Source organism: Muntiacus reevesi, chromosome 5 (assembly GCF_963930625.1).
Source record: "Muntiacus reevesi chromosome 5, mMunRee1.1, whole genome shotgun sequence".
Taxonomy (NCBI): Eukaryota; Metazoa; Chordata; class Mammalia; order Artiodactyla; family Cervidae; genus Muntiacus; species Muntiacus reevesi.
Genome location: NC_089253.1, coordinates 27,004,549 through 27,076,637, shown reverse-complemented (window position 1 = coordinate 27,076,637; position 72,089 = coordinate 27,004,549). Strand labels below are relative to the sequence as shown.

General features: G+C 38.0%; 6 protein-coding genes across 6 annotated transcripts in view; 3 read left to right on the top strand and 3 right to left on the bottom strand.

The window, feature by feature from the left end:
* The window catches only part of LOC136169258 (olfactory receptor 8A1-like), a 963-nt gene extending 218 nt beyond the window's left edge, over nt 1-745 (bottom strand). Inside the window, exon 1 of the mRNA XM_065937053.1 lies at nt 1-745. This exon is cut by the window's left edge and continues 218 nt beyond it. Within this exon, the coding sequence (XP_065793125.1) occupies nt 1-742 (742 nt within the window). The 5' untranslated portion in view covers nt 743-745.
* A 14,501-nt stretch (nt 746-15,246) lies between these two features.
* On the top strand, nt 15,247-16,188 carry LOC136169257 (olfactory receptor 8B12-like). The gene has a single exon (XM_065937052.1). The coding sequence runs from the start codon at nt 15,247-15,249 to the stop codon at nt 16,186-16,188; it is 942 nt and encodes a 313-aa protein (XP_065793124.1).
* Nucleotides 16,189-25,377: 9,189 nt separating this feature from the next.
* Nucleotides 25,378-27,321, bottom strand: LOC136168962 (olfactory receptor 8A1-like). Its single transcript, XM_065936708.1, has 2 exons — nt 27,310-27,321; nt 25,378-26,301 (listed from the first exon to the last, which is right to left on the bottom strand). Exons 1-2 carry the CDS (start codon nt 27,319-27,321, stop codon nt 25,378-25,380), a joined length of 936 nt encoding a protein of 311 aa, XP_065792780.1.
* A 14,033-nt stretch (nt 27,322-41,354) lies between these two features.
* LOC136168994 (olfactory receptor 8A1-like) lies at nt 41,355-46,886 on the top strand. The gene is made up of 2 exons (XM_065936744.1): nt 41,355-41,376; nt 45,961-46,886. The coding sequence occupies exon 2, from the start codon at nt 45,969-45,971 to the stop codon at nt 46,884-46,886; it is 918 nt and encodes a 305-aa protein (XP_065792816.1). The 5' UTR covers nt 41,355-41,376; nt 45,961-45,968.
* Nucleotides 46,887-56,039: 9,153 nt separating this feature from the next.
* LOC136169256 (olfactory receptor 8B12-like) lies at nt 56,040-56,981 on the bottom strand. Its single transcript, XM_065937051.1, has one exon. It carries the CDS (start codon nt 56,979-56,981, stop codon nt 56,040-56,042), a length of 942 nt encoding a protein of 313 aa, XP_065793123.1.
* A 14,156-nt stretch (nt 56,982-71,137) lies between these two features.
* Nucleotides 71,138-72,079, top strand: LOC136169255 (olfactory receptor 8B12-like). The gene has a single exon (XM_065937050.1). The coding sequence runs from the start codon at nt 71,138-71,140 to the stop codon at nt 72,077-72,079; it is 942 nt and encodes a 313-aa protein (XP_065793122.1).
* The last annotated feature ends 10 nt before the right edge of the window (nt 72,080-72,089 follow it).

The window sequence follows — 72,089 nt, the reverse complement described above, 5'->3', positions numbered from 1 at the left end:
CCACAGCAGCAAGATGGGAGCTGCACGTGCTGAAGGCTTTGGCCCTTCCCCCTGTGGTGCTGATGTGGAGGATACTGGACAGGATGAAGGCATAGGAAATTAGGACTGTTAAGCTGGTGACTACAATGTCGAATCCAGCCAGAACAAAGACTGTCATCTCAGTGTCATAGGTGCTAGAGCAAGAGAGCGTCATGAGGGGGAGGATGTCACAGAAGTAATGACTGATAAAGAAATCACAATAAGACAGTTTCAACATGAGGCCAGTCTCTATGGTTGAACCAATGAATCCTATGGCATAGACCCCAGCCACTAGCAGGGAGCAGACTCCATGAGACATGATGATGTTGTAAAACAAAGGTCTGCAGATGGCAACATAGCGGTCATAGGCCATCACTGTCAGCATGTAACACTCAGCAATGACAAACACCAGGAAGAAGTAGAGCTGGGACATGCACCCTGCATAGGAGATGGTGTTCTTCTCGGACACAAAGTTCACCAGCATCTTAGGGGTGATGACAGAGGAGTAGCATAGATCCACGAAGGACAGGTTGCTGAGGAAATAGTACATGGGGGTGTGAAGCGGAGCATTCAGACAAATCAGTGCTATCACGCCCAGGTTCCCTACCATGGTGATAGAGTAGATCCCAAGGAAGAGGAAGAAGAGGGGGAGCTGGAGCTCTGGTTGATTTGTTAAACCTCCAAGAATGAACTCTGTCACTGTGGAGTGATTTTCTGCAACCATTCTCCTCTGGTTGGGTGTCCTGTGGGGACAGAAAGAAGATCTCTGTGAAAACCCACATTGTGCTTTGTTTGATCAAGCTAGTTTGTGCATCTCAGGCCAGCTGAGCGATCCTGGGATCCTTCCTGATGAATGCTCCTTTATCCTGCTGTTTTTTTTTTTGGGAGGAAGACCAGATGCCAGGTATTTCAAAGATCATGGAGATGAGAGGAAAAGGGGGCAAGATCTAGAACTTTTACAGCATTCACGTTTCTGAAATATCTTAGTGATTTTTAAAGTCAAGTCCCTGGGCCAGCATCACTGGCGTCACTTGAAGACATCAGATATGCAGATTCTCAGGCCTTACCCCAGACCTACCAAGTCAGGAACTCTGGGATGGGACGCAGTGATCTGTGTATCATACTGTCTCCAGGAAAGGCTGATGCAGGCTCAAACCTGAAAACTTCAATCCTGTAGGTAATAAACATAGAATTCATATTTTATAGTTGGAGATGTATTTGCTTCAGAAATGAAATTTCTCTGTGGTATATGCAAGTCTTAAGTATTCATTTATTTTGAGCATATGAATACTTATCTCAAATTGATGCAGTACTAGGGTGAAATGGTTACTATATCTGTATCTTTTAGTTACAGGTCAATTTCTGTAACTGAAAGATGAAAATATTAATAATAGTGATACTAATTCCAAAGTTGATTGTAAAAGTAGTATGGGATATTGCATAGTTAGAAATATTTTTTCAAGAAATTAGTTCCTATAAAAATGTGAGTTGCCATTGTGTGTCTGGAATTTGTTCTTAGATTTTTATCAAATCATGGCCAAGGCAATTGTTCTCAACATTTCTTGTATTTATAATCACCTGGAGCATTTAAAAAGTATTGATGGTTGCTTTCCACTCACAGAGGTTCTCATTAAAATATATCTGTCATGAAGCCTGGGCTATGGTACCTTCTATAGTCTAGAGTAAGTTCTCAATATTATTGTTATTATTTTTAGGTCTATTTTCAGATCATAATATCAAACCATGGCCCCATTATCTCCTTAATGACAAAGTACTGAAATTATAGACATGCTTCTGTAAGAAGCATGGATTATCATTGCTGAGTATATCTATAGATATCCCTTGTATGACAAGTATTTCTTAAGCTAAAACCCTTTAATTTTCACTGTTTTAATTGCTTACTTATACAGTTACTGTCTTTTGTATAATGCTCTTCAGAGGTCAGTCTCATTAACTTCTCCCACAAATCTTAGGTATGTAGATAAATATGTCTAAGAGCAGAACTTTTAAGCCCATGTTCACATTGAGAAAACCACAGTGCCAGACAAAAGTGACTTTCCCGAGGCTTCCTAATTATCAAGGACTTGCTTTCCTTTGATTGTGAGCTCTTCCCTTGGCCCAAGTGTGTAGCCTTAGAAATCTGCGCACCTATAGCCCGGGGCACTGTTGTGGTGGAATGTGTTTTACACTGGATGTGTTAACTTGTGCACAGCATATAAAAAATATGAATGCTATTATCTCCCTCTTCTCTAGGAAAATGAAGCCTAAAAATTCAACTACCCTAAGTCATAAAGCCAAGCAAGACACAGAACTGGGTCCAAAACCTCAGACTTCTGACCACCAGTGTGTTTCATTGTCAGTGAACTGTGTTGCTTTGCTGTAGGTTATATTGTGCGTAGCACTTTATTATTACTTAGTAAACTTAATATATTGAATTTTGGACATAGAGGACAGATTTTATTGTCAGTTTCAGATGTACTTTAAAAAGGTATCAAGGCAGTATATGTGCATTTTAGAAAACCAGAAACACAAACAAGCAAAAATACAATACCACTTTCTTGCTCCTTGGAGGCTAGCAGCATTCATGACTATCATTTTAGATTTTTTGATGCATATATGTACTTACATGTGTATCGTGCTCAGTCACTCAGGTGTGTCCAGCTCTTTGCATCTGCATGGACTGTGGCCTGCCAGGCTTCTCTGTCCTAGAAATTCTCAGGCAAGAATACTGGAGTGGATTGCCATTTCCTACTCCATACATGTATTTAAGTGTATATATATGTTGTGTGTGTGTGTGTGTGTGTGTATAAAATACATGTGTATAAACATACATATATTTTTTAAAAAAACATTTTTAACCTGCTTCTAATGTAAGTGCTTTTGATTCCTATAACAGCAATAACTCTGGCACTAGTTATATACGTCTCTAGGTATATGAGTGCGTGCTCAGTCACTTCACTTGTGTCCGGCTCTTTGTGACACTATGAACCATAGCCAGCCAGGCTCCTCTGTCCATGGAATTCTCCAGGCAAGAATATTGGAGCAAGTAGCCATGCCCTCTTCCAGGTATATTCTTGACCCAGGTATCGAACCCGTGTGGCCTGCAGCTCCTGAATTGCAGGTGGATTCTTTATCATTGAACCACTGGAAACCCTTTTGTAGGTATAAGAGTCTTTAAATCCTTAAGATGTGGGATATAGACAAGAAAAGCTGCATTGCACTGAAAATTTTAAATGTTACATTATTGGTGGTTCAATTGTTAACTTCATAATAACTATTGTCAGAGATAGCTGAGATTTTTAGATATTATTTTCATTTATTACAAAGGAGAAAAATTCCTCTAGGTAGCAACAACAGATTGAAAATATCATATCTATATATCCCCTTCTATTCAGTTTCCACCTCTTAAAATATTAAGAAACATAGAAAATCCACCTAGAATATACCATTACCAGAAATCAAAGTGCTTCTCAGAGCAGTACAATAAACAGCTTTCATTGAGTGTCATGCAGATGGGAAAATCCTAGACAGCATTGACTTAGTTATTGATTCCCATATCATCTAGTAATATAAAATAGGAAAATATGACCCCACACTCAATATCGTCACAACAATTATTACCTCCAGTTCTACCAGACCAGCAGAGGCTCAGGATTGCTGCCCATAAGAATACAGCACACAAAGAAAAATTACTTAGAGATGAAGGTAAACATATGGTTGAAAATAGCTTCATTAGATACAGAAGTTAATGAAAGAAATATTTTTCTGCTATGGTTGCTTTAAATCATAATTAAGTACCTGTGTTAAGGAAAAATGAAACATAATCTCACGGAAATATTAGTGTCAAAGACTTGGTTTCAACAGTCAGGAAATAAATATCAGAAATGAGAGGACCATACAGATTTATATCTAGTCCTAAATTTACTCAAAGGGGCTGGCACTATCCTGAATAATAGGTCCCTTGGATTGGGAAACTTGGGAAGAGTCTTTTTATATATAGAGGCAGAACTTCTCCTGGGATGTAGTTACTTCAGAAACTGGAGTTCTCAGTAAAGAGCAATTAGAGTCTTGGTTTACACCTGTGCTGGGAGCCATGTCTTTTTTTTTTTTCCCCCAGATGTGTTAATTTTCCTTTTATTGGGGAAGTCAACTTGCTGCTTAAGAAACTTAGCATTTAGTGCTTCCATTTAAATAATCTACCACCAATCACTCCATCATAATCATCACCACCACTACTACCACCACAGCCGCGACCACCTCGGTCATTGCCTTCATCATCATCAGTCACTATCATTATGAAAATTACTCATTATTAGTTATTCACCATAAGGCATAATCAACTAGGCTTGAAATGTTTATTTTAAAACATTTAAAAAATATCGAAATATTTTTGTTAAAATTTATAATTTCAGTAAAGAAATGCTAATTGATAAGGAATGTTAAATTTGTCACCCTTCTTTAGCACCTGTAGCCTGACAGTGTAGAATGGCTGGAGGTTGAGGGGCACAAGAACATAGACTGATATTAATAAGAATGTATTCCAATATCAAACAACAAATTTCAACAATGCAGACTGCAGTTACTTTTGTGCCAAGTTAATGAGAACTCTTCTCTCATATATTCTCATTCATAAGGGAAATATGTTTATAAGAATATGCACTTCTCAAGAATGCATTCAGTAATATATCACCTATGAAAATGACTATAATGAGATTTTTAAATTAAACTTTTCTTTCAAGGTAATTGTAGATTCACTTGGAGGTACAAGAAATAGTATAGAGCGATACTGTGTGCTCTTATACAGTTTCCCCAATAGGAACATTTTACAAACTTGTAGAATATCACATGTGGGATATTGCATGTTCCCATAGACAATCCACTGTCCATTACTACAAATGGATTACTGCTAATCAACAAAAAGAAGTGTATTATGAATATTTACAACAATATTTAGGGGTTAAAAAACACAGAAATGGGTAAAAGATCTCAGACACAAAAAAGTATATTTGTAGTATTATATTTATATCAAATTCTAAAACATCAGGCAAAACCAATGAATTATTACAGAAAATAAGTTAGTGATTGCTTGAGTTCAGGTGGAGAGGGGAGACTGATTATAAGTGCATAAGGAGGCTTCTTGTGGTAATACAAATTGCTCAGATACAATAGTTAAATTTAATAATTTATTGTATTTAAATCAGTAAAGTTGATTTAAGGAGGAAAAATAGAAATGGCTGACAAACAAATATACCCTATGCCTACATCCACAATAATAAAAAATGTGAATTAAATAATGAAATGCTATTTTCAGAATCCAAGTGTGGCTGAAAAGTTTTTGAATGATAATAGCTACTGTTAGGCAGGATGTCGGGGAAAAGGTGCTCTCTTTTATTGCTTGTTCAGTTCAGTTCAGTCGCTCAGTCATGTCCAACTCTTGAAATCCCATGAGCTGCGCATGCCAGGCCTCTCGGTTCATCACCAACTCCTGGAGTCCACACAAACCCATGTCCATTGAGTCGATGATGCCATCCAGCCATCTCATCTTCTGTCCCCTTCTCCTTCTGCCCTCAACCTTTCCCAGCATCAGGGTCTTTTCCAGTGAGTCAGCTCTTCACATCAGGTGGCCACAGTATTGGAGTTTCAGCTTCAACATCAGTCCTTTCAATGAACACCCAGGACTGATCGCCTTTAGGATGGGCTGGTTGGATCTCCTTGCAGTCCAAGGGACTCTCAAGTCTTCCTCAACACCACAGTTCAAAAGCATCAATTCTTCGGTGCTCAGCTTTCTTTATAGTCCGACTCTCACACCCAGACATGACCACTGGAAAAACCATAGCCTTGACTAGATGGACCTTTGTTGTAAGTTGGTATTGTTGTAGGTTGTTATTGCTTGTAGGGGCATGTATATTGGGAAAAACCATAGCCTTGACTAGACGGACTTCTGTTGTAGGCTGCTATTTGTTGTAGGTTGTTATTGCTTATAGGGGCATGTATATTGGGAAAACGTTTCTTAAGTACAATCAGCAGTATTTCTGAAAAGCCTTAATAAAGAGTACATTATTAGATTCAACAATTGCACAATCAGGACTTTATCCTAAGAAAATAGTAAGGTATGTTTGCAAAAATGGACCTTTTATTCAGTTGGAGGAAAACCAGAAAGTTCATGAAAATGTCTTGAAAATGAAGTTGCCTACAGTGTCCAGTAAAACAGGACTTATAAAAAACCACAGGGTTTAGCAACATCTGGTTTAACTCATCAACGACATTGTGACACAGACAAATGAGATTTATATTGCTATTCTGTAGAGGGGGAACACCAGACAAAGAGAATTTATCATCTTATTCAAGATAGTTCAATCAGATCAGATCTTTATATCTGGATCCTTCCATAGTAACATATTCCTTCTTGATGTGAGCTAGCCACTAGAATATAAAGTTGCTGGGAAAAGGCTTTGTAAAATTCTGAAACACTTTAAAGAGAAATGTGACTTTTCTTTTCAGTAAGGGTCTGTAAATTACAGACAGTCTATTCAATTTTTTTTTTCTATTTGTCTAATACTTTTGTTTTTAGAAACATTTTTCCTTGTCCATGGATATGTTTTTATTATGTTTAAAATCATCTCCCTGCTCCAACAAATTGAACCACACACCTTGGGCTTGATCACCTTAGTTTTTCCTGATTAATCCCTTTTTTTAATATTTCAGTTTACCTCACAATCTTGATTTCTCATTCATCCTTGGGAAATTCTAGATTTTATAGTTTTGTACAAGCAGATTTTCTTTATGAAATAGTACACATATTCCTGAAATCTAATACTTAAGAATTTGTTTTGAAGAGCTTTGAGGAATTGTTTGTTTGTGAGTCACTAAGTCGTGTCCAACTCTTTGCGACTATGAACTGTAGTTATGAACTGTAGCCTGCCAGACTCCTCTGTCCATGGGATTTTCTGGATAAGAATACTGGAGTGGATAGCCATTTCCTTCTCCAGGGGATTTTTCTGACCCAGAGATTGAACCCGGATTGCCTGCTTGGCAAGTGGATTCTTTACCATCTGAGTCACCAGGGAAGCCATCACTGGGGCTTGAGTTTCTCCAAATAGAGTTTTTTCCCCTTTGCTAAAAATATCATGAATGATCTATGAAATAATTTTGAGTATAGGTGACCATGCACAAACCCAGTTAGTCTATATACAAAGCAGTATATAAGATCTCTTTGTGTGAACTGATTTAAAAAGGGAATTTGAAGAGCTGGTATTGGTTGTTTAAAGACCAGAAATGTGTGTGAACAGTGACGTTCAGTGTGTGACCTGTGATTTTTATAAAAACTCATAAATGTCTTCTGGCCTCTTGAACTTGTCACTATGTACAGAACTTCCTACATTAGAGCCAGGGCTAAGGGTGAAGTCTATTCATCTGAAGCACAGGACAGTAATGCGTTGGTCCATCAGAATAGCTGATGTTTTAAGACCCCATAGTCTTTTAAGTCTTTGCTCAAATGTAACCTTCAACTAATCTACCATCCTCTTTAAACTTACAACCCACATCCCTTGCTTTGTATTTTATAGCTCCTATTACCTTCTAAAATATTACACGAGTTACTTCTTTCTTTTATTTATTGTCTGTCTTCCCCTTACTAGAGTAAAAGCTCAATGACTTTTGTGCTTTATCTGCAGTTTCTAGAACAGTGCCAAACATGCAGTTTCTCAATTAATATTTGTTGAATGAATCAGTGAATGCCATTCTCTTATTCAAAGACTGCTAGAGGTTACTCATTGGCTAATAATTGTGTTTAGGCCTAGCTTTCTAAACTCTTCTTTGTGCCTTCCTGGTATACTTTTTCAGATTAGTTTGTCCTGTGAGACAACAGTCAAGGATCAATTTTCTTTGTGTATTAACATCTAGGTGTTTTGGAATTGTTCACTGAGACTTTTCTTTTCACACTGAGTTGCCTTAGCAACTCTGTGGGAAAAAAAATCAACCAACCTTATACATAAGCAGAAGTAAGTTGACTTCTCAAAATATTCAAATAAATTAAAAAAAATAGCCTTCTATATGTACCCATACTTTTATCATTTTCGGTGTTCTCCATTCCTTCCTGCAGATCTGATACTTTATTTGGAGCCATGTATCTCTCCTGTCAAGGAGAGATAAGAAAGCTTTCCTCAGTGATCAGTGCAAAGAAATAGAGGAAAACAATAGAATGGGAAAGACTAGAGAAATTAGAGATACCAGGAAAATTAGAGATACCAAGGAATATTTCATGCAAAGATGGGCTCAATAAAGGACAGAAATTGTATGGATCTAAAAGAAGCAGAAGATAGTAAGAAGAGGTGGCAAGAATATACAGAACGCTGTACAAGAAAGATCTTCACGACCCAGATAATCACAATGGTGTGTGTGATCACTCACTTAGAGCCAGACATCCTGGAATGTGAAGTCAAGTGGGCCTTAGGAAACATCACTACAAACAAATCTAGTGGAGGTGATGAAATTCCAGTTGAGCTATTTCAAATCCTAAAAGATGATGCTATGAAAGTGCTGCACTCAATATGCCAGCAAATTTGGAAAACAGCAGTGGCCACAGGACTGGAAAAGGTCAGTTTTCATTTCAATCCCCAAGAAAGGCAATGCCAAAGAATGCTCAAACTACCGCACAATTGTACTCATCTCACACGCTAGCAAAGTAATGCTCAAAATTCTCCAAGCCAGGCTTCCACTGTGAACTTCCAGATGTTCAAGATGGTTTCAGAAAAGGCAGAGGAACCAGAGATCAAATTGCCAACATCTGCTGGATCATCGAAAAAGCAAGAGAGTTCCAGAAAAACATCTATTTCTTTTTTATTGACTATGCCAAAGCCTTTGACTGTGTTGATCACAATAAACTGTGGAAAATTCTTCAATAGATGGGTATACCAGACCACCTGACTTGCCTCTTTAGAAACCTGTATGCAGGTCAGGAAGCAAAACAGAACTGGACTTGGAACAACAGACTGGTTCCAAATAAGAAAAGGAGTATGTCAAGGCTGTATAGAGAAGGCAATGGCACCCCACTCCAGTACTCTTGCCTGGAAAATCCCATGAGCCTGGTGGGCTGCAGTCCATGGGGTCGCAAAGAGTCGGACATGACTGAACGACTTCACTTTCACTTTTCACTTTCATGCACTGGAGAAGGACATGGCAACCCACCCCAGTCTCTTGTCTGGAGAATCCCAGGGACAGAGGAGTCTGGTGGGCTGCCGTCTATGGGGTCGCACAGAGTCGGACACGACCGAGGCGATTTAGCAGCAGCAGCAGCAGCAGCAGCAGCAGCAGCAAGGCTGTATATTGTCACCCTGCATATTTAACTTATATGCAGATTACATCATGAGAAATGCTAGGCTGTATGAAGCACAAGCTGAAATCAAGATTGCCGGGAGAAATGTCAATCACCTCAGATCTGCAGATGACACCACCCTCATGGCATAAAGTGAAGAAGAACTAAAATGCCTCTTGATGAATGTGAAAGAGGAGAGTGAAAAAGTTGGCTTAAACTCAACATTCAGAAAACAAAGATCATGGCATCTGGTTCCATCACTTCATGGCAAATAGAAGGAGAAACAGTGAAAACAGTGGCAGACTTTATTTTTGGGGGCTCCAAAATCACTGCAGATGGTGACTGCAGCCATGAAATAAAAAGACACTTACTCCTTGGAACAAAAGTTATGACCAACCTAGACAGCATATTAAAAAGCAGAGACATTACTTTGCCAACAAAGGTCCATCTAGTCAAGGCTATAGTTTTTCCAGTAGTCATGTATGGATGTGAGAGTTGGACTATAAAGAAAGCTGAGTGCCAAAGAATTGATGCTTTTGAACCATGGTGTTGGAGAAGACTCTTGAGAGTCCCATGGACTGCAAGGAGATCCAACCAGTCCATCCTAAAGGAGATCAGTCCTGGGTGTTCATTGGAAGGACTGATGCTGAAGCTGAAACTCCAATACTTTGGTCACCTGATGTGAAGAGCTGACTCATTGGAAAAGACCCTGATGCTGGGAAAGATTGAAGGTGAGAGAAGAAGGGGACGACAGAGAATGAGATGGTTGGATGGCATCACCAACTCAAAGGACATGAGTTTGAGTAAACTCTGGGATTTGGTGATGGACAGGGAGGCCTGGCGTGCTGCAGTCCATGCGGTCGCAAAGAGTCAGACACAACTGCATGACTGAACTGAACTGATCCCTCCTGTCCCTCATTTTTTTTTTTTTTTTTTGTGGTAGTGTAGACCTTACTGGGGACAAATTATTTCATCTTTAATTTGTTTGAAATTTTCTCTCTCTTTTTTATTTTGAAGAATATTCTACCACATATAGAATATGAAACTGATTTTTCTCTTTCAGTTTTAAAGATGTAACTTCAATGTTCTTTGACTTTTGTTTTTAAGTAACAGGTCAGTTATATTTTTTGCTCCTTTGAAAGCAATGTCCCTTCTATCGTGATTGCTTTTAGACTTTTTCTCTTTTCTTTGTATAAGAAAAGAAGGCTGTGCTAAGCCTGATATTAAGTCAACCTAATGAATTCTTTATTTCCAATACTGTCTTTTTCAGTTCTGAAATTTTGGTGAAAATTTCCTGTATTTTTACTGTTTTAATAGATCTGTTGGAATTTGCCTTCTGTTAGTCGATTTTGTATTTCTTTCAACTAAACTTAAATGCTAAACAATTACAGAAGTTACTTTAAAGTCTTTGCTAATAGCAACGTTCAGGTCATATGTGGATCTGATTTTACTGAATATTTTTTCTTCTTGATTATGAAACATCTTTTCCTGTTTCTTTTAAAATTTTTATTGGAGTATAGTTGATTTATAATGTTGTGTTAGATTCAAGTGTACAGCAAAGGAAATAATATGTAAATGTGTAACAGTCTTTTTTAGATTCTTTTCCCATATAGGTCATTATGGAGTGTTGAGCATTGTTCCCTGTGCTATACAGCAGGTTCTTATTAGTTATCTATTTTATATGTAGTAGTGTGCATATATGTCAATCCCAATCTCCCGGTTTATTTCCCCCATCCCGTTTCCTTCCAGTAACCAAAAGCTTGTTTTCTACATCTGTGACATCCACATCTGTGACTTTTTTTCTGCTTTGTAAATAAGTTCATTTTACCATTTTTTAAGATTCCATGCATAAAAAGCATCATATGATATTTATAATTCTCTGTCTGGTGTATTTTACTCAGTATGACAGTCTCTAAGTCCATCCATGTTGCTGCAAATGGCATTATTTCATTCTTTTTCTGGCTGAGTAATATTCCATTGTTTGTATATACCAAATCTTCTTTATCCATTCCTTTGTTGTTGGACATTTAGGTTGCTTCTATGTCCTGGCTATTGTAAATAGTGCTGCAATGAACATTAGGGTGCATGTATCTTTTCAAATTACGGTTTTCTTTGGATCTATGCCCAGGAGTAGGATTTCTGGGATCATATGACAGCTCTATTTTTATTTATTGATAATGGGTTATAATATCATGCTTCTTTGTATTTATAGTAATTTTTCATTGGACATTCATGGACGTCATGAATATACTGTAGAGACTGTGGATTATGTTATTCTTCTCTACAGAATGTTGGAGTTTGTCCTTGGATGCTGGTAATTTACTAGATCACCTTGATCTTGTTGAGATCTGAATTCAGACTTTGCTAAGATGGATCCAGTTCAGTTTTGCCCTTAGTCTGAAGACTAGTTCTTACTTCGAAGGTATCAGTTTCAGACGTCATCCTAATTCCTGGTATGCAAATGTCTGAAGGTCTTTATCTTTGGCTTCTTCTCTCCCTACTTGGCCCCACAAATTTCAGCAATCTTAGCATCCTTGAGCTTTGATCTTTATCTATTCTACTCATAGAGACTGTTGTCATTTGCTTGGGTTCCCCTTCACTATGCTCTGTTTGGAAATTGTCAGTAGGGAGAAAGTTAGGATGAATGTGTCAGTCATCTGACATTCTTGCCTTCGCTTGAGAATTTCATCTCTGTGTTGTCTGCTTCCCAAAGCTTGCAGATAGTTGCTTTATATTATTTCCAGTCTGATAGATGCTTATGGTCACAGGGTAAGTGTGATAGTAGCTGTTCTGTTATACTTGAAATCAGAAGTCTGATTGCTTACTTCCTAATAGCTTGTTCTTTGTGTGCCTGCCAAGCTGAAGGTCATATGGAAACATGGGCCAGGAGAGGCCAGAAACCTGGAGATGTGAACTAGATCTGTGACTCTGGGCAACTGGCTTTACTCTCTTGTGTCTTCTCTGTGCCTCTAAGTTGTGGATAAGTATCAGTTCTGTGGATATGCAAGTTTCTGGCATTGGAACCACTAGAGGAGATTTAAAAATATGGCTGCCATTTATACCCACAGACATGCTGATTCAGAGGATGTGGGTGGAGCCCAGAATTTTTCCTTTTTCCTTCTTTTAGTTTTATTGAGCTATAACTAACATACAGCATTGTATATATTTAAGGTGCACAGCATACTTATTTGACTTACATTATGAAATGATTATTATAATAAGTTTAGTGATAACTTATCATCACTTATAGATAATTATCATCTCATATAGATATGACTTTAAAGAAACAGGGAAAAAAATGCTTTTGTGATGAGCACTCAGAATTTACTTTCAACTTTCATACATAACATTCAGCTGTGTTAATTTTATTTATCATACTGTACATTATATTCCTAATACTTATTCATCTTATAATTGGAACTTTGTACCTTTTGACTGTCTTCATCCAAGTCTACCCCAACTCCTTGCCCCAGCCCTTGGAGCAAGTGACCACAAATCTGATCTTTTCTTCTATGAGTTTGTTGGTTTTGGAAGTGTAACTGACCTACAAAGCTATGTTAGCTCCTGTTACACCATATGGTGATTTGATATTTCTGTATGTTTCAAAGTGATCACCACAGTAAGTCAAACTACAATATGTCACCATACAAAGATACTATAGTTATCATCTATATTCCCCAGACTGTACATTTTGTACCCATGACTCATTTATTTTGCAACTGGAAGTTTATATCTCTTAATTTCCCTCACTTGTCTAGAATTTCTTTTTTAATAAACACTCTAGGAAATTGTGGTGCTTAGCCATGTTTGTGAAACACTGGATTTGGTAATTTCCCGAGTCTTTTCAGGTCAAAATTCTGAGTATGTAGGCTTGATACTAAAGAAAGTAAGAAAAGATCGAAAGATCAAGACAAAGGATAAACAACTTTTGACAAGGCAGAAGTTTGTGTTGGGAAGGAGAAGACAAAGACAGAAGCAAACCAAAGGGGAAGAGCAAATTTGGATGTATCACTGCACTGGGACTCTTATCTACCAGGATTCAGCCTGTGAGCCTGAGAAGCTGGAAAGGCAAGAGAGAGGAGCACTCGATGGAAAGTGGGTGGAAGGCAGGGACAGCCAAAGGGAGTTTTAACTCAGAGAAAGGCTGCTCCTGGCAGAAGTTGAAAGCAGTTACATGATAGAGATTCTTTGTTACCATTAAACCTACACCCCATGAGAGGATAAGGCTAGGGAATCCCAAAAATTTCCTTCTTAAAACTAGATACAGTGCAGTTCTTCCTGGAATGAATTGGAATATGAATACATTATTGAGTGTCCTACCCTAAATTTTAAGAGCATAAATAGCCCTCAGGGTTAATCTTTCCTTGATTCACTTACTTCTTGTTTTTATTAAAGTCATTGCATATTTGTTACTTTCCAACAGATTGCCAGATTTGAGAAGGCAGGGACACTGCTTCATGGATTTCAGCAGCTCTCACCAGAAGGAAGTTTAGACTAGTGATTACAAAATAAATAACTGGAGTTAGACAGACCCAGGCATGTGGGCTCTGAAATACACTGTCTCTGTGAGCAACTTACCTTTAAAATTAATATCATTATTGTGAGAAATAAATAATATATGGTGTTTTCGATCTTGGCAGCCAGAACTCAGTGTAAAGGATTTGTGTTATGCACAGTATTGGATATTCAAGAAGTGGTGATGACAGTCATTTTTATCACAATGATTTTTCTCTTAATTGTACCAGATCTGAGTTTGTTGAAAGAAACTGTCTCTAGAAATCAAATTAAGCAATGTCAAGGGTATAAGCAAACATGTCTTCCCCTGGGAAAGTAATCTCTCAGAAAATGGTCTTGAGGGAATTTCTGAATAATCAAGTCAGTGAGATCTACAATCCTAATAAAACTGCCTATTCTCCTGTTATCCACTAGTCAGGAAAAGGCACCATATTCTCCCTTGTAGCTGGAGGGTCTTTTGGGAGGTCAGTAATTGGAAATGAAGTTCTTCGAGGCAGAAAGAGATACAAGATAAATGAGAAGTTATGATTCTCTGGACCAGACTTGGAGGAGAGAGTTCTGAACTCAAACCTGTCCTCTTCTACTGATGTGGTCACTTTCTTCCCAGGACCACTGTGGACAAGAGACGCTGAAGTACAGCATTAGAGTCCTACACTAAAGGAAGGGGAGTGTGTGTCTGGCTCTGGTCAGTCATGTAACGTGGTGGTTACCTGTGCAACCTGGGAGAGTCAGACTGCCCACGTTCACCTTCTGGCTGCTACTCCGCAGTTTTGGGACTTGGATGAGTTACTTAACAGTTGTCTCATCTACACAATGGGGATAAAAATATAGTCACATAGCTCTTAGTACACATAGGTAACCACTTAATAAGTGCTAGCTTAAAAACATTATCATTAAACCTAAGGCCACTAGAGTTAGGAGATTTTGGAAAAAATGTCACCTCACTTTCTTGATGTGATAGCGGTGACCCAGAGGTGGGAGCTCTGAGAAGTCAGAGCGTCTTCTGCTAGCCAGGATTCTTCCCGGGGAAAGCCCCCAAGTGTCAGCAACTGAAACAGAGGCAGGAGAGAGGGAACACAGAAAATGGACTGACTTAAACATCTAAAAGATATCTATCTTACTTTTGAATGAGTTTTCTGCTTTTTGGTTTCTCAAGGAGTGCCAGTTCTCACTCTGGAGGCCTAATCTAGCCTCTTTATTGTTCTCTGGAAGTTAAAGACACTAGGGTTATGAAGATAGATCCATAGCAAACAGTAGAAACCTTCCTTCCACACTAAAGCTCAAATATCTCTGTGGATTCCATTCTCGGGAATGGACAGTGGGTACTGGGAGGTTGGTGGTCTTCTTTCTAAGTGGTTCTCTTTTCTTTTCCCCATGGACAGGTTCTCCCCCAGGGGAGAATGGCAGCTGAGAACTCTTCAGTGACAGAATTCATCCTCACAGGCTTAACAGACCAGCCAGAACTCCAGATCCCCCTCTTCTTCCTGTTTCTAGGTTTCTACATGGTCACCATAGTGGGGAACCTGGGCTTGATATCGCTGATTGGGTTGAACTCTCGCCTGCACACCCCCATGTACTTCTTTCTCTTCAACCTCTCCTTCATAGACTTCTGTTACTTCACTACCATCACTCCCAAAATGCTGATGAGTTTTGTCTCAGAGAAGAACACCATCTTGCATGCAGGCTGTTTGACTCAACTGTTTTTCTTCTGCTTCTTTGTCATCTCTGAGTCCTTCGTCCTGTCAGCGATGGCGTATGACCGCTATGTTGCCATCTGTAAGCCACTGGTATACACAGTCAGCATGTCCCCTAAGGTCTGTTTACTCCTTTTGTTGGGTGTGTATGTGATGGGGTTTTCAGGGGCCATGGCCCACACAGGAAGCATAGCAAGTCTGATCTTCTGTGCTGACAACATTATCAATCATTTCATGTGTGACATCCTTCCTCTCCTTGAGCTCTCCTGTAATAGCTCTTATGTCCATGAGCTGGTGGTCTTCATATGTGTGGCTATTGACATTGGAATGCCCATTGTCACCATCTCCATCTCTTACACCCTAATCCTCTCCAGCATTCTCCGCATTCACTCCACTGAGGGCAGGTCCAAAGCTTTCAGTACATGCAGCTCCCACATCATTGTGGTTTTCCTTTTCTTTGGTTCTGGGGCTTTTGTGTATCTCAAACCACCTTCTGTTTTGCCCCTTGACCAAGGGAAAGTGTTCTCCCTGTTCTATACCATTGTGGTACCCATGTTAAACCCGCTGATCTACAGTTTGAGGAACAAGGATGTCAAAGCTACCCTGAGGAAAACCTTGGGGAAAATTAATTTCTTGAGAAAGGAGTAGTATTTGAAGAAAAAGATACAATGCTTTGTTTATCAGTGTTTTCAATGAAGAATGCAAATTCCCATTTTTTCCCTTTTATATAGAAAGAGAACTTTAAGTCCTTACATTTAGATCAATGTTTAGTACAGACCTATTTTCCATGTCCCTTAACCCACCTTTAGTGTTCCAAGACTATTTTATGAAAATTTTCTACAAGCATTGATAATTTAATTTTGAATGGGTCAAATTATATGTAACCCATTAAATCTATAATTTATACATAATTTAACCTAATCTCCTCAATAACAGATGTTGGAGACTTAGAAGTATTGTATATGTTTTCCAGGCCCATACAGCTAACTGGTGCCACAGTTGGGACTGGAATCAAGTCCCTTGAATTCTAATTTACTTTGTTTTCCTTTATGCTATGCTTTCTTGCTTCATTTTGTTGCTGCCTTTGCAGATTTCATTTTTAAGTATGATATATCAGCATATTAAATTCTGATTCTGCTTATAGTAATTTACTTTACTTCACAACATGTCATTTTTGAATATTGCATTTTGACCAATGACAGCAGAGCTATGTTAAAATTGTGTTGTGGGGGTGGCAAGTATGTAAGTCCGAGATACTAGATGAAGCATGGTAATTCCTGGTTATGCATGACAGCTGCAGGAACTGGCCTAGTGATTATGAACTTCTGTAGGTTTAAAGGTTAGAAAGATGCAAGATAATAACAATAACCCTATATGCAAGACAGAAAGACACAGATTATAGAACAGACTTTTGGACTCTGTGGGAGAAGGCGAGGGTGGGATGATCTGAGAGAACAGCATTGAAACATGTATATTATCAGTTGTGAAACAGATCGCCAGTCCAGGTTAGATGCATGAGACAAGTGCTCAGGGCTTGTGCACTAGGATGACCCAGAGGGATGGGATGGGGAGGGAGGTGGGAGGGAATTTCAGAATGGGGAACACATGTAAATCCATGAGTGATTCATATCAATGTATGGCAAAAACCACTACAATATTGTAAAGTAATTAGCCTCCAGCTAATATAAATAAATGAAAAAAAAAAGAAAGAAGCTGAGTGGAAAGTTTCAGACATCATTTCAAGACTAAGAGAGTCAGATTTCATAATTTTTTCCTAAGGATTATTTTGGGTGTTTTAGCTCTGATGGAAAACTGTGGCTCAAGATACTCAGCTAAGTGTAAGTTCTAATGAAGAAGTAAATAATTTGGGGACCTAGTTACTTATCGAGGTAGTACTAAAAGTATCTGATTATTGGAAGAGGCCATTTCCACAGGATTTTAAAGCACTATAGATTACACTGATCTTTTCATGCAGGCATGTGTGGGAAACAGAGTGTTCCTCTAGACTGGTTTATAAATCTACAACATTGAGCAAAGGTGTCCAGAATACACCAGAACACTTTGATCTCAATGACTTATTAGTGATAAAGGAAGGTTTTTCGGAAAAGTGCCAACACGTTAAGAGCTGAGGAGTCACTGTCTTGTGAGGTTTTCTTTGGACAGAGTCTGTTTTGGGAAAAAGGCAACTTTGGATGAGTGATGGAGTTTGCATTTTGGTTTACACAGATCAAAGGTAGTGAAGTTATAAAACTGAGAATGCTGAAACACTGTTTATGGGACCTGAGCACCTGAAGATTTTGTTATCCAAGGTGGGTCCTGAGACCAATCTGCAGATGCTGAGGGATGACTATGCTTCAGCGTGGAAGTTTGCATTATTGGTCAGAATTCTGTCACTCAGTTAGTAGTATTCTGGATCTATATGTTGCCATGGTTTCATTTTAGGTAGCATATATTTCTGTGCCTCACTGATGGTCAGCTAGGACACGTGAGCCATTTTGGTCAATCAGATATTAGCAGATGCGCTGTAAGCAGGTGCAAGGAGGCGTGAGCAAGGGATGCATTTGTCAGGTGGGACTTGCCCTCTCATGCTTCTGCCTTGAGAAGAGCTTCTCTTAGGCAATTGCTACTGCTTCTAACTGATTCTTACAACAGACACATGTGGAGTAGATTTTTTTTCCCATTTAGTGACTTTTAATATAATCACAGTTGTGTAATTATTACACAAAGATTTTATTTTATTTTACTTTTTGTATTGATAGAAAATCAGTTTATTTTTTAATTTTAATTTTATATTGGAGATGATTAACAGTGTTGTGTTAATTTCAGGTGTAGAGCAAAGTGACTCAGTAACTTGTACACATCTATCTATTCTTTTTCGAATTCTTTATCTGTTTAGACTGTTACAGAGCATTGAGGAGAGTTCCCTGTGCTATATAGTAGTTTCTTGTTGGCTATCTATTTTATTTAGTTTTATAATTAATTTTTATTGTAGTATACTTGCTTTCCAATGTTGTGTTAGTTTCTATTGTACAGCAAAGTGAATCAGCTATACATATACGTATATCCTCCTCCTTCTGTTAGGATTTTCCTCCCATCTAGGTCACCACAGAGCACTGAGTTCCCTGGACTACACAATCAGTTCTCCTTTGTTATGTATTTACACAGAGCATTGATCGTGTACATGTGACATTTCCAATCTCTCAATTCCTCCCATCGACACCTTTCTCCTTGTATCAATATGTCATTTTCTACATATGTGTCTTCACTTCTGTTTTGCAAGTATGATCACCTGTACCATTTTCTAGACTCAACATGTGCATTAATGTATGATATTTGTTTTTCTCTTTATGGCTTTCTCTCTATGACATCTCTTTATCACTTCACTCTGTGTGACATTTCATAGGTCCATCTATGTCTTTATAAATGACCCAGTTTCATTTCTTTTTATAGCTGAATAATATTCCATTGTGTATATGTACCACATCTTCATTATCTATTCCTCTTTTGAAGGGGTTTAGGTTGCTTCCAGGCTATCGTATTTTGCTATAGCAACTGCAATGAACTAAGATAGACTTGAATATACATTTCTCCAACGATGACTCATAAATGGTCAAGAAACAACTGAAAAAAAATGCTCAATATTACTAAACACCAGACAATGTAAGTTGAAAGTAAGTCACAATAAGGTATAACCTCACACTTATTATAATGGCTACTATTAGAAAAGAATCCAGAAAATAGCAAGTGTTAGTGAAGATATAGAAAAATTGGAACCCTTGTGTGTTACTGGGGAGTCTGTAAAATGGACTATCCACTATGGAAAACAGTATGGAGGTTCCTAAAAAAATAAAAAATAGAACTACAATAGGATCCAGTATCCTACTTCTGCAATGTAATCTAAGAGAAATGAAAGCAGGATTTGCATACCAACGTTCATGCAGCTGTATGCACAACAGCCAAAAGGTGGGAGCATCCCATATGTGCATCAATGATGAATGAATAAAGAAAATTTGATGCATACATACAACAAAATAAACATTCATCTTTTAAAAGTAAGGAAAGCCTGCCATAATGTTACAATATGGAAGAGCTTGAGAATATTATGCTAACTGAAATAAGCCAGCCACAAAAGGGCAAATATTGTATGATTCCACTTATATAAGCCATTTGAAATAGTCAAATTCATAGGAAGAGAAGTAGAATGGTGGCTAAAAGGGGCTGCAGGGAGGAAGAAAAGGAGAGTTGTTGTGTAATGGGAATAGAGTTTCAAGCTCACAAGATGAAAAATTTCCAGAGATCTTTTCCGCAACAATGTACACAGAGCTAACGCTGCTAAACTGAACAACGCACATAAAATAGTGAAGGGAGTAAATTTTATGTTATGTGTGTGTGTGTTTAACCACAATAAAAAGTAAATAAAAAATAAACCTAATATGGTGTTAAATAAATTATGTTCTCATTTCCTACCTGGACAAACTACTTCAACAACCTTGGAAGGCCTGATAGAATCCTAAGAGACTTTGAAGTCCCAAGCCAAAAGGCAGTTGCTCAGGAAGAGCCACCCTGTTCTTAGGCACCTGCCCATGGGCCACAGCTTACTCTCGTTGCTCCTCATTTCCACTTCCTTTAAAATGTGAGGGGGTGACACATACACAGCATAAACACCTCCAGTCCACGTGCCCAGTTCTCGTCCTCATCCCCTGCATACAGGTTCTCCCTGATCTCCCCTTGGAGTGAACACATCCACAGTATAGTTGTGTCTGCTGCTGGAAGAATGGACTCATAGTAGAGGCCTGAATAGACTCTTGATGCTGAGGAGTCATGCTCCAAGCAAATATCTATGTGTGATCTTTTGAACCAGAGCATAAGCGATACAAGAGTTTTCCTTGCAGGCCTGGCAGGCCACAGGGGAACGCTCCAGCTGGGTTTAGCCTTCCGTGTAGAGAAAAGGAAATACGCTACCCCAGTCCATTCTGGTGGCTTCCCTGGTGGCTCAGATGGTAAAGAATCTGCCTGCAATGCCGGAGACCTGAGCTCCATCCCAGGTTGTGAAGATCCCCTAGGGAAGGAAATGGCTACCCACTCCAGTATTCTTGCCTAGAGAATCTCATGGACAGAGGAGCCTGGCAGTCCATGAGGTCATAGGGAGTTGGACATGACTGAGCAACTAAGCACCTTAGCACCAGCCCACTCTAGCCATCCTGTTCAGGTTTACATTATGTTCAGTGGCGAATTCTAGCAAATATCTTAAAAAGAAATAATATGCATTTTGTAAAGTTTCTCTTGGATGATATAAACAGAGTAATTACTTCTAAGAACATGCTATAAGGTCAACATTACCTTACTTCTAAAAGTAGATAAAGACAGTATATAAGAAAAACTAACAAAAACTATAGACTAATCTCTCTCATAAACACAGATGCAAAAATCTTCAACAAAATATCAGCGAATAGAATCTAACAATATGTAAAAAAATTATATACCATGACTAAGTGGTATTTTTTCCAGTTATGCAAGATTGTTTCAACATTTAAAAATCAGTCGATGTTATTCAACCGATAAATGGTTTAAGGAAGAAAAATCACATGATCACACCAATGGGTGCAGAAAAGGCATTTGACAAAGTCCAAAACTCATGCATGATAAAAACTCTCTGTAAACTAACAGTAAAGAGAAACTTTCTCTACTTGAAAAAGAACACCTACACAAAACCTAAAGTTAACATCATACTTAATGATGAAAAACTTGAAGCTTCCCCACTAAGATTAGGAGCAAGGCAAGGATGTCACTCTCATGACTGCTTTTCAATATAGTATTGGCCCTCGGTAATCAGTAAGACAAGAAAAGGAAATAAAATGTATACAGATCAGGAAGGGAGAAATAAAACTGTCTTTGTTCATAGATGGCATAATTGTCACGCAGAAAATCTAAAAGATCAGCAAGAAAACTCCTGAAACCAAAAGTGATTATAACAAGGTGGAAGGATGTAAGTTAACATAGAAAAGTCAATTGCTTTCCTGTAGCAGCAAAGACCATGTGGAATTTAAAGTTACAAACACAATCCCATTTACATTCAGTTCAGTTCAGTTCAGTCACTCAGTCATGTCCGACTCTTTGCGACCCCATGAATCGCAGCACGCCTGGCCTCCCTGTCCATCACCACCTCCCGGAGTTTACTCAAACTCATGTCCATCGAGTCGGTGATGCCATCCATTTACATTAGCACCCCACAAATGAAATGCTTCAGAATAAATCTAACAAGATAAGTGCAGAATCTTTATGAGGAAGACTACAAAACGCTGATGAAATAACTGAAAGAATAACAAAATTAATGGAGTTACTCCATGTGTGTGAACCTGAAGTCTCGATATTTTCATGATTTCACTTCTTCTGAACTTGATCTATAGATTCTATACAATTCCAGTCAAAGTCCCAGTAGGTTATTTTGTGGATAATGACAAACTGATTACAAAGTTTATACAGAGAGGCAGAAGACTCAGAATTTCCAACTCACACTGAAGAAGCAGAGCTGAATAAAAAGTTGGAGGACTGACACTACTCAATATCATGACTTACTATTGATCTAAAGTGATAGTAATCGTGTATAGCAGGCAGGTTAGACAAAGAAATCAATGGAATAGAGACCCTAGAAATAGACCCACATAAATATAGACAACTGATCATTGACAATTGACCTTTGTAAAGAAAAACAAACAAACAAACAATTGAGCCAAGATAGTGTTATTAAAGAATGGTTCTGTACAACATGTAAGAAAGTGAATCACACAAGAGTTTACATTGCTCACAAAAACTAACTTAAAATATCCCAAGCTTAAATGTAAAATAAAAAACTGTAAAATTCCTAGAAAGTAACTGGAAAAATCTAGGTGACCTTGGGTGCGGCAATGACTTTTTAGGTACAAGATGAAAAGAATGATTTATAAAACAAGGAATTGAGAAGCTGGACTGCCATAAAATTAAAAATTTCTACTCTACAGAAGGACATTGTCAAGAGGAAGAAAAGATAGGCTATAGTTTACATGAAAATATTTGTGAAAGGTATATCTGATAAAGAACTGTTATCTAAAATATTTAATACAAAGATTGGATGAACTTTGAGTATATTATTCTAAATAATGTAAGTCAGCCAAAGAAAAACAAATACTGCATATCACTTACAGGCGGAATCTGAAAACATCAAACTTGGAGAAGTAAAATGGTGGTTACTTGGGGGTTGGTGGGTAGGGATATAAGACAGATATTTAAGGTATGAACTTGGAATAAGTAGTGAGTCAGTCCTAGAGATCTGAGGTACAACACAGTGAAAATAGGCAGAGTGTTGTATTACAGTCCTCAAACTTGCTAAGAGACCAAGACTTAATCCTTTAAACCTCTGAAATGAACTGATAACTATATAATGTATTGCTGTTATTGTTCAATCACTCAGTGGTGTATGACTGTGACCCAATGGACTGTAGCACGCCAGGCTTTCTTGAGAGAGGAGTTAATTATTGCTATAATGGCAATCATATAAAAATATATCAGACTAACATGTGTACACTTTAAATTCACACAATGTCATATGTCAAATATATTTCAACAAAAATATGGAAAATGAAGAAACAACCTGATTAAAAAATGGGCCAAAGACTTTAGGAGACACCTAACACAGAAGATATACAGATGGCAAACAAGCATATGAAAAGATACTCCACATCATTTGTCATCAGGAAATGCAAGTTGAAACGAGAGTGAGATACTACCACACATGTATCAGAAAGTGCTGGTAAGGATGCAGAGTAACATGAATTCAACCACTGCTGGTGAGAATGGAAAATGACACAGTCACTTTGAAAGACATTTTGGCAGTTTCTTATCAAACTAAACATACGCTTATCACACAATCCAAAAACTGTGCTCTTTGGTATTTAACCAAAGGAGCTGACACCTATGTCTGCACAATTATCTCCTCATGCTGTGTTCTTAATTGTCAAAACTTGGAAACAATCAAGACGTCCTTCAGTTGGTAAATGGAAAATAAACTGTGGTATATCCAGGCAATAAAATATTGCTCAGTGCTCAAAAGAAATAAGCTATCAAGCCATAAAAAGACACGGAGGTAACTTAAATGCACAGTACAAAGTGATATAAGTCAAATCTACAGCAACCTGGAGGAGGCAAAACCAAGGAACCAAGGAAACAGTAAAGAGATCAAAGGTTGTCATGGATTCTGCGGGAGGGAGGGATGAACAGGTAGAGCACAAGAGAGTTTTTAGAACAGTGAAGCTATAGTAATGACCAGTATATAATGTTCATACATATAATGACTATATGTCATTACATAGTTGTCAAACTCACAATGTTCGACACCAAGAGTGAGCCCTAACATAAACTATGGTCTTTGGATGATAATGATGTGCCAATGTGTGTTCACCTATTGTAACAAATAAACTGCTCTCATGGAGGATGTTGTTAATGGAGGAAGCTGTGCATGCATGGGGTCAGAGAGTATATGGGAAATCTCTGTATCATTTGCTCAGTTTTTCTGTGTACCTAATATAGCAACTCTATTAAACAAAGCAAAAAAAAAATTACTATGAGCATGTAAATCTCAGAGTGTTAAATCTCAGAGAAACTCAGAATTATTCATTTTTCCATGTCTGAGTGAGGACTGAGTTATTGCACCTAAAATAAAATGACAAAAAACTAATCACCCTTTTACTATTATCTTAAAATAATTATGAATTACAATTAAAAGAATGCCCACAAATATTTTGCTGTGCAAGAGAATTAATTCTTTAACATGAATCCTTGATATTGTTTTGATCAAATGGTGGAAGACATTTTATCTAGTGCTGATTGGATTTACTGAGTCAGCCTGACTGGTGTCACAGAACGTCAGTTATTGAGGAAGGAGAAAAGACTGCAGGAATGTCGAATATTCCTTGGTTGTCTGGAAGATGTGGGAAAATAATGGCAAAAAAGGTATTGTCAGGAAAAGTTTGAAACTGAGAGGTTGTGATTATGCCAAGACAGGCTGCATAGAGAGGCCTTTGGACAAGAGAAGGGGGTGGGGGGGATGATGAGTTGTGGGTTTGACTGTCAGTGTTAATTGTTTACCAGCTGTGTCATCTGGAGAAAGTTATTTAACCTCTCTAAATCTAAGTTTCCTCATCTGAGTAAATGAGATAATTTAGCAAAACACTAAAACAATTGACTAGCATCCTAAAGTGTTAGATATGGTGATGATGATACTATGCTTATGATGGTGATTATGGCATTAATTGAATGAAGGAATATTTAAATAACCTTGGCAGTAATAAGTAGACAGTAACAGCATAATAAGAGAGAAAATGGAGAAATCTGGTTGAGAAAGACTATTTACTACTTCTTGGTGACTTTCAAATTCATCTCCATTTGTCATGTGTACTACAGGTTGAAATTAGTATTAGTTTGGATAGCATATTCTTTATAGAAGAGGATAAATCAATGACCAACCCTCTTAAACTCATTGCTGAAAGTTCTAATTTATGTTATGTTCCAGTCAAGATGGATATGTATTTGTCAGAGGGCCAAGGACAAGCAAAAGAAAACAAAAACAAAAGCAAAAATCAATCTATCCCTAAAGGAAGAAAACATGAACTCAAAACCAGCAAGCAGACACAAGAGACAAGAGAGATGGGAAAGGGAGAAAGGATAGATGGAAAAAATTCAATCAGTCATGTTGAGAAGTGGCTGTTCTCCATTCATGTGTGTGTGAATTTTAGAGGGTTACTCCCCTATATTTCTATTCCTCTCTCAACCTGAGAAATAATGACATTTACGTTCAAAGTGTTTTCACCTCAGAGTTTTCTGGATGGCAGCCTGCACCTCCTTATTTCTCAAGCTGTAGATCAGGGGGTTCAGCATGGGGATCACTGTGGTGTAGAACACAGAGGCCACGTTCTGCTGGGCCAGGGAACTGGCCGTGGAGGGTTTCAAGTACATGAAGGATGCAGACCCATAAAATAATCCCACAGCTGCAAGATGGGAGCTGCACGTGCTGAAGGCTTTGGATTGTCCCTCTGTGGAGGCAATATGGAGAATGCTGGAGAGGATGAAGGCATAGGAAACAAGGACTGTTAAGCTGGTGACTACGATGTTGAATCCAGCCAAAAAGAAAGTTGTCATCTGAATGTCATAGGTGCTAGAGCAAGAGAGCTTCATGAGGGGGAGGATGTCACAGAAGTAATGACTGATATGGAAATCACAATAGGATAGTTTCAACATGAGGCCAGTCTCTATGTTTGAATCAATGAATCCTATGGCATAGACCCCAGCCACCAGCAGGGAGCAGACTCGATGAGACATGATGATGTTGTAAAGCAAAGGTCTGCAGATGGCAACATAGCGGTCATACGCCATCACTGTCAGCATGTAACACTCAGCAATGACAAACACAATGAAGAAGTAGAACTGCGACATGCACCCTGCATAGGGGATGGTGTTCTTCTCGGACACAAAGTTCACCAGCATCTTAGGGGTGATGACAGAGGAGTAGGAGAGATCCACGAAGGACAGGTTACTGAGGAAATAGTACATGGGGGTGTGAAGCTGAGCGTTCAGACAAATCAGTGTTATCATGCCCAGGTTCCCTACCATGGTGACAGAGTAGATCCCAAGGAAGAGGAAGAAGAGGGGGAGCTGGAGCTCTGGTCGATTTGTTAAACCTTCAAGAATGAACTCTGTCACTGTGGAGTGGTTCTCTGCAGCCATTCTCCTCTGTTTGGGGGCCCTGTGGAGATAAGAAAGAAGAGCCTGTGAAAGGCTGTATAGAGTCAGCCCTTGGTATCAGTTGGATACACATCTGAGGATTCAATCAACAGCATCTAGGACTAGAAAAACCTTCTTCATTGTATTATGTCATTTGAAAAGTTTTTAAATGTTATATCAAAGTATAGTCAATTAACAATGCTGTGATCGTTTTAGGAGGACAGCAAAGGGATTCAGCCACACATACACAGGTATCCGCTCTCCCCCAAACTTATAAGAAAGTTGAGCATGGCGCAGCAGCTCCTGCTGATACTGAGGAATGACTGTGCAGGAGACTTTCTGGTCAGGCAAGGTATCAGCTTTTGTTCCTCAGTGAGTGATCTTGAACTCACATTTTCCTAGTTGTTTGCACCTTCACTCCTTCTTCCCTGGTGGCTCAGATGGTAAAGAATCTGCCTGCAGTGGAGGAGACCCAAGTTTGATCCTTGGGTCAGAAAGACTCCCTGGTGAAGAGAATGGCAACCCACTCCAGTATTCTTGCCTGGAGAATCCAACGGACAGAGGAGCCTGGTGGGCTGCAGTCCATGGGGTTGCAAAGTGTTAGACATGACTGAGTGACTAACATTACTTACGCCTAATATTTTCTAGGATTCAGATAGTTTTTGCATGGCTTGAAGAATATGAAGGTGGGGATAAAACGGCCACTCCTAGAAATTTTAACACCCTCCTGTTTCTCGTGTTTTATTTCTAGGTTTACAGTTGAATGTTGCTCCAGAAAGAGAAAGTCTTTTGGCATCTATGTAATCTCAAAATATTGCCCATAAAATGAAAACATGTGGTTACCTTATCCTAAACTGAGTTAGGGGCTGATAGTTAGAGCCCCTTCAATCACTGAGTGACAAATGAGTTTCCACAGTTGAGAATTAAATGGAGTTACAATATCAATTTCCACAATTAAAAAATGTAACAGAATAATATGTATGAAATATTTTCCAAATACTCAATTGTTGCACAAACATAAATTTTCATTAGGTATCTGGAGTTTGTTCTGATTTTTTGTTGAACCTGAGGTCCTAGGATAGTTATTTTTAGTTTTGGTTACACATAAAAGTCACCTGATGAGATTTAAAGACTAGTATGTCAGGTTCTGACTTAGAGTCATTCTGACTTGCTGGCATTTTCTAGACACTGAGTCCTCTGTTTTTGTGCAGGTGGCAACGTTTATCCGAAGGTAGTACAGATTTTTTCTTTAACTTTTTCTTTATTGCAATCAGATGGCTTTGTAGCTTGAAATTGTGGCTCTGAAAGCAGTTTATCCTGAGTAACATAAAGCTCCTGAGGAAGAGGTTGAGATTGATTGCTCTCCCTTGCATTGAAAGATTCAGGAAAAACTCATGTTGGATCATGCTTAGGAGTAGATGGAAGTAGAAATAGAATACAATGTACCTCACAGATCAAGAGCCAAGTTATTTGAGTGGTACATGGACATTTTCCCTTGTCCACTTTTTTGCTAAATCCTGCTGTCCTTAGTGGCCAGCTGATCCGTGGCCACTTTCTTTCCTCATACCAAGTGTATCCTCTAGAATAATCAGTCTCTCTTGTTGCTTCATCATTTTTCTATTCCTTGTGTTGATTTCACAGTGACTACTCATGGTTTTCTGTTTTTAGAGTCAACCTATGATCAGTGGAGAGAAGATGTTTAGCCATGGCCTTTATATGCAGATGCCCAAGAGGCTCCCTGGAAGGAATCTTGGTACATCTAAGTCAAAATGGCAGTTTAAAATTGGTCTTGAGAAGCAGTTCCTGTCCCTGGGTATCATATTTCCTTGTGATGGCTTTTCTTCAATTTTCCTTTTCACCCAATGAGAAAAAACTGAAGGAAACATAATTTATAGGAGCATAGAGTATTTGTCTTCTGGTAAACTGACTTCTGGAAGTAATCTGGTATTGTCAAGTGGTAAATGTAAGCCCCTGGAAGATCATCTATCTGACTCCAGTTAAAGTTTCCCAAATTCTAAGCATGATTGGTCATTGGATGAAATAACCATTTAAAACTATCCATATCTTAGTTTTTGTTATTTCAGTTTATGGGTGAACGGGTGAGTGAAAAAGATATATATTTTTTTAATCAGAAAATTTCACACCGTATTTAAAGTACTTAAAAATTAGTGAGTGGGCTTCTTACTTCCACCCATGAAGGGTGAATTCATACTGGAATTGTATTTATACAATAAACAACCAGAAAACCAGACAAGACACAATGAACAATCATTTCCTGACATCTGACAATAGGCAGTACCAAACTGATTCCTGAGAGGAGTGAAAAATATATAGTGAGCCCAATGATTGCACCAGTGATTCCACGCCACTTTCCAGGTGAACAGATCTAGATAGAATGAATATTATAAAATGTAGGACAACAAGTAAATAATAAAAAATCTATAGCTAATAAGCTAATAATGGAGATAAAATATAACCATCAAAACTGTCAGTTTGAAAGAAGGGAAGGAAAAAGAAAAAGTGGAATAAAGGACAGCTACAAGATCACAGATTTAAGCTCAAACATTTTGATGACTGATTTAAATACAAATAGTTTAAATTGTCTAAGGAAAATGCAGAGATTTTCACAGTGAATAAATGCCATTACCCAACTGTATGGTTTTCCAAGAAATCCACTTTGAATATAAAGACTTTAATTGCTAAAATTATAAGTACAGAAAAAAATATACCATGCAAATATCAAGGCAAAGAAAGCTAGAGTGACTATATCAGTAGTGAGCAAAGTAGATCTCAAAGCAGGAAATATTACTAAAATAAGGAGGAACATTTCAGAATGATAAGAAGTCAGTTGATTAAGGTGACATGAGACTCCTAAACTAGTTCACTTATCAACAGTGCTTCAAAACACATGAACCAAACTGACAGAAAGAAAGAATATACAGGTTCACCATTAGAGATGGCAATACTCTTTTAATTAATTGACAGAACTAGTAGAAAGATTAGCAATGACAGAGAAAATACCCACAAACTGACATTTTTGGAACTCTCCACACAGGAGCAACAAAATACACAATCTTTTAGTTACATGTGGAAAAACCTATTCATAATAAAACCTATTCTGGGCACTAAAATCACCATACTTTTGTAAAGCTGAAATCACATACACCATTTACCCATACCAAAGCAAACTATAAATAATTTATAGAGTGATATCTAGAAAATCATCAGCTATTTGAAAATTAAGTGCTGAGATTTTCTTTTACTCATTTGATAAACTATAATTCTTAAGAATTGAGGTATTAGATAGCAAAGAGACAAGATTAAAATCAAACTGGCAAACCATGGCTGATTCATGTCAATGTATGACAAAACCCACTACAATACTGTAAAGTAATTAGCCTCCAACTAATAAAAATAAATGAAAGAAAAATCAAACTGCCTTTCTCTGACTTTTTATTTATTTTTTTATTAACGTGTCATTGACCTCCAGCACTGTTAGTCCCAGGTTGAAGGGTTGAGATTTTAAGCCTTCCTTAAAAGTCACAGGGGGCTTCCTTGATGGCTCCGATGGTAAAGAATCCCCCTGCAATGTAGGAGAAACAGATGATGCAGGTTCAATTCTTGGGTTGGGAAGATGCCCTGGAGGAGAGCATGGCAACCCATTCTTGCCTGGTGAGTCCCACGGACAGAGGAGCCTGGTGGGCTAGAGCCCATAGGGTGGCAAAGAGTTTGATGCGACTGAGCATGCACACAAAGGTCTCAAAACTGCTTTCCTGATAGCATGGCAGAAGTTGAGGAATAGCAACAGAGATCTCATGGGCTGCAGAGCCTAAAGTATTTACTATCCGATCCTTTCTGGAATCATTAGCAAACTCCTATTCTAGGAAACTGACACTCAAATTACACAATTCACCCAAAGTCATATGGCTATAAAAAGTGGAACTGAACCCAGGACCCAGGAGTTCTAACCATGAGTCTGTTTTGTTTTTACCATTCTGTGCTGTCTGGCTATAACTTGTCTCTTTGTGAAACTTTATTTTTATATTTTAGGTAAACTTAATATAGTACATTAAGGCCAATGAAGGATCTTATTGCTATATCTCCAGAAACGTTTTTTAAAAGTCCAAAAGTAATATATCTGCATCATAGACAAGTAAAACACAGATGAAAATCAAATTGTCATATTCTATTAACTGAGAATCTAAAATTGCTATGTATGTTCTATTAGATTTTCTTCTATGCATATATGTATTTACAAATGTGTGCATTAATATACAGGTTTATTCTTTTTTAGCCAAAGTGAGCATACTATACTGGTATAGTTTGTTGGTTTATACTGGTTGACTATACTGGTATAGCAGGTTGGTTTGTAACCTGCTTTGTTCTGTAGCATTAAAAAACACTGACTGACTTGTTTAGCAACAGTAATATCACTTCTGTTCATTTTGGTACTGAAGATAAGGTAATTTGCATTATAATAAAATTTATACCTTAAATTATTGGCAGTAAGGTATTTAACTTTTCAATAACAGTAACAGAACTTTGAATTGTATTTCAATTTTTTGAAAAAGATATCAGTGATTTTCATCTAGACAATGACAGCAGATTTAAAACATATCTTACATATCTTCTTCCCTCAAATCAGAGTCTCCTAAAATGATAAAGAACAGAAGATTCACAAACATCTCTGTACTAGCAATCAAAGTTCCAGAAAACAGAATATTGTTATGAAGTAGAGATTTTAATTCCTGTCTTTTGATGTAAGCACCTTTTCTATTGAATACAAAATCTTGGGCAACAGTGATATTATTCCCGTGATCTTATAGCTAATTTATAAGTGACCCCTAAATTTCTTGTTAGTTGCTAAAAATCTTACTAGTAGTTTTATCAGCTCACCAGAAGCTAAGAACTTCTGCTAACGGAAGCAATCAGAATTATAAAGGCAAATATATTTCCTTTCCAAGTGAGGGGAAAAGTTCTGAGAAGGGAGACATATGATTGAAAATAGTGTGTATAAAAGGTCTGTAGTAGAAAAAGGAATTCATGGAAGATACCTTGTTCTCATCTTGCACAACTGCCTTAAAACCATAACTGAAAATCTGTATTGAGGAAAACTGGAACATTGTTACCTGGAAGTCTTAGGAGGTAATTGGCTTTCCAGTGCTCAAGGAATAAATATCAGGAAATAGAAAGCTACAAGATTTACATCTATTTTCAGTTAATGGGACCAACCAGTCATAGAAATGCGTCACAGAGACTGGGGCACTGGGTATTTTTATGTGTAGGTAGACACTCTCCTGGAATGCCTGCTCCAGAGACTGGGTCCTCAATGAACAATTAGCGTGTGTTTCCACTTGCTCTATGAAAGCTGTGTTACCTCCCAGGTGTGTTAATTTTTCTTCTACTGGGAGAGTTATCCTGCCTGATAAGTCTGGTACCTAATGCCAGAAGCTGGACATTTTTAGCTTCATTATCATTATCATGATCTTCACATGACCACTTTAGTCATTACCATGAATATCATCATACTTTCACCAATATCATTGCCTTTGTCATCAGTTACTGCCATCCTGGTTTGGTATGCACCATTAGTTTTTCACCTACACGTACAATGAACTGTACTTATACTCCTTATTATAAAAAAGCTTTACTTTATATCTTTTATATTTGACATTTCTCCAAAAACAAATTCCCTAAGCTTACTTTAAAAAAAGCCGGTTTAATTTTAGCTAACTGCTTTTTTTCATTGAAATGGAATAAATTTTATTTAATTTTTAGTAAATAACCTTGATTACTCTTGCTTTTGTTTTCTATTTTTTAGCTTTACTACAATATGATTGACAAAAGTTATAGGCATCTCAGTTGCACACGTGATTTTTGTAAGTGTATTATGTGATTTGACATACATACATATTGTGAAGTGATTATTGCAATCAAAGTAACAAACATATCCCTCATCTCACATAGTTACCTTTTTGTGTGAGCCAAGACACTTAAAATATACTCTCTTAGCAAATTTTAGGCGTTCAACACAGTAGTGTTAACTATAGGCACCATATTGTGCATTATATTCCACAGACTTATTGAGTTCTGTGGAACTGTACAAATTGGAAGTTTGAACCCTTGACCAACATCTCCCCATTTCCCCCATGCCCAATCCCTGGTGACCACCCTTCTTATATTTAAAGGTAAATCAATACTTAACACTACCCATGTCTGGGTACTCGAAAGATCTTTTCATTTTTCTTAATGCCCAATAATTTTGCTAGAGTGTGGTTGGCAGTTTTTCATCCTGAGTCAGTATTCTTTGACATGGTGTGTTCCTTTTCAGAACAATTTTCAGTCCTTTATTATTTTTTAACCTAATGGGAAGTTTTATAAACTCTAAGTTTAACCTAATGAGAAGTTTTATAAACTCTAAAAACTCTAAATTTTATAAACTCTAAATTTATAAACTCTAAGTTTTATAAACTCTAAATTTATAAACTCTAAAGTTTTATAAACTCTAAAACCCTTGCTTTCATTATATTTCTGGGTTTCTGTTCTTTTCTGTGTATATTGGATCATTTTTGTCTAGCTTTGAAGTTAAAAATTTGTCTTGAATTCTCTTTTTTTTCTTTTTGATCTTAAATTGTCCCTCCTTTCCCAAACAGTTTTCTCTTAAGATGTTATCTGTTTCTTATCAACATGGGTGTTTGTTCTGTAAAAGAGTTCTACATGATTAGATCTGAGATTCTAGATCAACAGAATGATGCACCCCCATCAGACATTATTTTAGCACTCATAAATTCACCTGCTGTTGGAGTGAGATAGATTACTCCCAGTTTCTGCTGCTATTCTCAGTATCGCCTGATAAGCTTCTCTGTAAGCAATTCTTGGCTTCCCTGGTGGCTCGTAGGTAAAGAATCTGCCTGCCAGAGCAGATGTGGATTCGATTCCTGGGTCAGGAAAATCACCTGAAAAAGGAAATGGCAACTCACTCCAGTATTCAGGCCTGGGCAATCCCATGGACAGGGGAGCTGGCCAGGCTATAGTTCATGGGGTTCCAAAGAGTTGGACATGACTTAGCAACTGAGCATGAAAGCAATATACACACACATAAAATCTTACGTACACACACACACACACACACACAAAATACATTCAGAAAGTAAATTCCTAAGGTATATATTCTTTAATATTTTGACTACATTAAAGATAATCTTTAACTATTTGTAATACCTGGTGCTTACTCTATCTCAGGTATATTTTCTCATGCACATATTTTCCCTTGACTGCTACTGGTCTTTCTTTCTGTTTGTCTCTAATATTTTAGCAGTCACTAAAATCCAAAGAATAGCAAGGAGAGATAAGAAAGTCTTCCTCAGTGATCAGTGCAAAGAAATAGAGGAAAACAATAGAATAGGAAAGACTAGGGATCTCTTCAAGAAAATTACAGATACCAAGGGAACATTTCATGCAAAGATGGGCTCGATAAATGACAGAAATGTTATGGGCCTAACAGGAACAGAAGGTATTAAGAAGAGGTGGCAAGAATACACAGAAGAACTGTACAAAAAAGATCTTCATGACCCAGATAATCACGATGGTGTGATCACTCACCTAGAGCCAGACAGTCTGGAACGTGAAGTCAAGTGGGCCTCAAGAAGCATCACTACGAACAAAACTAGTGGAGGTGATGGAATTCCAGCCGAGCTATTTCAAATCCTAAAAGTGGATGTTGTGAAAGTGTTGCACTCAATATGTCAGCAAATTTGTAAAAGTCATCAGTGGCCAGAGGACTGGAAAAGGTCGGTTTTCTTTCCAATCCCGGAGAAAGGCAATGCCAAAGAATGCTCAAACTACCGCATAATTGCACTCATCTCACACGCTAGTAAAGTGAAAGTGAGAGTGAAATCATTCAATCTTGTCTGACTCTTTGTGACTCCATAGACTGTAGCCTGCCAGGCTCCTCAGTCCATGGAATTTTCCAAGCAAGAATACTGTAGCAGGTTGCCATTTCCTTCATCAGGAGATCTTCCCGGCCAAAGGATTGAACCCGGGTCTCCCGCATTGCAGGCAGGCACTTTACCATCTGAGCCACCAGGGAAATCCATTGGTAGGTTTTTATAAATCCCTGACAGAGTTTCTGCCGTAAGACATATGACGTCTCCCCTCAGAGCAGGGCTTCTCACTTGCTTCACTAGTAAAGTAATGCTCAAAATTCTCCAAGCCAGGCTTAAATAGTACATGAACCGTGAACTTCCAGATGTTCAAACTGGTTTTAGAAAAGGCAGAGGAACCAGTGATCAAATTGACAACATCTTTTGGATCATCAAAAAAGCAAGAGAGTTCCAGAAAAATATCTATCTCTGCTTTATTGACTATGCCAAAGTCTTTGACTGTGTGGATCACCATAAACTGTGGAAAATTCTGAGAGATGGGAATACCAGACTTCCTGATATGCCTCTTGAGAAATCTGTGTGCAGATCAGGAGGCAACAGTTAGAACCGGACATAGAACAATGGAATGGTTCCAAATCAGGAAGAAGTACGTCAAGGCTGTATATGGTCACCCTGTTTATTTAACTTATATGCAGAGGACATCTTGAGAAATGCCAGGCTGGATGAAGCACAAGCTGTAATCAAGATTGCCGAGAGAAATATCAATAACCTCAGATATACAGATGACACTACACTTATGGCAGGAAGTGAAGAAGAACTAAGAGCCTCTAGACGAAAATGAAAGAGGAGAGTGAAAAAATTGGCTTAAAACTCAACACTCAGAGAACTAAGATCATGGCATCTGGTCCCATCACTTCATGGCAAATAGATGTGGAAACAGTGGAAATAGTGACAGACTTTATTTTTTCTGGGCTCCAAAATCACTGCAGATGGTGATTGCAGCCATGAAATTAAAAGATGTTTACTCCTTGGAAGAAAAGTTACGACAAAATATTAAAAAGCGGAGACATTACTTTGCCAACAAAGGTCCATCTAGTTAAGCCTTTGATTTTTCCTGTAGTCATGTATGGATGTGAGAGTTGGACTATAAAGAGAGCTGAGTGCCAAAGAATTGATGCTTTTGAACTGTGATGTTTTAGAAGACTCTTGATAGTCTGCTGGACAGCAAGGAGATCAATCCAGTCCATTGTAAAGGAGATGAGTTGAATATTCATTGGAGGGACTGATGCTGAAGCTGGTACTCCAGTACTTTGGCCACCTGATGCAAAGAACTGACTCATTGGAAAAGACCCTGTTGCTGGGAAAGATTGAAGGTGGGAGGAGAAGGGGACGACAGAGGATGAGATGGTTGGATGGCATCATTGACTCAATGGACATGAGTTTGGGTAAACTCCGGGAGTTGGTGATGGACAGGGAGACCTGGTGTGCTGCAGTCCATGGAGTCACAAAGAGTTGAACACGGCTAAGCAACTGAACTGAACTGAAAATCCAGTCAAAACTAAATAGATAAAGACTTCTGAGTGTTTTCTTAGTCATGACTCAGTGACCGAACTGAACTGACTGAATAGCTCATACCAGACTCACCTTCCTACTGTAAACTGGAAAACTGGAAAAGTAGATGTAATTACTCTTTAGACATGTGACAACAGGCTTCTCGTGGCTGGTATCTGTGATGGAAGGAAAACAAATCAGGTAAGTCTTATAAATGCCCAAGCTTTCATTTTTGCAGTCTAGTTGGACCCTGTCACCAGAGGTGTTGCCCAAGCAAAGCACAAAATTGCTACTAGATTTAGAATCAGAGATCAGAACAAGGAAGTTTAGTCACTTCAAATTTATAGGGAAGAGGGCCTGAGTTAGGTAGAGAAAGAGCTCCAGAAACATAAATACAGTCCCCTTCTCCCTTCGGCTAAGTACTAAACTGTGTATGTACATGGTGATGTTCCATGAGGCTAAGTTAATAATAACTACTGCTGGTTTGAAAGCTGGTTTGGAACAACTGCCAGAACTCACACAAGGCCTGGAGATGTCTGACCTCACACCATCCATCTTAGTGAGATCTCAAAGAGTATTCAGGGCATTCAATACAGACTGACGAAAGGTAGTAGTTTAGGAGTAGTATTAAATTTGCCCAACTCTAAATTAGACCTGCTTTAACAAATCTTAGAAACAAATTTCAAAAAGATTAAGCTTATATGCTTGCCTTAATTGCCATAAAAATTCTTAAGAATTTTAAATGAGAGCAAGATAATCCAGAAATTCAACAATGTTATAGTCACAATGTTCGGAATCCAATAAAAATTAGTAGAGATTCCAAAAAGCCAAAGAATATAACTCACAACCAGGACTAAAGTCAACCAATAGCAACATTCCAGCAATTATAAAAAATGTTGAAATTAGTCAACTTTAAAAGGCATTATATATATTACCTATATAAATATATATTAAAAGGAACTCTAAAAAGGCATTGTAGTATATATGTTCATAGGTATTAAGAAAACTAAGAATATAATAGAGTGAAAAAATGAAGAATATAAAAAAACCCAAATGGAGCAGTAGAACTGAAAATGTTTTATTTAAAATGAAAAAAATTTTTTTCATTTATTATTATTAGCTGGAGGCTAATTACTTTACAATATTGTAGTGGTTTTTGCCATACATTGACATGAATCAGCCATGGATTTACATGTTCTCCCCATTCTGATCCCCCCCTCCTGCCTCCCTCCCCATCCCATCCCTCTGGGTCTTCCCAGTGCATCAGCCCTGAGCACTTGTCTCATGCATTCAACCTGGGCTGGTGGTCTGTTTCACCCTTGATAGTATACTTGTTTCAATGCTGTTCTCTCAGATCATCCCACCCTCTCCTTCTCCCACAGAGTCCAAAAGTGTGTTCTATACATCTGTGTCTCTTTTTCTGTCTTGCATATAGGGTTATCGTTACCATCTTTCTAAATTCCATATATATGCGTTAGTATAATGTATTGGTGTTTATCTTTCTGGCTTACTTCACTCTGTATAATGGGCTCCAGTTTCATCCATCTCATTAGAACTGATTCAAATGTATTCTTTTTAATGATTGAGTAATATTCCATTGTGTATATGTATCATAGTTTTCTTTAAAATGAAAATTTACAAGGTGAACTTATCAGAAGAATAGATATTATGGGAAGATAATCAGAAAACTTGAATATCTAGTAACAGAAACTAGAGAGAGAGAATGAGAAAGAGAAAGAGAAAGAAAGGATTAAAAAAAAATAAACAGAGCCTCAGTGTCTTGTGGTACAATATCAGGTGGTCTAATGTAGCTTAGCTGAACCCAAACAGGGAACAGTGGGATGTGTCAGGGAAAATATTAGAACTAATGATGGCAGAAAATTTCCAAATTTGAAGAAAAAAAATAAAATCACAGGATAAGCTCAATGAACTTCAAGCTCAATAAATACAAAACAAGCTCAATAAAGAAAACTGCATCAAGTATTACCATAATCAAATTACTTAGAATTGGTTTTTAAAAAATATTAAACTAACCAGATGATAAGGTAAATTTCATAGAGAACCAAAAATGAAGATTATTGTTGACTTCTTGTGATAAAAAATATAAACCAAGCAATAATGAGACACTGTGTTTAAAATGTTGAAAAAAATCTGTTTCTATCCAGACCTATATTCAAAGAAGATAGCCTTCAAAATTAAAGTGAAATAATTTTTTTTCCTCCAGACAAATAAGAGCTTAGAGAATTCATTGCAAGCATGTCTGCCCTATAAGAAATATTGAAGCCAGTTCCTGAGACTAAAGGAAAATGACACCAGATGGATATCTGGATATTCACAAAGGAATGAAGATTGCTGGGAATATTAAATATGTGTTTAAATATAAAAAATTCTTATTCTCCCCTTTTAAACTGTTTAAAAATGATGACAGTTTACAGTAATTTTAATTTTCAGCTTACCAATAATTCCTAACTTTATGAAATGAACACATACTGTGTAAAAACTTGAAAGCAAAGCTAAACATAGTAAATTGGCCATTTTACAAATTGGCTATTCAGTGAATTAGATTTCAGCAAAGTGACCTGTTGGTAAATTAGTCTTTAGTAACTGATTTTCAGGCAACTGGCATAAATTATTTTAAAAGACATAATTAACATGATTTAATTACTGATAGAGAGGAGGGAGCAAGCAGCAAAATGGTACCATATTCTGATTAGGATAAGGTGGCAAGAGCCACTTTAGAGAGAAAATAAGTTTACAGTGTATTGAGTCATAGGTATCTGTGGGGCATACAGGGGCAAATATGCAGTGGGTTGCTGGTATTATAGGCGTAAATCTCACCTAGAAATGTAGATTTGACTTTCAATTCATTCAGTGTGAGCAAGTGGATGAGATGGCTCAGAGAAAGTATTACTAAACAGGACAAGAGGAAAAAAGGTGAGGATCTGCTGTCATCAATGTTTATGGGCAAGTGGATAAGGAGCCATGAAGGAGAACGAAAATAAGGGGCCAGAAGTTGGAGGAAAACTAGAAAGTTTTGTTCTGAAAAAGAAGTTGTCAACAGTATCAAGTAAAAGAAGACTGAGAAATACCCGCTGAGTTTGAGAAAACCTGATTTGATTGATCAAAAACAATGTGACACAGACAAATCAGGTATAATTGCTGTTATTCTGTAAAAGGGGGAATATCATGCAAAGAGTACTTGGCATCTTTTCAAGGCAGTACAACCAGAACAAATCTTCAGATCTGGCTCCTTCCACAGTAACACACAGCTTCTTGATGTGAGCTAGCCCCCAGGACAAAGTCACTGGGAAAAGTCTCCATAAAATTCTAAACATTTCATAGAGAAAGTGGGTGACTTTTGAAAAGACCCTGATGCTGGGAAAGATTGAAGGTGGGAGTAGAGGGGGACGACAGAGGATGAGATGGTTGGATGGCATCACCGACTTAATGGACATGAGTTTGAGTAAACTCTGGGAGTCGGTGATGGACAGGGAGGCCTGGTGTGCTGCAGCCCATGGGGTCTCAAAGAGTCGGACACGAATAAGCGACTGAACTGAACTGATGACAAGAAGAAATGTTTTTTTAAAGCAAAAGTATTAGACAAATAGAAAACAAAGATTGAAGAGGTTACTTGCAATTTATAGACCTTCATTGAAAACAAAAGTCTCAAATCTAATCACATAGAACTCTTCTACAGAACAAACATCTATGTTGATAAGAAACAGATAACATCTTAAGAGAAACCTATTTGGGAAAGGAGGGACAATTAAAATCACAAAGAAAAGAAAGAAAATTTAAGAGAATTTTTCAACTTCAAAGCTAGACAAAAATGATCCAATATACACAGAAAAGAACAGAAACCCAAAAATATAATGAAAGCAAGGGAAGAAAACAAATACTAAAACTTAGAGTTTATAAATATTCTTATTAGGTTAAAAAATAATAAAGGACTGAAACTTGTTCTGAAAAGGAACACACCATGTCAAAGAATACTGACTCAGAATGAAAACCTGCTAACTACACTCTAGCAAAATTATTGGGCATTAAGAAAAATGAAAAGATCTTTTGAGTGCCCAGACATGTGTAGCATTAAGTATTTATTTACCTTTAAATATAAGAAGGGTGGTCACCAGGGATTGGGCATGGGGGAAATGAGGAGATGTTGGTCAAGGGTACAAACTTCCAATTTGTACAGTTCCACAGAACTCAATAAGTCTGTGGAATATAATGTACAATATGGTGCCTATAGTTAACACTACTGTATTGAATGCCTAAAATTTGCTAAGAGAGTATATTTTAAGTGTCTTGGCTCACACAAAAAGGTAACTATGTGAGATGAGAGATATGTTTGTTACTTTGATTGCAATAATCACTTCACAATATGTTTGTATGTTAAATCACATAATACACTTACTAAAATCATGTGTGCAACTGAGATGTATATAACTTTTGTCAATCATATTGTAGTAAAGCTAAAAAATAGAAAATAAAAGCAAGAGTAATCAAGGTTAATTACTAAAAATTAAATAAAATTTATTCCATTTCAATGAAAAAAAGAGTTAACTAAAACAGGCTTTTTTTTTTTTTTTTAAAAAGTAAGCTTACGGAATTTGTTTGTGGAGAAATGTCAAATATAAAAGATATAAAATAAAGCTTTTTTATAATAAGGAGTATAAGTACAGTTCATTGTACGTGTAGGTGAAAAACTAATGGTGCATACCAAACCAGGATGGCAGTAACTGATGACAAAGGCAATGATATTGGTGAAAGTATGATGATATTCATGGTAATGACTGAAGTGGTCATGTGAAGATAATGATAATGAAGCTAAAAATGTCCAGCTTCTGGCATTAGGTACCAGACTTACCAGGCAGGATAACTCTCCCAGTAGAAGAAAAATTAACACACCTGGGAGGTAACACAGCTTTCATAGAGCAAGTGGAAACACACGCTAATTGTTCATTGAGGACCCAGTCTCTGGAGCAGGCATTCCAGGAGAGTGTCTACCTACACATAAAAATACCCAGTGCCCCAGTCTCTGTGACGCATTTCTATGACTGGTTGGTCCCATTAACTGAAAATAGATGTAAATCTTGTAGCTTTCTATTTCCTGATATTTATTCCTTGAGCACTGGAAAGCCAATTACCTCCTAAGACTTCCAGGTAACAATGTTCCAGTTTTCCTCAACACAGATTTTCAGTTATGGTTTTAAGGCAGTTGTGCAAGATGAGAACAAGTTATCTTCCATGAATTCCTTTTTCTACTACAGACCTTTTATACACACTATTTTCAATCATATGTCTCCCTTCTCAGAACTTTTCCCCTCACTTGGAAAGGAAATATATTTCCCTTTATAATTCTGATTGCTTTCATTAGCAGAAGTTCTTAGCTTCTGGTGAGCTGATAAAACTACTAGTAAGATTTTTAGCAACTAACAAGAAATTTAGGGGTCACTTATAAACTAGCTATAAGATTACAGGAATAATATCACTGTTGCCCAAGATTTTGTATTCAATAGAAAAGGTGCTTACATCAAAAGACAGGAATTAAAATCTCTACTTCATAACAATATTCTGTTTTCTGGAACTTTGATTGCTAGTACAGAGATGTTTGTGAATCTTCTGTTCTTTATCATTTTAGGAGACTCTGATTTGAGGGAAGAAGATATGTAAGATATGTTTTAAATCTGCTGTCATTGTCTAGATGAAAATCACTGATATCTTTTTCAAAAAATTGAAATACAATTCAAACTTCTGTTACTGTTATTGAAAAGTTAAATACCTCACTGCCAATGATTTAAGGTATAAATTTTATTATAATACAAATTTCCTTCAGTACCAAAATGAACAGAAGTGATATTACTGTTGCTAAACAAGTCAGTCAGTGTTTTTTAATGCTACAGAACAAAGCAGGTTACAAACCAACATGTATAGTATGCTCACGTTGACTAAAAAATAAGAAACCTGTATGTTAATGTACACATTTGTAAATATATTTATGCATAGAAGTAGATCTAGTAGAACATACACAGCAATTTTAGATTTTCAGTTGATGGAATATGGCAGTTTGATTTTTGTCTGTGTGTTTACTTGTCTCCAATGCAAATATATTGCTTCTGTACTCTTAAAAAAAGTTTCTGGAGATATAGCAATAAGATTCTTCATTGGCCTTAATGTACTATATTAAGTTTACCTAAAATATAAAAATAAAGTTTCACCATGGCTGATTCATGTCAATGTATGACAAAACCCACTACAATATTGTAAAGTAATTAGCCTCCAACTAATAAAAATAAACAAAAAAAATAAAGTTTCACAAAGAAACAAGTTAGAGCCAGACAACACAGTATGGTAAAAACAAAACAGACTCATGGTTAGAACTCCTGGGTCCTGGGTTCAGTTCCACTTTTCATAGCCATATGACTTTGGGTGAATTGTGTAATTTCAGTATCAGTTTCCTAGAACAGGAGTTTGCTAATGATTCCAGAAAGGATCGGATAGTAAATACCTTAGGCTCTGCAGCCCATGAGATCTCTGTTGCTACTCCTCAACTTCTGCCATTCTTTTAGGAAAGCAGTTTTGAGACCTTTGTGTGCATGCTCAAACTCTTTGCCACCCTATGGGCTCTAGCCCACCAGGCTCCTCTGTCCGTGGGACTCTCCAGGCAAGAATGGGTTGCCATGCTGTCCTCCAGGGCATCTTCCCAACCCAGGAATCGAACCTGCATCACCTATGTCTCCTATATTACATGGGAATTCTTTACCATCGGAGCCATCAGGGAAGCCCCCTGTGACTTTTAAGGAAGGCTTAAAATCTCAACCTTTCAACCTCGGACTATCATAGTGCTGGAGGTCAATGATACGTTAGTAAAAAAATAAATAAGTCAGAGAAAGGTAGTTTGATTCTAATCTTGTCTCTTTGTTATCTAATACCTCAGTTCTTAAGATTTATAGTTTATCAGATGAGTAAAAGAAAATCTCAGAACTTAATTTTCAAATAGCTGATGATTTTCTAAAATTCACTCTATAAATTATTTATAGTTTGCTTTGGTATGGGTAAATGGTGTATGTGATTTCAGCTTTACAAAGGTATGGCGGTTTTAGTGCCCAGAATAGGTTTTATCATGAATAGGTTTTTCCACATGTAACTAAAAGATTGTGCATTTTGCTGCTCCTGTGTGGAGTTCCAAACATGTCAGTTTGTGGGTATTTTCTCTGTGATTGCTAATCTTTCTACTAGTTCTGTCAATTAATTAAAAGAGTATTGCAGTCTCTAATGGTGGACCTGTATATTCTTTCTTTCTGTCAGTTTGGTTCATGTGTTTTGAAACACTGTTGATATGTGAACTTGTTTAGGAGTCTCATGTCACTTTAATCAACTGACTTCTTATCATTCTGAAATGTTCCTCCTTATTTTAGTAACATTTCCTCCTTTGAGATCTACTTTGCTCACTGCTGATACAGTCACTCTAGCTTTCTTTGCCTTGATATTTGCATGGTATATTTTTTTCTGTACTTATAATTTTAGCTATTAAAGTCTTTATATTCAAAGTGGATTTCTTGGAAAACCATTCAGTTGGGTAATGGCATTTATTCACTGTGAAAATCTCTGCATTTTCCTTAGACTGTTTAAACTATTTGTATTTAAATCAGTCATCAGAATGTTTGAGCTTAAATCTGCCATCTTGCAACTGTCCTTTATTCCACTTTTTCTTTTTCCTTCCCTTCTTTTAGACTGACAGTTTTGATGGTTATATTTTATCTCCATTATTAGCTTATTAGCTATAGATATTTTATTATTTATTTGTTGTCCTACATTTTATAATATTCGCTCTATCTAGATCTATTCACCTGGAATGTGGCATGGAATCACTGATGCAATCATTGGGCTCACTATATATTTTTCCCTCCTCTCAGGAATCAGTTTGATACTGCCTGTTGTCAGATGTCAGGAAATGATTGTTCATTCTGCCTTGTCTGGTTTTCTGGTTGTTTATGGTATAAATACAATTCCAGTATGAGTTCACCCTTCATGGGTGGAAGTAAGAAGCCCACTCACTAATTTTTAAGTACTTTAAATATGGTGTGAAATTTTCAGATTAAAAAAATATATATCTTTTTCACTCATATGCTCACCCATAAATTGAAATAACAAAAACTAAGATATGGATAGTTTTAAATGGTTATTTCATCCAATGACCAATCATGTTTAGAATTTGGGAAACTTTAACTGGAGTCAGATAGATGATCTTCCAGGGGTTTACATTTACCACTGACAATTTCTGAATAGAATCTACCAAATTACTTCCAGACGTCAGTTTACCAGAAGACAAATACTCTACGCTCTTATAAATTATGTTTCTTTCAGTTTTTTCTCATTGGGTGAAAAGGGAATTTGAAGAAAAGCCATCACAAGGAGATATGATACACAGGGACAGGAACTGCTTCTCAAGACCAATTTTAAACTGCCATTTTGACTTAGATGTACCAAGATTCCTTCCAGGGAGCCTTTTGGGCATTTGCATATAATGGCCATGGATAAAAGTCTTCTCTGCGTTGATCATAGGTTGACTCTAAAAACAGAAAACTATGAGTAGTCATTTTGAAATCAACACAAGGAATAGAAAAATGATGAAGCAACAGGAGAGACTGGTTATTCTAGAGGATACACTTGGTATGAGGAAAGAAAGTGGCCACGGATCAGCTGGCCACTAAGGACAGCAGGATTTAGCAAAAGAGTGGACAAGGGAAAATGTCCATGTACCACTCAAATAACTTTGCTCTTGATCTGTGAGGTGCACTGTATTCTATTTCTACTTCCATCTACCCCTAAGCGTGATCCAATGTGAATTTTTCCTGAGTCTTTCAATGCAAGGGAGAGCAATCAATCTCAACCTCTTCCTCAGGAGCTTTATGTTACTCAGGATAAACTGCTTTCAGAGCCACAATTTCAAGCTACAAAGCCATCTGATTGCAATAAAGAAAAAGTTAAAGAAAAAATCTGTACTACCTTCGGGTGAACGCTGCCACCTGCACACAAACCGAGCATTCAGTGTCTAGAAAATGCCAGTAGGTCAGAATGACTCTAAGTCAGAACCTGACATACTATTCTTTAAATCTCATCAGGTGACTTTTACGTGTAACCAAAACTAAAAATAACTATCCTAGGACCTCAGGTTCAATGAAAAATCAGGACAAACTCCAGATGCCTAATGAAACCTTATATTTGTGTAACAATTGAGTATTTGGAAAATATTTCATGCATATTAATCCATTACATTTTTAAATTTTGGAAATTGATATTGTAACTCCATTTAATTCTCAACTGAGGAAACTCATTTGTCACTCAGTGATTGAAGGGGCTCTAACTCTCAGCCCACACTATCTCAGTTTAGGATAAGGTAACCACATGTTTTCATTTTATGGGCAATATTTTGAGATTACATAGATGCCCAAAGACTTTCTCTTTCTGGAGCAACCTTAAACTGTAAACCTAGAAATAAAACATGAGAAACAGGAGGGTGTTAAAACTTCTACAGATGGCCGTTTTATCCCCACCTTAATACTCTTCAAACCATACAAAAACTATCTGAATCCTAGAAAATATTAGGCATAAGTAATGTTAGTCACTCAGTCATGTCTAACACTTTGCAACCCCATGGGACTGTAGCCCACCAGGCTCCTCTGTCCGTTGGATTCTCCAGGCAAGAATACTGGAGTGGGTTGCCATTCTCTTCACCAGGGAATCTTTCTGACCCAAGGATCGAACTTGGGTCTCCTTCACTGCAGGCAGATTCTTTACCATCTGAGCCACCAGGGAAGAAGGAGTGAAGGTGCAAACAACTAGGAAAATGTGAGTTCAAGATCACTCACTGAGGAACAGAAGCTGATACCTTGCCTGACCAGAAAGTCTCCTGCACAGTCATTCCTCAGTATCTGCAGGAGCTGCTGTGTCATGCTCAACTTTCTTATAAGTTTGGGGGAGAGCGGATACCTGTGTATGTGTGGCTGAATCCCTTTGCTGTCCTCCTAAAACTATCACGGCATTGTTAATTGACTATACTTCGATATAACATTTAAAAACTTTTTAAAATGACATAGTACAATGAAGAGAGCCTTTCATGTCCTAGATGCTGTTGACTGAATCCTCAGATGTGTATCCAACTGATACCAAGGGCTGACTCTATGCAACCTTTCACAGGCTCTTCTTTCTTATCTCCACAGGGTCCCCAAACAGAAGAGAATGACTGCAGAAAATCACTCCATAGTGACAGAGTTCATTCTTGGAGGTTTAACAAATCGACCAGAGCTCCAGCTCCCCCTCTTCTTCCTCTTCCTTGGGATCTACTCTGTCACCATGGTAGGGAACCTGGGCATGATAACACTGATTTGTCTGAACGCTCAGCTTCACACCCCCATGTACTATTTCCTCAGTAACCTGTCCTTCGTGGATCTCTGCTACTCCACTGTCATTACCCCTAAGATGCTGGCGAACTTTGTGTCAGAGAAGAACATCATCTCCTATGCAGGGTGCATGTCCCAGCTCTACTTCTTCCTGGTGTTTATTGTTGCTGAGAGTTACACACTGACAGTGATGGCCTATGACCGCTATGTTGCCATCTGCAGACCCTTGCTTTACAACATCATCATGTCTCATCGAGTCTGCTCCCTGCTGGTGGCTGTGATTTATGCCATGGGGCTCATTGGCTCAACGATAGAGACGGGCCTCATGTTGAAGCTGCCCTATTGTGATTTTCTCATCAGTCATTACTTTTGTGACATCATTGCCCTCATGAAGCTCTCTTGCTCTAGCACCTATGACATTCAGATGACAACTTTCTTTTTGGCTGGATTCAACATCGTAGTCACCAGCTTAACAGTCCTTGTTTCCTATGCCTTCATCCTCTCCAGCATTCTCCATATTGCCTCCACAGAGGGACGATCCAAAGCCTTCAGCACGTGCAGCTCCCATCTTGCAGCTGTGGGATTATTTTATGGGTCTGCATCCTACATGTACTTGAAACCCTCCACGGCCAGTTCCCTGGCCCAGGAGAACATGGTCTCTGTGTTCTACACCACAGTGATCCCCATGCTGAACCCCCTGATCTACAGCTTGAGAAATAAGGAGGTACAGGCTGCCATCCTGAAAACTCTGAGGTGAAAACACTTTGAATGTAAATGTCATTATTTCTCAGGTTGAGAGTGGAATAGAAATATAGGGGAGTAACCCTCTAAAATTCACACACACATGAATGGAGAACTGCCACTTCTCAACATGACTGATTGAATTTTTTCCATCTTTCCTTTCTCCCTTTCCCATCTCTCTTGTCTCTTGTGTCTGCTTGCTGGTTTTGCGTTCACGTTTTCTTCCTTTTGTGATAGTCCGGGTTTTGTTTTTGTTTTATTTTGATTGTCCTTGGCCCTCTGACAAATAGGTATCCATCTTGACTGGAACATAGCGTAAATTAGAACTTTCAGCAATGAGTTTAAGAGGGTTGGTCATTGATTTATCCTCTTCTATAAAGAATATGTTATCCAAACTAATACTGATTTAAACTTGTAGTACACATGACAAATGGAGACGAATTTGAAAGTCACCAATAATTAGCAAATAGTCTTTCTCAACCAGATTTCTCCATTTTCTCTCTTATTATGCTGTTACTGTCTACTTATTACTGCCAAGGTTATTTAAATATTCCTTCATTCAATTAATGCCATAATCACCGTTATAAGCATAGTATCATCATCACCATATCTAACACTTTTGAGTGCTAGTCAGTTGTTTGAGTGTTTTGCTAAATTATCTCATTTACTCAGATGAGGAAACTTTGATTTAGAGAGGTTAAATAACTTTCTCCAGATGACACAGTTGGTAAGCAATTAACACTGATATTCAAACCGACAACTAATCATCCCCCCCACCCCCTTCTCTTGGCCAAAGGCCTCTCTATGCAGCCTATCAGTCTTGGCATAATCACAACCTCTCAGTTTCAAACTTTTCCTGACAATACCTTTTTTGCCATTATTTTCCCACATCTTCCAGACAACCAAGGAATATTCGACATTCCTCCAGTCTTTTCTCCTTCCTCAATAACTGACGTTCTGTGACGCCAGTCAAGCTGACTCAGTAAATCCAATCAGCACTAGATAAAATGTCTTCCACCATTTGATCGAAGCAATATCAAGGATTCATGTTAAAGAATTAATTCTCTTGCACAGCAAAATATTTATGGGCATTCCTTTAATTGTTATTCATAATTATTTTAAAATAATAATAAAATGGTGATTAGTTTTGTGTCATTTTATTTTAGGTGCAATACCTCATTCCTCACTCAGACATGGAAAAATGAATAATTCTGAGTTTCTCTGAGATTTAACACTCTGAGATTTACATGCTCATAGTAATTTTTTTTTTGCTTTGTTTAATAGAGTTTCTATATTAGGTACACAGACAAACTGAGCAAATAATACAGAGATTTCCCATATACTCTCTGACCCCATGCATGCACAGCTTCCTCCATTAACAACATCCTCCATGAGAGCAGTATATTTGTTACAATAGGTGAACACACATTGGCACATCATTATCATCCAAAGACCATAGTTTACATTAGGGTTCACTCTTGGTGTCGAACATTGTGAGTTTGGACAACTATGTAAAGACATATAGTCATTATATGTATGAACATTATATACTGGTCATTACTATAGCTTCACTGTTCTAAAAACTCTCTTGTGCTCTACCTGTTCATCTCTCCCTCCCGCAGAATCCATGACAACCTTTGATCTCTTTACTGTTTCCTTGGTTCCTTGGTTTTGCCTCCTCCAGGTTGCTGTAGATCTGACTTACATCACTTTGTACTATGCATTTAAGTTTCCTCTGTGTCTTTTTATGGCTTGATAGCTTATTTCTTTTGAGCACTGAGTAATATTTTATTGCCTGGATATACCACAGTTTATTTTCCATTTACCAACTGAAGGACATCTTGATTGTTTCCAAGTTTTGACTATTAAGAACACAGCATGAGGAGATAATTGTGCAGACATAGGTTTCAGCTCCTTTGGTTAAATACTAAAGAGCACAGTTTTTGAATTGCGTGATAAGAGTATGTTTAGTTTGATAAGAAACTGCCAAAATGTCTTTCAAAGTGACTGTGCCATTTTCCATTCTCACCAGCAGTGGATGAATTCATGTTACTCTGCATCCTTACCAGCACATTCTAATAGGTGTGCAGGAGTATCTCACTCTCGTTTCAACTTGCATTTCCTGATGATAAATGATGTGGAGTATCTTTTCATATGCTTGTTTGCCATCTGTATATCTCCTGTGTTAGGTGTCTCCTAAAGTCTTTGGCCCATTTTTTAATCAGGTTGTTTCTTTATTTTCCATATTTTTGTTGAAATATATTTGACATATAACATTGTGTGAATTTAAAGTGTGCACATGTTAGTCTGAAATATTTTTATATGATTGCCATTATAGTAATAATTAACTCCTCTCTCAAGGAGGCCTGGTGTGCTAAGTCCATTGGGTCACAGTCAGACACCACTGAGTGATTGAACAATAACAGCAATATATTATATAGTTATCAGTTGATTTTAGTGGTTTAAACAATTGAGTTTTAGTCTCTTAGCAAGTTTGAGGACTGTAATACAACACTGCTGCCTGTTTTCACTGTGTTGTACATCAGATCTCTAGGACTGACTGACCACTTATTGCAAGTTTGTGCCTTAAACATCTGTCTTATATCCTTACCTCACCCCCCAAGTAACCACCATTTTACTTCTCCAAGTTTGATGTTTTCAGATTCCACATGTAAGTGATATGCAGTATTTATTTTTCTGTGGCTGACTTACATTATTTAGCATAATATACTCAAAGTTCATCCAATCTTTGTATTAAATATTTTAGATAGCAGTTCTTTATCAGATGTATCTTTTGCAAATATTTTCATGTAAACTATAGCCTATTTTTTCATCCTCTTGACAATGTCCTTCTATAGAGTAGAAATTATTAGTTTTATTGCAGTCCAGCTTTTCAATTCCTTGTTTTATAAATCATTCTTTTCATCTTGTACCTAAAAAGTCATTGCCACACCCAAGGTCACCTAGATTTTTCCAGTTGCCTTCTAGGAATTTTACAGTTTTTTAGTTTACTTTTAAGCTTGGGATATTCTAAGTTAGTTTTTGTGAGCAATGTAAACTCTTGTGTGATTCATTTTCTTACATGTTGTACAGAACCATTCTTTAATAACACTATCCTGGCTTAATTGTTTGTTTGTTTTTCTTTACAAAGGTCAATTGTCAATGATCAGTTGTCTATATTTATGTGGGTCTATTTCTAGGATCTCTATTCCATTGATTTCTTTGTCTAACCTGCCTACTATACACGATTACTATCACTTTAGATCAATAGTAAGTCATGATATTGAGTAGAGTCAGTCCTCCAACTTTTAATTCAGTTCTGCTTCTTCAGTGTGAGTTGGAAATTCTGAGTCTTCTGCCTCTCTGTATAAACTTTGTAATCAGTTTGTCATTATCCACAAAATAACCTACTGGGACTTTGACTGGAATTGTATAGAATCTATAGATCAAGTTCAGAAGAAGTGAAATCATGAAAATATCGAGACTTCAGGTTCACACACATGGAGTAACTCCATTAATTTTGTTATTCTTTCAGTTATTTCATAAGCGTTTTGTAGTCTTCCTCATAAAGATTTTGCACATATCTCTTTAGATTTATTCTGAAGCATTTCATTTTGTGGGGTGCTGATATAAATGGATGTCATCACCAACTCGATGGACATGAGTTTGAGTAAACTTCGGAAGTTGGTGATTGACAGGGAGGCCCGGCGTGCTGCGATTCATGGGGTCGCAAAGAGTCGGACATGACTGAGAGACTGAACTGAACTGAACTGAATGTAAATGGGATTGTGTTTGTAACTTTAAATTCCACATAGTCTTTGCTGATACAAGAAAGCAATTGACTTTTCTATGTTAACTTACATCCTTCCACCTTGTTATAATCATTTTTGGTTTCAGGAGTTTTCTTGTTGATTCTTTTAGATTTTCTGCATGACAATTATGCCATCTATGAACAAAGACAGCTTTATTTCTCTCTTCCTGATCTGTATACATTTTATTTCCTTTTCTTGTCTTACTGATTACCTACGGCCAATATATTGAAAAGCAGTCATGAGAGTGACATCCTTGCCTTGCTCCTAATCTTAGTGGGGAAGCTTCAATTTTTTCATCATTAAGTATGATGTTAACTTTAGGTTTTGTGTAGGTGTTCTTTTTCAAGTAGAGAAAGTTCCTCTTTACTGTTAGTTTACAGAGAGTTTTTATCATGCATGAGTTTTGGACTTTGTCAAATGCCTTTTCTGCACCCATTGGTGTGATCATGTGATTTTTCTTCCTTAAACCATTTATTGGTTGAATTACATCGACTGATTTTTAAATGTTGAAACAATCTTGCATAACTGGAAAAAATATCACTTAATCATGGTGTATAATTTTTTTATATGTTGTTAGATTCTATTTGCTGATATTTTGTTGAAGATTTTTGTATCTGTGTTTATGAGAGAAATTAGTCTATAGTTTTTGTTAATTTTTCTTATATACTGTCTTTGTCTACTTTTAGATGTAAGGTAATGTTGACCTTATGGAATGTTCTTAGAAAGTAATTACTCTGCTTATATCATCCAAGAGAAATTTTACAAAATGCATATTGTTTCTTTTTAAAATATATGCTAGAATTTACCACTGAACATAATGTAAACCTGGACAGGATGGCTAGAGTGGACTGGTGCTAAGGTGCTTAGTTGCTCAGTCATGTCCAACTCCCTGTGACCTCATGGACTGCAGCCTGCCAGGCTCCTCTGTCCATGAGATTCTCTAGGCAAGAGTACTGGAGTGGGTAGCCATTTCCTTCCCTAAAGGATCTTCCCAACCCAGGGATTGAACTCAGGTCACCTGCATTGCAGAAAGATTCTTTACCATCTGAGCCACCAGGGAAGCCTCCAGAATGGACTGGGGTAGGGTATTTCCTTTTCTCTACACGGAAGGCTAAACCCAGCTGGAGCGTTCCCCTGTGGCCTGCCAGGCCTGCAAGGAAAACTCTTGTATCGCTTATGCTCTGGTTCAAAAGATCACACATGGATATTTGCTTGGAGCATGACTCCTCAGCATCAAGAGTCTATTCAGGCCTCTACTATGAGTCCATTCTTCCAGCAGCAGACACAACTATACTGTGGATGTGTTCACTCCAAGGGGAGATCAGGCAGAACCTGTATGCAGGGGATGAGGACGAGAACTGGGCACGTGGACTGGAGGTGTTTATGCTGTGTATGTGTCACCCCCTCACATTTTAAAGGAAGTGGAAATGAGGAGCAACAAGAGTAAGCTGTGGCCATGGGCAGGTGCCTAAGAACAGGGTGGCTCTCCCTGAGCAACTGCCTTTTGGCTTGGGACTTCAAAGTCTCTTAGGATTCTAATCAGGCCTTCCAAGGTTGTTGAAGTAGTTTGTCCAGGTAGGAAATGAGAACATAATTTATTTAACACCATATTAGTTTTATTTTTTATTTACTTTTTATTGTGGTTAAACACACACACATAACATAAAATTTACTCCCTTCACTATTTTAAGTGCATTGTTCAGTTTAGCAACGTTAGCTCTGTGTACATTGTTGTGGAAAAGATCTCCAGAAATTTTTCATCTTGTGAGCTTGAAACTCTATTCCCATTATACAACAACTCTCCTTTTCTTCCTCCCTGCAGCCCCTTTTAACCACTGTTCTACTTCTCTTCCTATAAATTTGACTAATTCAAATGGCTTATATAAGTGGAGTCATACAATCTTTGCCCTTTTGTGACTGGCTTATTTCACTTAGCATAATACTCTCAAGCTCTTCCATATTGTAACATTATGGCAGGATTTCCTTACTTTTAAAAGATGAATGTTTATTTTGTTGTATGTATGCATCAAATTTTCTTTATTCATTCATCATTGATGCACATATGGGATGCTCCCACGTTTTGGCTGTTGTGCATACAGCTGCATGAACGTTGGTATGCAAATCCTACTTTCATTTCTCTTAGATTACATTGCAGAAGTAGGATACTGGATCCTATTGTAGTTCTATTTTTTATATTTTTAGGAACCTCCATACTATTTTCCATAGTGGATACTCCATTTTACAGACTCCCCGGTAACACACAAGGGTTCCAATTTTTCTATATCTTCACTAACACTTGCTATTTTCTGGATTCTTTTCTAATAGTAGCCATTATAATAAGTGTGAGGTTATACCTTATTGTGACTTACTTTCAACTTACATTGTCTGGTGTTTAGTAATATTGAGCATTTTTTTTTCAGTTGTTTGTTGACCATTTATGAGTCATCTTTGGAGAAATGTCTATTCAAGTCTACCTGAGTTCATTGCAGTTGCTATAGCAAAATACGATAGCCTGGAAGCAACCTAAACCCCTTCAAAAGAGGAATAGATAATGAAGATGTGGTACATATACACAATGGAATATTATTCAGCTATAAAAAGAAATGAAACTGGGTCATTTGTAAAGACATAGATGGACCTATGAAATGTCACACAGAGTGAAGTAAGTCATAAAGAGAAAAACAAATATCATACATTAATGCACATGTTGAGTCTAGAAAATGGTACAGGTGATCATACTTGCAAAGCAGAAGTGAAGACACAGATGTAGAAAATGACATATTGATACCAAGGTGAAAGGTGGCGATGGGAGGAATTGAGAGATTGGAAATGTCACATATACATGATCAATGATCTGTGTAAATACATAACAGAGGAGAACTGATTGTGTAGTACAGGGAACTCAGTGCTCTGTGGTGACCTAGATGGGAGGAAAATCCTAGGAGGAGGAGGATACATGTATATGTATAGCTGATTCACTTTGCTGTACAATAGAAACTAACACAACATAGGAAAGCAAGTATACTACAATAAAAATTAATTATAAAACTAAATAAAATAGATAGCCAACAAGAAACTACTGTATAGCGCAGGGAACTCTCCTCAATGCTCTGTAACAGTCTAAACAGATAAAGAATTTGAAAAAGAATAGATAGATGTGTACATGTTACTGAGTCACTTTGCTCTACACCTGAAATTAACACAACACTGTTAATCATCTCTACTCCAATATAAAGTAAAAATTAAAAAATAAACTGATTTTCTATCAATGCAAAAAGTAAAATAAAATAAAATCTTTGTGTGATAATTACACAACTGTGATTATATTAAAAGTCACTAAATGGGAAAAAAAAACTACTCCACATGTGTTTGTTGTGAGAATCAGTTAGAAGCAGTAGCATTACACAAGAGAAGCTCTTCTCAAGGCAGAAGCATGAGAGGGCAAGTCCCACCTGGCAAACGCATACCTTGCTCATGCATCCCTTGCACCTGCTTACAGTGCATCTGCTAATATCTGATTGACCAAAATGGATCACGTGTCCTAGTTGACCATCAGTGAGGCACAGAAACATATGCTACCTAAAATGAAACCATGGCAAGATATAGATCCAGAATACTACTAACTGAGTGACAGAATTCTGACCAATAAGGCAAACTTCCACGCTGAAGCATAGTCATCCCTCAGCATCTGCAGAAGATTGGTCTCAGGACCCACCTTGGATAACAAAATCTTCAGGTGCTCAGGTCCCATAATCAGTGTTTCAGCATTCTCAGTTTTATAACTTCACTACCTTTGATCTGTGTAAACCAAAATGCAAACTCCATCACTCATCCAAAGTTGCCTTTTTCCCAAAACAGACTCTGTCCAAAGAAAACCTCACAAGACAGTGACTCCTCAGCTCTTAACGTGTTGGCACTTTTCCGAAAAACCTTCCTTTATCACTAATAAGTCATTGAGATCAAAGTGTTCTGGTGTATTCTGGACACCTTTGCTCAATGTTGTAGATTTATAAACCAGTCTAGAGGAACACTCTGTTTCCCACACATGCCTGCATGAAAAGATCAGTGTAATCTATAGTGCTTTAAAATCCTGTGGAAATGGCCTCTTCTAATAATCAGATACTTTTAGTACTACCTCGATAAGTAACTAGGTCCCCAAATTATTTACTTCTTCATTAGAACTTACACTTGGCTGAGTATCTTGAGCCACAGTTTTCCATCAGAGCTAAAACACCCAAAATAATCCTGAGGAAAAAATTATGAAATCTGACTCTCTTAGTCTTCAAATAATGTCTGAAACTTTCCACTCAGTTTCTTCCTTTTTTTTTTTTTTTCATTTATTTATACTAGTTGGAGGCTAATTACTTTACAATATTGTAGTGGTTTTTGCCATACATTGATATGAATCACTCATGGACTTACATATGTTCCCCATTCTGAAATCCCCTCCCACCTCCCTCCCCATCCCATCCCTCTGGGTTTTCCTAGTGCACAAGCCCTGAGCATTTGTCTCATGCATCTAACCTGGACTGGCGATCTGTTTCACAATTGATAATATACATGTTTCAATGCTGTTCTCTCAGATCATCCCACCCTCGCCTTCTCCCACAGAGTCCAAAAGTCTGTTCTATACATCTGTGTCTTTCTGTCTTGCATATAGGGTTATTGTTACTCTCTTGCATCTTTCTAACCCTTAAACCTATAAAAGTTCATAGTCACTAGGCCAGTTCCTGCAGCTGCCATGCATAACCAGGAATTACCATGCTTCACCTAGTATCTTGGGATTACATACTTGACATCCCCACACCACAATTTTAACATAGCTCTACTGTCATTGGTCAAAATGCAATATTCCAAAATGACATGCTGTGAAGTAAAGTAAATTACTATAAGCAGAATCAGACTTTAATATGCTGATATATCATACTTAAAAATGAAATCTGCAAGGGCAGCAACAAAATGAAGCAAGAGAGCATAGCATAAAGGAAAACAAAGTAAATTAGAATTCAACGGACTTGATTCCAGTCCCAACTGTAGCACCAGTTAGCTGTATGGGCCTGGAAAACTTATATAATACTTCTAAGTCTCCAATATCTGCTATTGAGGAGATTCAGTTAAATTATGTATAAATTATAGATTTAATGGGTTACATATAATTTAACCAATTCAAAATAAATTATCAATGCTTGTAGAAAATTTTCATAAAATAGCCTTGGAACACTAAAGGTGGGTTAAGGGACATTGATCTAAATGTAAGGACTTAAAGTTCTCTTTCTATATAAAAGGGAAAAAATGGGAATTTGCATTCTTCATTGAAAACACTGATAAACAAAACTTTGTATCTTTTTCTTCAAATATTACTCCTTTCTCAAGAAATTAATTTTCCCCAAGGTTTTCCTCAGGGCAGCTTTGACATCCTTGTTCCTCAAACTGTAGATCAGTGGGTTTAACATGGGCACCACAATGGTATAGAACAGGGAGGACACTTTTCCTTGGTCAAGGGGCAGAACAGAAGGTGGTTTGAGATACACAAAAGCCCCAGAACCAAAGAAAAGGAAAACCACAATGATGTGGGAGCTGCATGTACTGAAAGCTTTGGACCTGCCCTCAGTGGAGTGAATGTGGAGAATGCTGGAGAGGATAAGAGCATAAGAGATGGAGATGGTGACAATGGGCATTCCAATGTCAATAGCCACACATATGAAGACCACCAGCTCATGCACATAAGAGCTATTACATGAGAGCTCAAGGAGAGGAGGGATGTCACACATGAAATGATTGATGAGGTTGTCAGCACAGAAGATCAGGCTTGCTATGCTTCCTGTGTGGGCCATGGCCCCTGAAAACCCCATCACATACACACCCAACAAAAGGAGTAAACAGACCTTAGGGGACATGCTGACTGTGTATACCAGTGGCTTACAGATGGCAACATAGCGGTCATACGCCATCGCTGACAGGACAAAGGACTCAGAGATGACAAAGAAGCAGAAGAAAAACAGTTGAGTCAAACAGCCTGCATGCAAGATGGTGTTCTTCTCTGAGACAAAACTCATCAGCATTTTGGGAGTGATGGTAGTGGAGTAACAGAAGTCTATGAAGGAGAGGCTGAAGAGGAAGAAGTACATGGGGGTGTGCAGGCGAGAGTTCAACCCAATCAGCGTTATCAAGCCCAGGTTCCCCACTATGGTGACCATATAGAAACCTAGAAACAGGAAGAAGAGGGGGATCTGGAGTCCTGGCTGGTCTGTTAAGCCTGTGAGGACGAATTCTGTCACCGAAGAGTTCTCAGCTGTCATTCTCCCCTGGGGGAGAACCTGTCCATGGGGAAAAGAAAAGAGAACAATTTTGAGAGAAACACCACTACCACCCTCCCAGTACCCACCTCACATTCTTGAGAATGAAATCCACAAAGACATTTGAGCTTTAGTGTGGAAGGAAGGTTTTTACTGTTTGCTGTGGAGCTACTTTAATAGCTAAGTGACTTGAAATTCCAGAGAACAAGAGGTTAGACTTTGCCTCCAGAGTGACCACTGGCACGTCTAGAAGAAGCAGAAATATATTCATATTCCAGTTCATTCAAAAATAAGAGATGTCTTTTAGATCTTTAAGTCAGTCCATTTTCTGTGCCCTCTCTCTCCTACTTCTGTTTGACACTGGGGACTATCCCTTGACTGGCAGAAGACACTGTGACTTAGAGCTCCCATCTCTGGGTCAATGTTGACAAATAAAGAAGGAGAGCTCATATTTTTCCAGGATCTCCTGTCTCTAGTGGCTTTAGGTTTAATGATAATTTTTCAAGCTAGCATTTATTTAAGTGGCTACTATGTGAAGCTGTGTACTAAGAACTGTGTGACAATACTATTATCCACATTTTGCAGATGAGAAAGCTGAGTTAAGTAACTCACCCAAAACTCAGCCCTAAAACTACTGAGTAGCTGCCAGAAGGTGAACTTGGGCAGTCTGACTCTCACGGTTTGCACTGGTACCCACCGTGTTACATGGCTGACCAGTGCCAAGCACGTACTCACCTTCCCTTAGGTTAGAGCTGTAATGCCATACCCCACTGTCTCTTGTCCACAACTGTCCTGGGAAAGAAAATGACCATAGTGAATTGAAGATGGCTGCTTTGAGCTCAGAACTCTCTCCTCCCGGTCTGGTCCTAAGAATCAGAATCTCTGATTTATCTTGTATCTCATTCTGCTTTGAAGAGCATGTTTCCAATTATTGGTTTGTTCAAAACCCCTCCAGCTACGAGGAAGGAGACAGCGCCTTTGTTTTATTAGGATTGTGGATCTCAGTGACTTGATTATTCAGAGACTCCCTCAAGACCATTTCCTGAGAGATTACTTTCCAAGGGATAAAAATATTTCCTTATACCCTTGATATTACTTGCTTTGGTTTTTAAAGACAGTTTCTTTCAGCAAACAGTTATCTGAGAAAAAAATCATTGTGAAAAATGACCATTTCTTGAACATCCATTACTGTGACTGACAAAGACCCTTTACACTTTCTGGCTGCCAAGACTGAAAACATCATGCACATATATTCTATTTCTCATAATAATGATATTCATTTTAAAGGTAAGTTGCTCACAGAGACAATGTGCTTCAGATCCCATGTGCCTGGGTCTGTCTAAATTTAGGCCCCTATATATAATCACTAGATTAAACTTCCTCTTGTTGAGGGTCACTGGAATCCTTAAAGCAGGGTCCCTGCCTTCTGAAATCTCGCAATTTTGGGGAAAGTAACAAATAAATATGAAATGACTTCTATAAAAACACAAAGTGAGTATGTCAAGAAACAATTAACACTAAGGGCTATCTATTATAATTTTGTTTTTTGGAGGGTGTGTTTGTTTATTCCCCCCCCCCATTTATTTTTATTAGTCGGAGGCTAATTACTTTACAATATTGTAGTGGTGTTTGCCATACATTGACATGAATCAGCCGTGGATTTACATGTGTTCCCCCTCCCGATCCCCCCTCCCACTTCCCTCCCCATCCCATCCCTCTGGGTCTTCCCAGTGCATCAGGCCTGAGCACTTGTCTCATGCATCCAACCTGGGCTGGTGATCTGTTTCACCCTTGATAATATACATGTTTCGATGCTGTTTTCTCAGATCATCCCACCCTCGCCTTCTCCCACAGAGTCCAAAAGTCTGTTCTGTACATCTTTGTCTCTTTTTCTGTTTTGCATATAGGGTTATTGTTACCATCTTTCTAAATTCCATATATATGCATTAGTATACTGAATTGGTCTTTATCTTTCTGGCTTACTTCACTCTGTATAATGGGCTCCAGTTTCATCCATCTCATTAGAACTGATTCAAATGAATTCTTTTTAATGACTGAGTAATAATCCGTGGTGTATATGTACTACAGCTTCCTTATCCATTCATCTGCTGATGGGCATCTAGGTTGCTTCCATGTCCTGGCTGTTATCGTTTACAGTAAGGCATGCTTCCCAGGTGGCTCAGACAGTAAAGAGTCTGCCTGTGATGCAGGAAAACCAGCTTGAGTCCCTTGGTCAGGAAAATCTCCAGGAGAAGGAAACCCACTCCAATATTCCCACCTGGTAAATCCTGTGGACAGAGAAACCTAATGGGCTACAGTCCCTGTGGTTGCAAAGAGTCAAACAAAACTGTGCAACTAACACTTTCACTGTTCACTTTCATTCAATAGTGTATTCATATTTCATTCATTCTATGAATAACTGCACTGTCCAGCAAACAAGAAGATTTCTCTGATTCTCTGCCCTTATCTTCTCATAGGGTGTAAGTCTAGTGGTAACAAACGTTCTCTATCAAGTACTTCGTCTTAGCATCTGTCAGAAGCAGCTTTTCTCTCAATTAAAACTCCCTTTGGCTGTCCCTACCTTCCACCCACTTTTAATCAAGTGCTCCTCTCTATTGACTTTCTAGCTTCTCAAGTTCTCAGGCTGAATCCTCGTAGATCCAGGGATACATCCAGATTTGTTCTTCCTTTTTCGTTTGCTTTTCTCTCTTGTGTCTTCTACGTCTCAACATAAACTTCTGCCTTGCCAAAAATTGTCATTAGATTAAAGCCTCAATGCACTAGTGTTGTTGTTTTACTGAATGATGTCAGATGATGCATGACTGTAGGTGAGATTTTCAAAGTTGAGGTGCTTGTGGAAGAAATTATATATGGAAATTGATACAGTCACTATGAAGGACATTATGGAGATTCCTTAGCTAGGAGTAAAACTATCCTATGACCCAGTAGTCCCACTACTGGGCATATTCCCTGTGAAGACCATAATTCAAAATACACAGTGGAAACAGTGGCAGACTTTATTTTTGAGGACTCCAAAATCACTGCAGATGGTGACTGCAGCCATGAAATTAAAAGACACTTGCTCCTTGGAAGAAAAGCTATGACCAACCCAGACAGCATATTAAAAGGCAGAGACATTACTTTGGCAACAAAGGTCTGTCTAGTCAAAGCTATGGTTTTTCCAGTAGTCATGTATGGATGTGAGAGTTGGACTATAAAGAAAGCTGAGCAACAAAGAATTGATGCTTTTGAACTGCGGTGTTGGAGAAGACCCTTGAGAGTCCCTTGGACTGCAAGCTCTATCCAGTCCATCCTAAAGGAAATCGGTCCTGCATATTCATTGGAAGGACTGATGCTGAAGTTGAAATTCCAATAGTTTGGCCACCTGGTGAGAAGAACTGACTCATTGGAAAAGACCCAGATGCTGGGAAAGATTGAAGATGGGAGGAGAGGGGGACGACAGAGGATGAGATGGTTGGATGGCATCACTGACTCAATGGACATGAGTTTGAGTAAACTCCGGGATTTGGCGATGGACAGGGAGGCCTGGCGTGCTTCAGTTCATGGGGTCGCAAAGAGTTGGACACAACTGAGCAACTGAACTGAACTGACAACAAGAAGAAATGTTTCTTAAAGCAAAAGTATTAGACAAATAGAAAACAAAGATTGAAGAGGTTATTTGCAATTTACAGACCTTCATAGAAAACAAAAGAGTCAGTTGCTTGCATCAGGTGGCCAAAGTATTGGAATTTCAGCTCAGCATCAACCCTTCCAAAGAATATTCAAGACTGATCTCCTTTAGGATGGACTGAATGGATCTCCTTGCAGTCCAGGGGATTCTCAAGAGTCTTCTCCAACATCACTGTTCAAAAGCATCAATTCTTTGTCGCTCAGCTTTCTTTATAGTCCAACTCTCACGTCCATACATGACTACTGGAAAAACCATAGCCTTGACTAGTTGGACCTTTGTTGGCAAAGTATTGTCTCTGCTTTTTAATATGCTGTCTAGGTTGGTTATAACTTTTCTTCCAAGGAGTAAGCATCTTTTAATTTCAAGGCTGCAATCACCATCTGCAGTGATTTTGGAGCCCCCCAAAATAAAGTCTGACACTGTTTCCACTGTTTCCACATCTATTTGCCAGGAAGTGATGGGACTAGATGCCATAATCTTAGTTTTCTCAATATTGAGTTTTAAGCCAACTTTTTCACTCTTCTCTCTCACTTTCATCAAGAGGCTCTTTAGTTCTTCTTCACTTTCTGCCATAAGGGTGGTGTCATCTGCATATATGAGGTTATTGATATTTCTCCTGGCAATCTTGATTCCAGCTGATGCTTCATCCAGCCTGGTGTTTCTCAAGATGCACTTTGCATAAAAGTTAAATAAGCAGGGTGACAATATACAGCCTTGACATTCTCCTTTCCTGACTTGGAACCATTCTGTTTTTCTATGTCCAGTTCTAACTGTTGTTTCCTGATCTGCACACAGATTTCTCAAGAGGCAGGTCAGGTGGCCTGGTATTCCCATCTCTTTCAGAATTTTCCATAGTTTGTGGTGATCCACACAGTCAAAGGCTTTGGCATAGAAATTAAAGCAGAAACAGATATTTTTCTGGAACTCTTGCTTATTCGATGATCCAGTAGATGTTGTCAATTTAATCTCTGGTTCCTCTGCCTTTTCTAAAACCAGCTTGAGCATCTGGAAGTTCGTGGTTCACGTACTGTTGATGCCTGGCTTGGAGAATTTTGAGCATTACTTTACTAGCGTGTGAGATGAGTGCAATTTTGTGGTAGTTTGAGCATTCTTTGGCATTGCCTTTCTTTGGGACATCTTCTTGTCATGGAGATGTGTTTATTGTGTTATCCTCTCCCTTCTCCAATAATTTAACCACACACCTTGGACTTGAAGATGATATTACTTTTAATCTTTATTAATCCTTTTAAAAAATTTCAATCCACCTCACAATCTTGATTTATCTTTCATTCTTGGGAAATTATAGATTTTATAGTTTTGCACTGGGATATTTCCTTTATGAAATAGGACACATGTTCCTGAAATGTAATGCTTAAGATAAAAATTTGTTTCAAGAGCTTTGAGGGTATACTTGTAACAAGGATGAGTCCTGAGGGAGCGGCACAATCAAAGTATTTTTCATTATTAGCACTGTAAGTTTCCACATATAATTTCTTTTTTTGTTTTAATTTTTAAACTGGTTTATTTATTTTAATTGGAGGCAAACTACTTTACAGTATTGTGGTAGGTTTTGTCATACATTGACATGAATCAGCCACGGGTGTACATGTGTCTCCCATCCAGAATGCCGTTAGCCTCTCTCCCCATCCCATCCCTATGGATTGTCCCAGTACACTTGCTTTGAGTGCCTTGTTTCATGCATCGAACTTGGACTGGTCATCTATTTCACATATGGTAGTACACATGTTTCAATGATATTTTCTCAAATCATCCCATCCTCGTCTTCTCCCACAGAGTACCAAAGTCTGATCTTTATATCTTTGTCTCTTTTGCTGTCTCACATATAGTGTTGTCATTACCATCTTTCTAAATTCCATATATATGTGTTAATATACTGTATTGGTGTTTTTCTTTCTGACTTACTTCACTCTGTAATAGGCTCCAGTTTCATCCTCCTCATTAGAACTGACTCAAATGCATTCTTTTTAATAGCTGAGTAATATTCCATTGCATATATATGCCACAGCTTTGTTATCCATTCATCTGCTGATGGATATCTAGGTTGCTTCCATGTCCTAGCTATTGTAAACAGTGTTGTGATGAACACTGGGGTACATAGGTTTCTTTCAATTCTGGTTTCTTCAGCGTGTATGCTCAGCAGTGGGATTGCTGGGTCATATGGCTGTTCTTTTTCCAGTTTTTAAAGGAATCTCCACACCTTTCTCCATAGTGACTGTACTAGTTTGCACTCCCACCAACATGTAAAAGGTTACCTTTTCTCCACACCCTCTCCAGCATTTATTGTTTGTAGACTTTTGGATAGCAGCCATTCTGACTGGCATGAGATGGCACCTCATTGTGGTTTTGATTTGTGTTTCTCTGATAATGAGTGGTGTTGAACATCTCTTCATGCATTTTTTAGCCATCTGTATGTCTTCTTTGGAGAAATGTCTGTTTAGATCTTTGGCCCATTTTTTGATTGAGTCATTTATTTTTCTGGTATTGAGATTCATGAGCTGCTTGTGTATTTTTGAGATTAATTCTTTATCAGTTGCTTCATTTGCTATTATTTTCTCCCATTCTGAAGGATGTCTTTTCACCTTGCTTACAGTTTCCTTCATTGTGCAAAAGCTTTTAAGTTTAATTAGGTCCCATTTGTTTATTTTTCTTTTATTTCCATTATTGTGGGAAGCGGGTCATAGAAGATCTTGCTGTGATGTATGTCAGAGAGTGTCTTGCCTATGTTTTCCTCTAGGGGTTTTATAGTTTCTTGTCTTACATTTAGATCTTTAATTAATTTTGAGTTTGTTTTTTCATACACACATATATTCTTATGTATACACCCAGGAAAAATACATTCAAGAAGTAAATTACTACATTAAATATATTATTTAAGTATTCATAATACCGAGTTCTTACTCTGTTGCAGGAATATCTTCCCATGCACATATTTTTCTTTGACTGCTCTTGGTCTTTCTGTTTGTCTCCAGTATTTAGTAGTCACTAAAATCCAGTCAAAACTAAATGAAGTCTTCATGCAGCCATGACTGAGTAACTCATACCAGACTCACCTTCCTACTGTAAAACCAGACTGGAAAAGTAGATATAATCATTCTTTAGATGTCTGACAACAGGCGTCTCTGAGCTGGTATCTGTGATGGAAGGAAAACAAATCAGGTAAGTCTTATAATTGCCCAAGCTTTCATTTTGGCAGTCTAGTCAGACTCTGCCACCAGAGGGGTTGCCCATGCAAAGCACAAAATTGCTACTAGTTGCAGAATCAGAGATCAGAACACAGAAGGCTTAGTCACTTCAAACTTATGAGGAAGAGGACACAAACTAGGTAAAAAACTCCAGAAACATGAAAACAGTCCTCTTTTTTCTTTGGCTAATACTAGGCTGTGAATGTATAGCGTGAAGTTTCATGAGGCCAAGTTAATAATAACTACTGCTGATTTGGAAGCTGAATGATTCCTAGAACTCACAGAGAGCCTGGAGATGTCTGAATGTGCACCATCCAACTTACTGAAACCTGAAGGAAAATTCAGTACAGGCCCATGAAAGATAATAGTTTAGGAGTAGTACTAAATTTGTCCAACTCTAAATTAGACCTGCTTTGATAAATCTTAGAAAAAAACTTCAAAAAGATTAAGCTTATATACTTGACTTAATGGCCATAAAATAAGCCATTAAAATTTTTAAAGGAGAGCAAGATAATTTAGAAGCTCAACAATGTTATAGTCATAATGTTTAGAATCCAATAAAAATCAATACAAAAAGCAAAAAAAAAAAAAAAAAAAAAAAAAAAAGCACATCACAACCAGGGCAAAAGTCAGCCAGTAGAAACATACCAGAAATTATACAAATATTGGAATTAGCCAACAAGAACTTTAGAAAGGCCTTATACACACACTCAAGGATGTTAAGGAAAATAAGAATGTAACAGAGTGAAAAATGGAAACTACAAAAGAAAACTAAATGGAACATGAATAACTGAAAATGCTTCATATGAAAAGAAAATTTGGTAGATGACCTTAACAGAATAGTAGACGCTATGGAAGAAATAATTTAAAAACTTGAATATCTGGCAAGAGACAGTGCTGAGAGAGAGAGAGAGAGAGAGAGAGAGAGAGAGAGAGGATTCAAAAATAAACAGACTCAGTGCCTTGTGGTACTATATCAAGTGATCTAATGTAGCTTAACTTGACCCAAAGAGTGGCATAGGTTAGAGAAAATATTAGAATCAAAGATGGCTGAAAATTTCCAACTTTGAAGAAAACTATAAACCCATAAGATAGGCTCAATGAACCTCAAGCTGAATAAACACAAAGAAAACCACATCAAGTATCACTATAATCAAATTGCTCAGAATCAGTGTTTTTTAAAAAAATGTTATACCAACCAGATGATAAAGACAAATTCCATAGAGGACCAAAAATGAAGATTATTGTTGACTTCTTGTCATAAAGAATACACACCAAAGGACAATAAGACAATATGTTTAAAATGCTGAAATAAAAACCTGTCTATCCAGAACTATATACAGAGAAAATATTCTTCAAAATTAAAGTGAAGTAAATTTTATTTTCCTTCAGAAAAGTAAGAGCTTAGAGAATTCGTTGCTATCATGTCTCCCCTATAAGAAATGTTAAAGGAAAATGATCCCAGGTGGATAGTTGAGTATATGCAAAGGAATGAAGATTGTTGGGAATAGTAAATATGTGTTTAAATATAAAAAAGCTTGTTTTCTTCTGTTAAGCTGATTAAAAAAGATAACAGCTTATAGTAATTTAAACTTTCACTTTACCTATAGTTTCTAATTTTATGGAATGAATACCTATTGCATAAAAATACCTGAAAGTAAGACTAAACATACTAAATTGGCCATTTTACAAACTGGCTATTCAGTGAATTAGCTCTCAGCAAACTGTCCAGTTGGTGGATTATTTTCAGTAACTGATTTTCAGGCCACTGGCATAAATCATTTAAAAGACATAATCGACTTATAATAATTTAATTATGATGGAGAGGAGGAAGCAAGCAGAAAAATGGCACCATATTCTGATCAGGGTAATGCAGCAGGAGCCACTTTAGAGGGAAAATAGTAAGTTTTCAGTGTACTGAGTTGTAGGTGTCTATGGGGCATTCAGGTGGAGATGTGCAGTGGGTTGCTGGTGTTATAGGTGTAAAATCCCACCTAGAAATATAGATTGGACTTTCAATTCATTCGGTGTGAGCAAGTGGATGGGATGGCTCAGAAAAAGTGAATAGGACAAGAGGAAAGAAGTTGAGGATCTGTTCTCATTAACATTTATGGACAGGTGAATAGGGAACCTTGAAGGAGAATGAAAATAAGTGACCAGAAGTTGGAGGAAAGGTGGAAAGTTAAGGTGTCTTGAAAATGAAGTTGTCAATGGTATCAAGAAAACAGGACATCAGAATATCCACTTGGTTTAAAACATCTGATGTAATTCATGAACAATATTGTGATCCAGACAAATCAGTTTTAATTGTTGCCATGCTGTAGAGGGGGGAACACCAGCAAAGAGAACTTAGCATCTTGTTCAAGGAAGTACAATCAGGATTGGTTCAAGGCAGTATGATCAGTACAATTAGATTTGGCTCCTTCCACAGTAACACGTCCCTTCTAGACACCTGAATGAAGTTGTTGGGAAAAGGCTTTGAAAAGTTCTGAAACACTTTTTAGAGAAAGGGTGTGGCTTTCATTTTCAGTAAAGTCTATAAATTGCATTTAATCCCTTCAATCTTTGTTTTCTATTTGTCTAATACTTCTGTTTTCAGAAACACTTTTTCTTGTCCATGGAGATGTTTTATTGTGTTAAGAATCATCTCCCTGCTCCAACATATTAAGCCACACAGTTTGGACTTGAGATGATGTTAGTTTTTTCCCTAATTAATCCCCTTTTTATGTCAGTTCACCTCATAATCTTGATTTATCTTTCGTCCTTGGGAAATTGTAGATTTTATAGCCTTGTACAGGCAGATTTTTTTTTTAATAGTACATTTGTTCCTGAAATGTAAAGCTTAAGATAAAAATTTGTTTTGAAGGCCTTTGAGGTGTTATTTGTAACAAAGATGAGCCCTGAGGAAGCCCCATAACCAAATTCTTTCATTATTTCTGTGGTAAGATTCTTTAAATTTTTTTAAAAAATTTTAATTGAAGGATAATTGCTTTACAATGCTGTGTTAATTCCTGCTAAACAGCAACATGAGTCAGCCATATGTATACATATATCCCCACCCAGTGGGTTCCCTCCTGCATCCCCCACCCCACCCCTCTAGGTCATCACAGAGCACTGAGCTGAGCCCCTTGTGCCCTGCAGGACCCTCGCACCAGTGGTCTGTTTACACACAGTAGGGCACACATGTCAGTCCCACTCGCTCAGCTCATCCCACCCTCTCCTTCCCTCACTGTTCAACAAGTCCATGCTCTACATCTTCATCTATTCTTGCCCTGCAAAAGTACCATTTTTCTAGATTCCATATATATATATATATATATATATATATATATATGCATTAATATATATTTTTCTCTTTTTGACTTACTTCACTCTGTTTGACAGACTCTAGGTTCATCCACATCACTACAACTGACACAATTTTGTTTCTTTTCATAGCTGAGTAATCGGCATCCAGTCCCATCCCTTCATGGCAAATAGATTGAGAAACAATAGAAACAGTAACAGACTCTATTTCCTTGAGCTCCAAAATCACTGAGATGGTGACTGCAGCCTTGAAATTAAAAGACACTTACTTCTTGGAAGAAAAACTATGACAAACATAGACAGTATATTAAAAAGCAGAGACATGACTTGGCCAACAAAGGTCTGTCTAGTCAAAGCTATGGTTTTTCCAGTAGTCATGTATAGGTGTCAAAGCTGGACCATAAAGAAGGCTGAGAGCTGAAGGATTCATGCTTCTGAATTGTGGTGCTGGGGAAGACTCTTGAGAGTCCCTTGGACAGCAAGGAGATCAAACCAGTCAATCCTAAAGGAAATCAACCCTGAATATTCATTGGAAGGACTGATGTTGAAACTGAAGCTCTAATACTTTGACCATCTTATGTGAAGAATCAACTTATTGGAAAACACTTTATTGCTGGAAAATATTGAGGGCAGGAGGAGAAGGGAGCAGCAGAGGATGAGATGGTTGGATGACAAAACTGACTCAATGAATACAGGTATGAGCAGACTCCTGGAGATAGTAAAGGACAGGGGAGACTGGTGTGTTGCAGTCCATGGGGTCACAAAGAGGTGGACATGACTTGGCAACTCAGCAACAATGTTCCATTGTATGTACATAGCACAACTTCTTTATCCATTCCCCTGCTGATGGACATGTAGGTTACTCCCATGTCCTGTTTGTTGTAAATAGTGCATTGTAATGTACTATTGTAAATGTAAATGAACATTGCGGTTCAGTTCAGTTCAGTTCAGTTGCTCAGTTGTGTCCGACTCTTTGCGACCCCATGGACTGAAGCACTCTAGGCCTCCCTGTCCATCGCCAAATCCCGGAGTTTACTCAAACTCATGTCCATTGAGTCAGTGATGCCATCCAACCATCTCATCCTCTGTCGTCCCCCTCTCCTCCCACCTTCAATCTTTCCCAGCATCTGGGTCTTTTCCAATGAGTCAGTTCTTCGCATCAGGTGGCCAAACTACTGGAGTTTCAACTTCAGCATCAGTCCTTCCAATGAATATGCAGGACCGATTTCCTTTAGGATGGACTGGATAGATCTCCTTGCAGTCCAGGGGACTCTCAAGAGTCTTCTCCAACACCGCAGTTCAAAAGCATCAATTCTTTGTTGCTCAGCTATCTTTGTAGTCCAACTCTCACATCTATACATGACTACTGGAAAAACCATAGCTTTGACTAGACGGAACTTTGTTGGCAAAGTAATGTTTCTGCCTTTTAATATGCTGTCTGGGTTGGTCATAGCTTTTCTTCCAAGGAGCAAGTGTCTTTTAATTTCATGGCTGCAATCACCATCTGCAGTGATTTTGGAGTCCTCAAAAATAAAGTCTGCCACTGTTTCCACTGTGTATTTTGAATTATGGTCTTCACAGGGAACATGCCCAGTAGTGGGACTACTGGGTCATAGGATAGTTTTACCCTAGCTAAGGAATCTCCATAATGTCCTTCATAGTGACTGTATCAATTTCCATATATAATTTCTTCCACAAGCATCTCAACTTTGAAAATCTCACCTACAGTCATGCATCATCTGACATCATTCAGTAAAACAACAACACTAGTGCATTGAGGCTTTAATCTAATGACAATTTTTGGCAAGGCAGAAGTTTATGTTGAGAAGTAGAAGACACAAGAGAGAAAAGCAAACCAAAGAGGAAGAACAAATCTGGATGTATCCCTGGATTGGGAATCGGATCTACGAGGATTCGGCCTGAGAACTTGAGAAGCTAGAAAGTCAATAGAGAGGAGCACTTGATTAAAAGTGGGTGGAAGGTAGGGACAGCCAAAGGGAGTTTTAATTGAGAGAAAAGCTGCTTCTGACAGATGCTGAGATGAAGTACTTGATATAGAACCTTTGCTACTACTAGACTTACACCCTATGAGAAGATAAGGGTAGAGAATCACAGAAATCTTGTTTGCTGGACAGTGCAATTATTCCTAGAATGAATGAAGTATGAATACACTATTGATTGAAAGTGAACAGTGAAAGTGTTAGTTGCACAGTTTTGTTTGACTCTTTGCAACCACAGGGACTGTAGCCCATTAGGATTCTCTGTCCACAGGATTTACCAGGTGGGAATATTGGAGTGGGTTTCCTTCTCCTGGAGATTTTCCTGATCAAGGGATTGAACCTGATTTTCCTGCATCACAGGCAAACTCTTTACTGTCTGAGCCACCTGGGAAGCGTACCTTATTGTAAATTATAATAGCTAGCCCTTAGTGCTAATTGTTTCTTGACATACTCACTTCTTGTTTTTATTAAAGTAATTTCATATTTATGTGTTACTTTCCCCAAAGCCAGATTTCAGAAGGCAGGGACACTGCTTTAAGGATTCCAGTCACCTTCAACAAGAGGAAGTTTAATCTAGTGATTATATATATAGGGGCCTAAATTTAGACAGACCAAGTCACGTGGGCTCTGAAACACATTACCTCTGTGAGCAACTTACCTTTAAAATGAATATCATTATTATTGGTAATGGAATATATGTGCATGATATTTTCAATCTTGGCAGACAGAAAGTGTAAAGGGTCTTTGTCAGCCAAGTAATGGATATTCAAGTAATGGTAATAACAGTCATTTTTCACAATGATTTTTTTTCTTATTTATACCAGATAACTGTTTGCTGAAAGAAACTGTCTTTAAAAACTAAAACACGTAATATCAAGGGTATAAACAAGCATTTTTATCCCTGGGAAAGTAATCTCTCAGGAAATGGTCTTGAGGGAGTCTCTGAATAATCAAGTCACTGAGATCCACAATCCTAATAAAACAAAGGCGCTGTCTCCTTCCTCGTAGCTGGAGGGGTTTTGAACAAACCAATAATTGGAAACATGCTCTTCAAAGCAGAATGAGATACAAGATAAATCAGAGATTCTGATTCTTAGGACCAGACCGGGAGGAGAGAGTTCTGAGCTCAAAGCAGCCATCTTCAATTCACTATGGTCATTTTCTTTCCCAGGGCAGTTGTGGACAAGAGACAGTGGGGTATGGCATTACAGCTCTAACCCAAGGGAAGGTGAGTACGTGCTTGGCACTGGTCAGTCATGTAACACGGTGGGTACCAGTGCAAACTGTGAGATCAGACTGCCCAAGTTCACCTTCTGGCAGCTACTCAGTAGTTTTAGGGCTGAGTTTTGGGTGAGTTACTTAACTCAGCTTTCTCATCTGCAAAATGTGGATAATAGTATTGTCACACAGCTCTTAGTACACAGCTTCACAGAGTAGCCACTTAAATAAGTGCTAGCTTGAAAAATTATCATTAAACCTAAAGCCACTAGAGACAGGAGATCCTGGAAAAATATGAGCTCTCCTTCTTTATTTGTCAACATTGACCCAGAGATGGGAGCTCTAAGTCACAGTGTCTTCTGCCAGTCAAGGGAAAGTCCCCAGTGTCAAACAGAAGTAGGAGAGAGAGGGCACAGAAAATGGACTGACTTAAAGATCTAAAAGACATCTCTTATTTTTGAATGAACTGGAATATGAATATGTTTCTGCTTCTTCTAGAACTGGCAGTGGTCACTCTGGAGGCAAAGTCTAACCCCTTGTTCCCTGGAATTTCAAGTCACTTAGCTATTAAAGTAGCTCCATAGCAAACAGTAAAAACCTTCCTTCCACACTAAAGCTCAAATGTCTTTGTGGATTTCATTCTCAAGAATGTGAGGTGGGTACTGGGAGGGTGGTAGTGGTGTTTCTCTCAAAATGGTTCTGTTTTCTTTTCCCCATAGACAGGTTCTCCCCCAGGGGAGAATGGCAGCTGAGAACTCTTCGCTGACAGAATTCATCCTCGCAGGCTTAACAGACCAGCCAGGACTCCAGATCCCCCTCTTCTTCCTGTTTCTAGGTTTCTACATGGTCACCATAGTGGGGAACCTGGCCTTGATAACGCTGATTGGGTTGAACTCTCGCCTGCACACCCCCATGTACTTCTTCCTCTTCAACCTCTCCTTCATAGACTTCTGTTACTCCACTACCATCACTCCCAAAATGCTGATGAGTTTTGTCTCAGAGAAGAACACCATCTTGCATGCAGGGTGTTTGACTCAACTGTTTTTCTTCTGCTTCTTTGTCATCTCTGAGTCCTTCATCCTGTCAGCGATGGCATATGACCGCTATGCTGCCATCTGTAAGCCACTGGTATACACAGTCAGCATGTCTCCTAAGGTCTGTTTACTCCTTTTGTTGGGTGTGTATGTGATGGGGTTTTCAGGGGCCATGGCCCACACAGGAAGCATAGCAAGCCTGATCTTCTGTGCTGACAACCTCATCAATCATTTCATGTGTGACATCCCTCCTCTCCTTGAGCTCTCCTGTAATAGCTCTTATGTGCACGAACTGGTGGTCTTCATAGTTGTGACCACTGTTATTGGAATGGTCATTGTCACCATCTCCATCTCTTATGCTCTAATCCTCTCCAGCATTCTCCGCATTCACTCCACTGAGGGCAGGTCCAAAGCTTTCAGTACATGCAGCTCCCACATCATTGTGGTTTTCCTTTTCTTTGGTTCTGGGGCTTTTGTGTATCTCAAACCACCTTCTGTTCTGCCCCTTGACCAAGGGAAAGTGTCCTCCCTGTTCTATACCATTGTGGTGCCCATGTTAAACCCACTGATCTACAGTTTGAGGAACAAGGATGTCAAAGCTGCCCTGAGGAAAACCTTGGGGAAAATTAATTTCTTGAAAAAGGAGTAGTATTTGAAGA

Excerpts from the sequence above, each read along its gene's own strand:
- LOC136169257 (XM_065937052.1), top strand. The coding sequence starts at position 15,247 with ATGGCAGCTGAGAACTCTTCAGTGACAGAATTCATCCTCACAGGCTTA.
- LOC136168994 (XM_065936744.1), top strand. The coding sequence starts at position 45,969 with ATGACTGCAGAAAATCACTCCATAGTGACAGAGTTCATTCTTGGAGGT.
- LOC136169256 (XM_065937051.1), bottom strand. The coding sequence starts at position 56,981 with ATGACAGCTGAGAACTCTTCGGTGACAGAATTCGTCCTCACAGGCTTA.
- LOC136169255 (XM_065937050.1), top strand. The coding sequence starts at position 71,138 with ATGGCAGCTGAGAACTCTTCGCTGACAGAATTCATCCTCGCAGGCTTA.